We start from the raw sequence: 72,089 nt of genomic DNA, 5'->3' as shown, positions 1-72,089 counted from the left end.
TAAGTAAACTTTTTAAAAATCTCTTAAGTGTCATTTGTCATTTCTTCTCACCATTCTAGCCTATTGGAAATGCTTGATTCCTGATTTTGCCCTCCTGACATATTAGCTTTTCCTCTCAATTTGGATTTTGTGTGTCAACTATGTCTTCTTCAAAATCATTGCTAAAAAATATGAAACATGCCAGGCATGGTAGCCCACACCTGTAATTTCAGCTATTTGAAAGGCTGAGGCAGGAGGATCACAAGTCGGGGTCAGCCTGGGCAATTTAGCAAGACTCCATCTCAAATTTTAAAAAATGAGAAAGGGCTGGGGATATAGTTCAGTAGTAGAGTGCCCCTATGTTTTATCTCTAGTACAGAACAAATGTACCCCCCACACACAAAAAAAAAAAGCAATGCAACTTAGCAAGACCCTCACTCAAAATTTTAAAAAATTAAAAGGGCTGGGGATGTGGCACAGTGGTTAGCACCCCTGGATTCAATCCTTAAGTATTAAAAAAAAAAAAAAGACTATGTCTATAGAGAGTGGCTTCCAAAATCCTGGTCCTTTTCTTTCTTTTCTTTTTGTACCAGGGATTGAATGCTCTACCACTGAGCCACATCCACAGCCCTTTTTAATTAATTAATTTATTTATTTATTTTATTTTTGAGACAGAGTCTCACTGAATTTAGCCTCACTAAATTGCTAGCCTCAACCTTGCCACTTTCCTGCTTCAGCCTCCCAATCACTGGGATTTACAGGCATGCACCCTCCCCCACTTTCTTTTTTTTTCTTTTGGTACGGGGATTGAACCCCAAGACTACCTGCCACTGAGTTACAACCCTCAGTTGTTTCTATTTTGAGAGAGGGTCTCAGAATTGCCCAGACTGGCCTCATACTTGGTATGCTCTGTGTTTCAGCTTCCCCAGTCGATGGGAATACAGACTCGCACCACTGTTCCCAGCACGTCTACCATTTGTTAAGCTCACTGTGCTAACTACATTATTGACTTTTGCCAGAATCTGTGCAGTAGATATTATCTGTTTTACAGATGAGAATATGGAGGCATGGAGAGATTTAAAGACTCAAGGTTACAAAAACACTCAGATTATAAGTAGTGGAACTGCTAGGCACAAAATCTCAAAGTGGAAAATTTTTGCAAACTCCTTATGCTAGCATTTATTTTAGGATACTCTACTGCCATTAACTGTTCAATTATACCAAATGGTATAGACTAAAAAACAGATTGACTTGAGTATCTTAGGTTACCTCTGCTTACCAGAATATAGCAGTTCCCAAAGTGTTTTCAAAGGAACACTAGTTCCTCCACTAGCCTGGGGACAAAGCAGTTCTACTGTCAAATGTTTGACATACATTACATACTACTGAATTCTCTCGAAGATTCAAAGAGATCTGAGAAGCCCTTTAGGAAAGAAACTTGTTTAACTTTCCTCAGCCACAGAGCTAGTTTCATGAGGGTGTAAAAAGGTGTTTAAGATTTTCTTTTCTTTTTTTTTTTTTTTACTCTTTAGCACTCCGGGATGTTTATCCAAAGATACCAAGAGGTTTAAAAACATACTCTAATTTAAATACACACACCTTATAATTGGATAGTGCTTTAGTATTTACCAAAAAAAAAAAAAAAAAAAAACTTCCTCTTGTCCTCAGGTATCTTTTGGATTCCTATTCACATTCGCAAAGAAAGTCTACAGTTAAGAATTTTCTCAATGCCTTGCAGCTAGAGAAGAAGGTCAAACTGAAACTCAAATTCAGATTTTCTCAAACCAAAGTCAATTCTTTTTCACTTACCTAATGTCTTTGTTTTTCTGCCTTTGATCATTTTAAAAGCCCGTTGATTTTTTTTTCAGAACAAGCAACTTTGAGAACTGGATGAGAGTATATGAAAAATATAAAATGACCTTTATATTACAATAGTTTGGATCCAAAAAGCCATACTTAGAATTTTTCCCTTTTGAAAGTTGTTCCTTGACATCAGCAGTTTGGGGTTTTCAGTGGGAAACAGGGTACACCCTATAAAGGTTGAGCCCTGTGGGAAACTGATCTGATCCTGCATTTATTTACCCCAGCAAATTACCCCACAGCTATACCTGTTTACACAGTCCGGGAGTGTTTGTACTGTTTGAAGATACTTCAAAAATAACAATTGTAAAAGAGATTACTGCTTTGATCAGAGAATCTGAATCTCCTTTGTTTGACCATGAATAATTGGTCTTTGTAATGTTAATGCTTCTTTTAAGGAATATCAGATCTGTAAAAGCACCTTAATTACAGGCAAGCATTTTTGGAGGGAATTTGTGACAGCATTTTACTGAAGATCTTTTTTAGTTCCCCTTTAAATCTAATTATAGTAGAAAGATTATTTTAGGCCAAGCAGGAAAAAAAAGCTATAATTATTAGTGTTTTTCAATAGTGTTCACATAAGGTCAAAAAAGTTATCTTATTGAAAAATAGGATTTAAAACTTTAAAAATGGATTATTATTTTTCCCATCAGGCACAGAACCAAAGGTAAAGTCTTAACTGAGATGTACTTACTAACCTGTTAACTAGAACTATGCTAGCAGCTCAGAAAATCTGTTTGCAGAAGTCTGGGGCTTCACAAATGGAACCCACTATTTAAACAGCCATCCACTCCCAAATCTTCCCCTTTTTTTGGCCAGGGTGCGGCTCTGGGGGTGGAACTCATAGTCAAACACATGTTAGGCACACACTGTGCCACTGATCTCTATGGCCAGCCCCTGATTCCCAAATCTTGTTTTTAAATTTGAAATCCCCTAAATCATCCAATCAGAGTATATGGTAACAGTAAGGACCTCCTATTGTAATTTTATGGTATTAGCCTGTTTTGGAGTTGTTGTTGTTGTTGTTGCTGTAGGAAGATATATGTTAGCAGAGAATGTTAGATGTTGCTGAAGATGTGAGGAAATGAGATTGCTAAACAGCAGCTAGGGTGATTTAGTTAGATATGAGGAAGAATTTCTCAACAGGAGAGTGAAATCTCCTCTGTGGGGGTGCTTTGAAAGTTGCATGTTTTTTGAAATGGTGTGTGGCAAAGCCTGGGTGCAGAGCCAGGTCTCTTTATTGTTGTTGTTTTGTTTATTTGTACCAGGGATTCAATCCAAAGGTGCTTTACCACTGAGCTCCATCCCTAGCTATTTTATTTTATTTTTTAATTTAGAGACATGGTCTCACTAAATTGCTGAGGCTGCACTAGAACTTGTGATCCTCCTGTCTCGGCCTGTCCTGTTGCTGCTAGATGTCAGGATTCCAGCAAGCTCTGTAGCCAGGCCCCTTCTGGGAGAGGATAGTTGCAAATGATTGCATTAGTTACTGTACATGATCTATGAATGGGATCTTCTCCTTACCTAATCCAATGACTACCATTCAGCACTTAGACCTGGTACTACCTGCTACCTTCCATACCTGAGAAGATTCTTTTCAAGATTGCATTAACATTTAAACTCATGGTTCAAAACCTATGAATAGAGCCAATCAGCTGGCATATGAGGGGAAATCATATCTCTGAGGTTTAAGCCATCTGATTTGCACATTGCAAAAGTCACTTTGTGTTGTTTTTTTTTTTTTTTTGATTCCTAATTATGACAGCAATTAGCTCTGCAGCAATGCATTCATTCCAAACAGCAGGCATGGAGAACAATAATCTTATTTACCCTAAACTGGAGAGAGTGTACCTAGCTTTGTCCCCTCCACAGCTTAATCTAAATACTCTGCTAGGTGTCATCCCACACAATAGAGTGTGACTGAACCTCTCCCAAAGGCTCTCCCTCACCTAGTTAATCCAGTTGTCATCAAAAACCTCTTCAAGGTCAAGGAAAGACAGGTAATAGGCCTTTTCAAACTTAATAAGGTGGCACATTTTACTTACATTCATTTAAAAGAGAGAACACTTGAATATGTGAATACTTTGTAAAGAGAAGTTAGTTTAATCTGTTAAAATGATCACAGGGAAAATAATAAAACTCCTTTGGACGGGTCTCAACAATTAATGGAATAGAAAGGTACTGTTGTAAATAGCTCTTTCACAGTAATGGGGAAAAAGCAAATTATCAAATGGACAAGTTATTTACGTTTGAAATAAACTGCATCTCACACTGGGAAATTGGGTTACAGGCAATTTTGCATTACAACATGAACATGTCATTAGTTTTAATTTTCCACAACAAAGATTTTAGGGTAATTTGCTTTCATTAGAATAGTTTCTCTTCTACAACATTATCATTCAACACCTCTCTCATTACCATTAGTTACTTTTTTTCCTTCTTTTTTCTTAATTTGTAAGAATAACCTCGGTATTTTTTTTTTTAAGGACATAAACATTATGGTGAAGTTTTTATTGCAGACAGCAAGAACCAAGACAGTGGGTGAGCACTGCAAACCTAGCATAACTGTTGAACAGCACCAAACATTTCAATACCGTGAAGGCATCCTACCCTCACTGGATGTGCCTTAGTGTTTTAGGGTGCTAAGTATACACAGTATACTTCTCCACTGTAAAAATGTAGGTTACTATAGAGGAAGAACAATAATCAGTTATACATTAACCCTAAAAGGTCATTTCTTGTAGCAAATGCAAGGTCTATTGATCAAGTAACATTTGTCAGTAGAAATGAGTCTCTTGTTACTGAGTGAAGCTTGGGAAGGGGACCATTGCCCAGCAGGGCATCAAGAAATGTGCCAATCATCCATGTGTTTAGGATGATTTCAATATTGTCCATCTTCATTCTTTATGTAATGTACTGACTTTTCAGTTAATCAAACCCTGAAGCTACATTCCTTTGTTAACTTACTATGCTGCACATCTGAACAATGATTAATCAATCACCTAACTTTAACTACAAGATAAGAAAAATATTAAAAGAAAATGAATGACGTATTCACTTGTATTACAAAATTGTCTGTAAACTAGTTTCCCAGCATGAGCTGTGGGTTTATTTTCAAACTTAAATAAGTTTCCTATGTTAACCTTATCTTCCGGGTACTTCCTGCAAACTTCATATATTATGCAATCAAGTCCATAAATATAGGTAGAAGTTAACTTGAATGGCTGAAACGGAGTTAACTACACACATGTAGTTAAACCTTTATCACCATTTCTGTCATAAACCTCTCCCTTTTCTTTAGGAGATTGACCAAGCCATCATAAAAATGTATTATTGCCTGTATCTTTGCAAAACACAAGTTCCTAAGAAGTGACTTGCCTTCTTAAACATACTGGATTTGAGCTTAGAGTCCCTGAACAGGACAACATGGATGCTGCTAGATGTCAGAATGGTCAGTGTGTTTGTATACTGAGTGTCACAGGGTTGAGGTGGCACTAGTACTAGTGACTCCCTCCTTATTTTTCAAAATTCAGTAACATTAACACAGTATGACTCCCAACAATGACATATCCCTGGAGGCATACACTTCAACACAGTTAGCTACATTACCAAATAAATAAGGAAAAGTGTAGACAGTGCTGTCTGAGGGGAAATGATTATTGTTAGTCAAATATTTGTAATAGGAGAGAGAGAGAGATTTTCTATAGATATAATCAGCCAAATATAATTGAATAGGAAAATTAAAAGGATCAGATCCCCTAACTTGACCTTTTAAAAATTTCTACTGCAGGCATCACACTGACAATTCTGTTGACTTATGTTTAGAAGCTACTGGTAGCAGCATTCCATCTTGTGGAATGTTCGCAGTGTATTAAGAAACTAAGCCAGGTATCATGGCTCATGCCTGTAATCCCAGAGACTCAGGAGGCTGAGGCAGGGGAATCTCAAGTTTGAGGCCAGTTTCAGCAATTTAGCGAGACAATTCAGTGAGACCTTATTCCAAAATTTTAAAAAAGACCAGGAGGCTGGGGTCGTGGCTCAGTGGTAGAGCACTTGCCTAGCATGTGTGAGGCACTGGGTTCGATCCTCAGCACCAAATATAAATAAATAAATAAAGGTATTTTTAAAAAATGACTAGGGATGTAGCTCAATAGTAAAGCAACCCTGGGTTCAACCCCCAGTGTAAAAAAAAGAAAAGAAACTTACTTAATGTAAGTTTCTAACATTTTTTCAATGAGTAGACCAAGGCCCGTCTGTCATTGACTGAACTCCCTCTAGAAATATGATTTTTTTTTTTTTTTGCAGTATTAGGGATTGAACCACGGAACTACACCCCCAGTCTTTTACTTATTTTATTTTATTTAGAGACAGGTTCTTGCTAAATTGCCCAGGGTGGCCTTGAATTTGTGATCTCTCTGCCTCAGTTTCCCCAGTCACTGAGATTATGGGCATTCCCCACCACTTCTAGCTGAGATTATCTTTGATTACCTCTTACTTTCTATGATCCTATTCTAGAAGCCTGAGGGTTGTGCTATTGAACAAACAAACAAAAACAAAAACAAAAATAAAAACATGATGCTAATTCTCTGGGGCCGTTCTTAGAGATTTCTTCCATCATGAAGTCTTCCTGGACTACCATGCCTAGATAATGCTCTGCCTTCCGGGTTTCCTAGTATCTTATATCTAAACTTTTAACAATTTGGTCCCCTTTGAATCCACAGTACTCTTTAATATAGTTTAGATCGATTAGTAGGTGCTCTAAAAATGTTTATTGAGTAGTGGGTTTCTTTTACTTCTAAAATCAAATGGGGTTCTGTCAAAATTGATGAATCTTTTGGTTGTTTCAGACAAATTCCATGAATCCCAGTTTATCTCCTTAGTACAGGTAGCAAGAAACTTGTGAAGCTAGGCTAATTTGGGCATGAAATTGCCAATGGGTGATACCACCATTTATATCTTAGCTGGGGGCTTAGCTCAGTAGAGTGCCACTTAGAATATGCAAGGCCCTAAATTTGAACCCTACCCCCCACCTTCCCCCCCACCCAAACCCCCCAAAAAAGAGGAGGAGAAAAATAATATCTTAGTTATTCTCTTGGGACACAGGTAGCAACCCCTTTCCCTATCTGCTATTTATGTCACTCCAACCTCTGTACCCTCTCCAGAGGTGAAGTGCTAATGACTGTGTGTTTGCCATTCTAGACCAGATATCTCACCTACAAAATTTATATAAATGGCCTCATGAAATGTGCATTACTCAGCAATTTTTTTTTAACTTATTGGGCATTTAGAGATCTTCGCATATCAATAAAAGATATTTCTACTTTATTTTGTTAAAGTTGCTGGTGAGTATTCCATGATGCGGATACACTAAAGTTACTGCTACAGATTTTTCATTATTATAAATAATGCACCGTTTTGAACAACCAACAATAAAAAAATTAAAAAAAAAATAAAATAAAAATAAATAAATAATGCACCCAGTGGCTTGGGAGGCTGAGGCAGGAGGATGGCAACTCAGCAAGACCCTGCTTCTAAATAAAATATAAAAAGGGCTGGGGATGTAGCTCAGTGGTTATGTGGCCCTGGGTTCAATTCCTGGTACCAACAAATAAATAAACACACACAAACCAAACTACAATAAACCTCCTGGTAAATATCTTTGTGTACGTTTAAGGAATTCTAAGGAATTATTTCCTAAAAGTAGAATTTCAAAGTGTGTGAAGATTTTACACATTGATAGATTCTTTAGATTGCCCTCTGTACAGATATATATTTTATTTTTTATTTTTATTTTTAAAAATATTTATTTATTTATTTTTAGTACTCGGCAGACACAACATCTTTGTTGGTATGTGGTGCTGAGGATCGAACCCGGGCCGCACGCGTGCCAGGCGAGTGCGCTACCGCTTGAGCCACATCCCCAGCCCTATTTTATTTTATTTTTTTTGAGAGAGAGAATTTTAATATTTATTTTTTAGTTATAGGCGGGCACAACATCTTTGTATGTGGTGCTGAGGATCGAACCTGGGCCGCACGCATGCCAGGCGAGCGCGCTACCACTTGAGCCACATCCCCAGCCCCCAGATATATATTTTATAAAGTCCACACAAGGTTTTATTTTTACTAACATGAGACCTCCAGTTTCCCCAATCTCACATTTTTGCATATCAGTTAAAGTGAAAGCTATTATTTCATTGCATTTAAATTTGAATTTCCTTGATTCTAGGGAGGTTAGGAATGTTTTCATATGTTTATTGGCTACTTGTTTTTCTTCTTTTGTAAATTACTTCTTTACCACCATTGTCTGATTTTTTTAAATTGTGTTCTCTGTCTCTTTTGAGATGGAGATTTTTATTATTATTTTAATTGTCACATAACAATTGTCTATATTAACTGGGATATTCTCTCTTTCTCACTGGGAATTAAACCCAGGAGCATTTTACCAATGAGCTACATCCCCAGTCCTTTTTTTTTTTTTATTTTGAGACAGGGTCTCACTAAGTTATTGATCATCTCACTAAGCTGCTGAGGCTGGCCTTGAACTTGAGGTCCTTTCTGCCTCAACTTTTTGAGTTGCTGGATTGCAGGTTGCACTGGCACAATGTTTGATGTTGGGATGTTACCCAGGGACACAGCAGTTTTTTGGCTTGTTTTTTTGAAATGAAAAAGCAAAACCTAATTAAGGCTATATTAAGGTAAAATTGAAATTTCAGTGGTCCATTTCTTATTACTACACCTATCTCTACCATATTTGCCTTTTTAAAAAAGTGCATTTTACAAATACCCAAAACTGAACCCTCGGATACTGATCACCCAGCTTCAGCCACTATTAATCCTTGGCCCGTCTTCTTTTATTCATATCTTCATTCCATGCTCACGTCTCTGGGTTATTTTGAAGCAAATCTCAAATGTCACACTAGTTTTTACTTAAATATTTCCTAATGCTTTCAAGAGACGTGATTGCAATAATGTCCTTGCTGATGTTTTAGTTTAAAGCTCAGGGAACTGTGTGTGTGCACATAGATCCAGACCTGAATTCTACTCATTTACCATGCTTCCTGGAGGAGTCTGAGCTGGAGAAGCAAAGATGAAAGCTACATGGAAGTGTAACAAAAAATCAAGGTGCTGAGAGTGGTGACAATGGTGATTTCATCCAAACCATCAGAGTACAGGACAGAGAAACAGTGGGCCCAGAAAGTAGAGGAAAGGGATGTGTTTTAACTGAGATGCGATTGCTTTTGTGGGTTGGCAATGGGTTCTCTTTGGCTGACCTCCACAGTCTTCTACAAATACAAATCTGTGAAGAGGAGTCCTACACAGCAGGACACAGTAGGTGGGTAGGCAGAGCATGGAGACAAGAAACTAGAGAGATTCGGGGAACTGACTCAGTTTTTTTAAAAAACACCAATTCTTTTGGAAAATAACTAGGGTTCCTAGATAATCGCATTAATCCATTAATCCCTTCTTGGTGTGGTACCCCCAATGACCTCATTTTCTGAAGTAAATGAAACAGTTCCCCAACTTTTATTCTTTTTCTTATTTCTTTTTTCCCTTCCTCCTTTGTTTGTTTGTTTATAGTACAAGGGATGGAACCCAGTGGTGCTTTACCACTGAGCCACGTTGCTGACCCTCTTCCTTTTTTTATTAAAATTTTTATTCTGAAACAAAGTCTTGCTAAATTGCTTAGGTCTCTGCCAAATTGCTGAGTCTGGCCTCAAACTTGTAATCCTCCTGTCTCAGCCCCTCAAATTGCTGGGATTACAAGTGTGTGCCACCGCACTGACACTAAAATCCTTTATAAAGAAAAAGTTCCAAAGCAATTTTTTGTCATTTATGAATTTACATATTAAAAAACTGCAGGCCAGTTTTTTTTGTTTTTTTTTTTTAATAGAATGTTCATCCATTTGGGTTTGTCTAATCTTTTCTCATGATTAGATTCAGGTTATGCATTTTTGGAACAAACACAGTACAAATGAAGTTATGCCCTTCTCTATTCATATCAGGAAACATATCATGTCCATTCTTGTTAATGGTGATGTTGATTTTCATCATTTAAGTAAGGGAGTTTCTGTCAGGCTGTCCTATTGATAAGTTACTGCTTTCCCATTATAATAAATACCTCATTTGTAGGGAAAGACACTGAGTCTGTGTAAATAGCCTTTTCCTATTCAGAATATCACTCAGTTGTTTCTATTGATTTACTGAATCCATAAACACTATGACAGTTGCTAAGTGGTGATTTTTTCCAACCCTAGTATTTCTTTCACATTTTAAAAGATGTATTAGTTCATTTTCTGCTGGTGTAACACAATACCTAAGATGGGTACTTTTTTTTTTAAGAAAAAAAGGGATTCTGGGCATAGCTCCATGGTGTGTCCCATGCATTCGTAAGGTCCTGTGTCCAGTCTCCATCATCAGAACAAGGAATAAAAAGAAAAGAGGTTTATTTAGCCCACAGCTCTAGAGGTCTAAGAATATGGCACCAGTGTCTGCTTGGCTCTGGTGAGGACCTGTTGGCTATATCACAACATGGCTGATGGCATCATGGCAGGAGCATGTGAGAGAAAGAAAAAAAAGGAAGGTGGGTGGGCAGAGCATGGAGACAAGAAACTAGAGATTCAGGGGATTGACTCAGTTTTTTAAAAACAGCCAACTCTTTTGGAAATTAACTAGGGTTCCTAGGTAATTACGTTAATCCCTTCTTGGGGTGGTACCCCCAAAGACCTAACTGCTTTTCACTAGGCTCCACCTCTTAAAGGTTCCACCACCTTCTACCATCACTGCACTGAGGATCAAGCTACCAGCACATGAGCCCTTGAGGTACACAGTGAAACTATAACTAAGCTATAGCAGCTGGGATTCTATTGTGTGTATGGTGTGTGTGTGTGTGTGTGTGTGTGTGTGTGTGTGATGCTGAGAAGTGAACCTTTGCCCTTGTGCATGCTAAGTAAGTGCTCTACCACTAAGCTATGCCCCCAGCCCAAACTTTTATTTTTAATTTTACCATTTATATCAATTTTTAATAAAATTGAGTTCATAGAACACTGATTGCCTATTTTGTGTAGAAGAGTGTTCTAGGAAGCATCATGAGGGACACAAAGACCATTTGTTTCCTACAAAGGCATGATTTGTTGCGGGAGATGACATAAGGCACACTGTAGGAAGTGCTTTATTGGGGTTAAAAAGCTAATGCAAAGGAAAACAAGGTCATTCTCACAAGCAAATATATAGTGACCCTGGGAGAAAGGTGGGATTTTTAGCTTGTCTTTGTGTATTGTTGAGTAATGCCCCCCTCATCTGTGGGGGATACATTCCAAGACTCCCAGTGGCTGCCTGAAATTACAGATAATACTTCATATTAGATATGCTATGTTTTCCCCTATACACACATACCTCTGATATAGTTTCATTTATAACTTAGGCACACAAAGATTAATAATAATAATTTGCACTAAAATAGATCAATTATAACAACATACTGTAATAAAAATTATGAGAATATGGTCTGTCTTGAACTATTTTATTGTACTTTTCCCTTTTCACTTAGTGGAAATGCTTGAGAAGGCTTTTCTTTGTCATATCCAAATTGCCCGCATCACTCCTCTTGCACTTTGGGACTGTTATTAAGTAAAATAAAGGTTACCTGAACACCAGCAATGTAATACCAAGACAGTAGATATGATAACCAAGACAGCTACTTAGTGACTAATGGGAGGGTACTGTATCCAGCACACATACCATGGAAGAAGGAATGATTCGTATCCCAGGAAGAACTGGGCTGGATTGTGCAGGATTTCATCATGCTACTGAGGATAGAGCAGAGTTTAAAATTTGAGTTCTTTATTTTTGGAATTTTCCATTTAATATCTTTGGGTCACAATTAACCATAGGTAACTGAAACTGCAGAGAAGCGAAGAAGGGGCACTAATGTATAAGTGGTCAATGAAAGGTATTATATTGGAAAAAACAGCAAGGGCTTCTGGGAAAATTCCAACAATCTCTATGGATAGAACCTGAAGTTCACGGGGAAAGAGAAAGAGAGGGATAATGAGATGCAACTTGGAAAAGTCAGCACAAGGTCCTAAACTGAGGAGTTTGGCCTTAATTCCACTCACGGAGAGAAGTAAAGAAACATATTTGATAAAGGGTGTTCCACTTCTCCGATGATGCTGAGGGTAGGGCTGTATCTTATTTGTCTTTGTATTTTCTTTCTTTATTTCATTTTACTTTCTGGTACCAGGGATTGAACCCAGGGGTGCTTAACTACTGAGTGACATCCCCAGCACTTTTTATATTTTATTTAGAGACAGGGTCTCACTAAGTTGCTTAGAGCCTTGCTAAGTTATTCAGGCTGGCCTTGAACTCATGATCCTCCTGCCTCAGCCTCCAGAGCTGCTGGGATTACAGATGTGCATCACAGCACCTGGCTCATCTTTGTCTTTTCAAGACCTGTGCCATATTTTAAATTAAAAAAAAAAAAAAGTTTAGTTGTAGATGGACACAATACCTTATTTTATTTGTTTATTTTTACGCGGTATTGAGAATCAAAGCCAGTACCTCACACATGCTAGGCAAGCACTCTACCACTGTGCTACAACCACAGCCCCTATAGTTTGAATCTTGAATGTTTCTCAAAATCCCATGTCCTCAATCTGTGGCACAATTAGGAGGTGGTGGAACCTCCAGGAGGTGGAGCTTTGTGGAGGGAAATTAGGTTTTGGGTGATGCCATTGAAGGATATACTGGAACCCCAGCTCCTCCTCTTCCTCTCTTAGCTTCCCAGCCCCCATGGAGTAAGCAGTCCTGCTCTACCCCATGCTACTGCCACAGTGTACTGTGCCATTACAGGCCCAAAGCAACAGGGTCAAGTGACCAGGGACTGAAATCTCTGAAACCATGAGCCAAAATTAATAAACAAACCTTTTCTCATTTTCAATTTATTTTTCATTTTCATTTTTTTTCAGTACTGGGGAAACCAACCCAGAGATGCCCTACCTCTAAGCTGTAAGATCTCACTAATTTGTTCAGAGTGGCCTCAATCTTTCAATTCTCCTGCCTCAGCCTCCTGAGTATCTGGATTATAGATGAGCACTACCATGCCAGGCCTTTTCCTCTTTTTAAGTAGATTGTCTCAGGTATTTTGTTATAGTAAAGGAAAGCTGGCCGACACAACTTACAACAGCACTTAGCACATAGAGGGTATTCAGTAAATGTTTGTAGACACCAATGTGCCAGATGATTTAGAATAAAGACTGGAAAATCGGTGTTTTGAATTGAGGTCAGGATGGTGGGAGTGGAAGGTGTGTCCTCGAAAACTAGTTCTCTATTGCATTTTTTACAGAAAATGTATTAAATATCAAGATCTCAGACTACTACCACCACCACCATCACCCCCATTTAAATTTTTAAATTCTTAGTAACAAAATATAGGAATTATCTGTGAACAAGTTTTGATGGCTGGGAAGGAGAACAAGGCTCTTAGAAGATTATATGGGCATTCCATTAGAAACTATTTCATACCATCTCTTTTTTGTGAATATTTTAGAGTTTAATTTAGGCAGCTCTTTAAAGATGCATACAGACTTTAGCTTTAAAGTCAATTCATTTTATGAAAACACTGTATTTAACATGAGAAACAAAGCAATATGATAAAATGAGATGCCCAAAATAACTCAGTAAAAAAATCATTAGAGGAAGTCTTGTTGAACACTGAGGAAATGAATGAAAGCAAATTTATATGTATATTTTGAATATTTTGAATATTCCCTAGGCTATCTTCAAACACTCCTTTGTAATATCTCTTCAGCTTCTATATTCTGCAGTGACTCCTGGAAATCTAGCAGCTTTGTTATAAAGTTTACATATTTTCCCAGTATTGGATGCTGGGAAATTGTGACTCTCCTTGCTGGTTCCAAATAGAAAATCATTTGATCATCACTGACAATTCTAATGGACTCTTAACTGTAAAAAAGGTAATATTCATGTTTTTATTAAAAATATTTATTCTGATTTTAAACACAACAACTAGCAATGTTAAAAAAAAAACAAAAAACAAAAAAACTTAGCAAACACTAAAAAGTACAAAGGAAGGAACAACTACCCATAATTTGACATTCCAATGATAGCTACCAAAATACATTCTTGTTTTCTATTTTCTTCATCTTTGTGGGTGCATGTTTATAAAACTTCTGTCTTTCACTTCATATATCATATATATTCTTCCCATGTCATTAAGTATTTCTTAATAATGCAATTTTTGGCAGCAGAACAGTAGCCATAGTATGTATTATTTAACTACTCCCCTATTGTTGGATACCTAGATTATTTCCAATTTCATATATAAACATATATTTATATATTTCCTAGAAAGAGAATTATCTATCATTTTCAAGATTATTTATATCTTTTTTTTCATACTTATTGTCCAGTTGTCCTCCACAAAAACTGTACAAACGGACACAACCAATAATAATGTATAGAATTAAAAGCATGAAGAATTGACATTGGAGCTAGCACTATTTTCACACATTTCATGTATAAATCAATGCCTGAAAGGATATTTCCTTGTGACCCAGGCACAGTTCCTTGGGGTATTCACTGCCTGTACCCCACAGCCTACTGCCATTACTGTTTGTCATAACAGGAATAGCAATTGGCTCAAAACACTGATCATTATGATGCTGATGATGTGGCCTCCCTAAGGTTCTAAATGATTGTTTGGTATAACTGCTCAGTACAGGATTTTTCTTTTAACATTTCCTATCATGTTGAGAGTCAGAATTCAAATTCTGTACAGTTTAAGCTTCATTATGCCTGGCCTATAACTTGGCTCAAGGTATCTGAATTTATGTCAGTTTTATCTGCTTATTATACTAACGAGGTGGAGAAAGCAATCCCAGTGCCCCCAAAAGGTAAAACTCTACTGGTTTTGTATATTACTAGAGTTTTAAAATTAGGTTAGATCAATTATGGTACATTTAGGAATAAGTGTACAGTGGGAGCTTTATGAAATATTTCATGAATAACAAATTGGAATACAAAGTTAAGTATAAAATTTACTTAAGAACTAAGGGTCAGGTTGGGGATATAGCTCATCTGGTAGAGTGCTTGCCTTGCATGCACAAGGCCCTGGGTTTGATCCCCCAGCACCACAAAAAAAAAAAAAAAAAAAAAAAGGAATTAAGGATAGCAGACAATACAAAAATAGAATATTAAGTTATTTTCTAATTTAGGCCTCATTTTAGTTTATTAAAAAATGAAGTATAGGGGCTGGGGATGTGGCTCAAGCTAGCGCGCTCGCCTGGCATGCGTGCGGCCCGAGTTCGATCCTCAGCACCACATACAGACAAAGATGTTGTGTCCGCCAAATACTAAAAAATAAAAAAATAAAGTATATTAAATAAAGTATATTAAATATATAAAAATGAAGCATATTAAATTAAGTATTTAAAATTACATGTTACATTTTGATCACAAAGGAAATGAAAAGAGCAGCTTTTCTCCTATCTTCATCTTCTGAATCAAAATGGTTGAATTCTGACTAATCTCAATAGCAGGTTCTATTTATTGTGTTATTTTCTCAATGACTTTTGTTTCATGTGTGGTTTCCAGTGGCTATATTATTATTTTGGTTGTTGTCTTTTTTTGGTACCTGGGATTGAAGCCAGGGGCACTTAACCACTGAGCCACTTTTCTAGTTCTTTTTATTTTTTATTTTTTTAATTGAGACTGAGTTTCACTAAATTACTTCAGGTCTTGCTAATTTGCTGAGGCTGGCTTTGAACTTGTGATCTTCCTGCCACGGCCTCCCAAGTTTCTGGGATCATGGGGATGTAATACCACGGCCAGCTTTGAGTGTTTGTTATTAATGAAAAAAAATAAAAAGATTAAAGATGTAAAATGTTTTAGAGGACAGTAATTATCTACTACATTTCCTCTGATTCAGATTCTTACAGGGGATGACAGTCAAGGCATGTAAAATTCACTTTTAGTTCCAGAGAAGAGTCTACTTCCTTATCAAAAATTGCTTTTGTTTTTTCGGTGGCTCAGTATCACTGTGTAATTTGATTCTATGTACAGAAATGGAATTTTCTGTGCATATTCTCTCCAAGTGAATGAAATTTAGTAGGCTGTGATATTCCAGATCTCTTAACTTCAAGCTCTCCCTGATGTTTATCAAACATCAGGGAGACTATTGAAAATTCTTTTACGGTGTCTTGGTGTGAACATTGTCCTGGTGCTAGTTTCAAGCTTGCCTCATCTCATCATTCAGAAGCTACTTATCTATTTTTTTCCACTGCCTCCTTCAAGTCCACCCCCCCCATCCCGCCCCCATGGCTGGATGCCTGTCCAGCCCCCACACATTCAGGCACATTTATTCCCGTAAAGATAGTGACACTTATGGTTTATTCTAAGACTAAATCTGTGTTGCCCAGCGAGTGACTAAGGACTTAAGCATGCACACTGCTTCTTCGCTTACCCTCCCACCTAACTTGACTACTCAACGTTTTTATTTCTTTCCCTCAGAATCCCCTCTTTTGGTACAATTCAGTTAACACACTACTGCCAGGCCACTAATTGATTTCTGAAACCTGACATTTGTTTTTTGTTTTCTCCCATCTTCCCTAATGGTACAGCACTACTAAGTAGGAAGGAATGCAAAGAACTAGAAAGTTCAAAGTAATTGAGGATCTGTCCATTCACACTGTCTGGCTTTGTGCCAATGGAGAACCTGGAACATTTGAAAAATATTTATCAAGTTTTAACCCTTTTTTGCTAAGTTGGTGAAACAGGTTTGCAGCTGTAGCATTTCTGTTAAGAGCAATAGCAAGGAAGCTTGGTTGAACATGTTCTTTATATGTCCAGAACCGCATGGCAAATGTCTCAGAAAAGGATTACTTTCCAATTTCCGTACTATTGTACAGGGCTAAGCTAGTTATTTTCTGTGAGATTGCAGAGCCTGGGTATTTCAGAGAAACCATTACTTAAAAGTGGCAACCCTATTTTATGAATCTTTATGCCAGAAATGAAATTAAATGAATGTTACTATATTTGAGCAAAAAAAAGAATACATTTCAATTTTTAATACATGTAAATGCATTAGCTATGCAAACCTAACCACAGCCAGGTTCATATCTATTCATTAAGAAAAGTGGAAATGTAAAAAAAAATTAACAAGATTATAAAATATGGTTATTAAAAGCTTATCAAATAATCAAGTGGGGTTTTTCTGTTTTGTTTTGTTTTGGAATTGAAAACTTTTGTGAATGAAAGCATGCAAAAAAATGGCGTGATATTTAGAAATATTTCCAGTAAAATAGTGGATCTTATTGTAGTCAAAACTTGGGGGAAAATAACAGGCCACTGAAGCGCTGGTGAAAAGACTCTTAAGGGGAAAAGTCTAGGTAGATTTAAAAGCAAATTAAAATACAGATAGATATACAGTTGAAGTAACTGTGTTAGATTCAGCTTCAAGTTAAAAGAGCACCAAATTCTTTTAAGAATCGTCTGTCACATGATCAGATTTGATCATACTATCATCTTAACTGATCATACTATCAGCATTAAGTAAAATTTTTCAAAGATCAATTTTAAAACTGTATTAAATCCCATATCACTTCTATCACCTGTTTTTAAACCATTTAATTACATGATTGGGTTTAACATAAGAGGAAAATAGGACAGCTTTTTAAAGATGAAGGTAGACAGCATAAAATTACTTAGAAAAAATTTTTGCAAAAACACTTACCAAATAATACTTTGGTAGCATGAAAGTAGTCATGAGCCATTCTCTTAAAGCAGCGATCACTGCTATAAAGATGAATCATGTGCTAACAGGAAGGGGGGAAGGAAAAGAGAAAAAAAAAATTAGTTTACAGTGTAATTTTATCTTTTCCAAAATAAATACCTAATATTTATATACATATTAATTTATCTGCATATTTTAAATGGATCCCTGCTTTTGATAGAGACACTCTTTGAAGTGAACTTTTTTCTAAGAACTTTTGAAAAAGCTGTTTAACTGTGAAGTGGTGAGTAGGCTGTTGTATTTGTACAATTCTCTAATGGTATAGTGTGCTGTCAACATATGTACATATGTAGTAATATTACAGGCATTTTTATTGCAGTTTATTGTTCCGGCTTCCCAATAAGCCAGATAAAATCATGTACAAGAACATTAAGGATTAAGGGAAGTGGTTTCCTTTGGTGATTGCTGGCAAAAATTCACCCTCCCATTATAACAATGTAGTAAATGGACGGTAATATATTTGGCTATTACTTTCCTAAAAAATTTGGATTCCCAGTTTTCAGAGCTGCTTCGTGCCTAACGTTTGAGGCTTCTTTGGTTGTCCTTTCGTAGGAAAAGGTGCCACGGTATTAGGTAAATTTGCTGTTTCTGTTCTGTAAATATTAAACTGCCCCCCCCCCCCAGACATACAGTGCTAGCAAAAATAAGTCAAAGATGTAATGTCTATTTAAACACACATTTGAGCTAGTTGTTAGCGCTTAAATTAGAGTCCAGGCTTTGGCTAGAATCAACATAGTTTAAATATTAAAAACCTCAAAATTCATATGGCCCACCCCCCCGCCTGCTCTCTACACAGGAATAAGAGGTAGAAATGTGTGTGAAAACTACTTCCAGCTATTTAAATACTGAAGTGGCAGCGGGGGTTGGGGGTAGGCTTGTATGCAAGGACTTTAAAAAATGCTTGTCACTACACCTTTTACTCGGGACATACCGAATTTGCTTTGCGAAATAGATATCCTTACGGATAAAGAGACAAGAGCGGTTTCAAAAATTTATCATACCGCCCCTAGTTTTTTGTTAAAGAAAAGTACATTTTTGTATATTTAAAAATACATACTCATTAAACAAGTCGCTGAAAACCTGAGCGCCCCCACCTAGCTGCTTTCTGGATTTCAGTTTTTTGAGTTTCAGGTCCTTGCACAACACCTAAGACGTGCAATACTCTTTTTCTGCCTAATCCTGGCAGAGAACAGTCCGTAGAGATCTCCCTCCGCGTCTCCACCCTAATTCCCCCTCTTCCTAGATTCCACCCGCTCCTCTCCTTTCCTCCGCCCCCGGCTCCGCCAGCTCAATCTGTCAGAGAAGTTGTGTACAAACTGCGCGGCCGCCCTGCGCGCGAAGCTCGTGGCCCAAGGGGTGCGGTCGGCCCGGTGGAGGCGGGGCCCTGGGTGAATTTCTCTCTTTTCATAGGCTGGCCGATCCGGCCCGGTCGGCAACGGAGTCTTAGGATTCGCGGCAGCGCTGTCAGTCAGACTTGCAGAACCCGCCTACCCGGAGTTGGGTGAAATAGAGGCGGGCGTCAAGTGTCAGTAGTCGCGGGGCAGGTACGCGCGCTCGCAGCTCGCTCTTGGAGATCGGCGGTGGCGGGAGCGGGCTCCAGCGAGTGAGAGAGCGCGGTGGGGCGGGGCGGGAGAAAGTGGCTGCCTGGAGGACATTGGCGTTTACGCGTGGCAGAGCGGAAGAGTTTTGCTTCTCGTGTGCGCCTTCGAAAACTGTGCCTGCTGTTGACCGAGGGGTCTGTCCGGAGCCTCCCCTCCTCCGCCCGCGGCCCCGCGCCGAGCTCGCCGGCCCGAGCCAACGTGGGCCAGGTGGGAAACGCGCCTGACCCACGTACCGCAGCCGGAGCCGCTCCCCGAGTGCCCATGGCTACGCGGGTGCTGACCATGAGCGCCCGCCTGGGACCTGTGCCCCAGCCGCCGGCCCCGCAGGACGAGCCCGTGTTCGCGCAGCTCAAGCCGGTGCTGGGCGCCGCGAACCCAGCCCGCGATGCGGCGCTCTTCCCGGGCGAGGAGCTGAAGCACCCTCACCACCACCCACAGGCGCAGCCAGCGCCCCCGCAGCCCCCGCAGCCGGCGCCGCCTCCCGCCGTCGGCCCGCGGCTGCCTCCAGAGGAGCTGGTCCAGGTAGGAAGAGCCGCTCCCCTCCCTCCGCCTCCTTTCCGGGGTTCGGGCGTGTCCCGCTGCTGCGACGCGCAGGCGACAGGGGCCGCTCCAGGCTGGGGCGTGCGTCGGGGCGCACCAGGAGTTGGTGGTGGGGTGGGCATCCCCTTTCTGCCCCTGTAGCTTGGGCACAGCATTACGTAGGGAGTAAATGGGGGACCTGGGAGAGGGGAGTCCGAGATGAATCTCCCCTGGCCCTGGCGGGTCAGCCGGGAAGAGGTTAAAGAGGGAATTGGGTGCTCTCGCGCACCTTGTTTTTCTTACGTGTGGTGGATGAAACCTTGTACCTCACGCTCCACTTTACTTAAATTACTCCTTCACCTTTACCCCTCCCACCCGATGCCTTGGAGGTCCACCTCTCCTCGTCTGGGGTTAAGTAGGAACGCAGTTTGGGGTAAAGGTTCCTCGGGGTTTCAAACCTTGGGGCTCTCTCTTCTTGCTTTAGAAGCGATTGTGGGTGGCCGAGTTTGGAAAACAAGAGGATAACTAAGGTTGTATTGGAGCGCGTATTTTTCCCGAAAAAGAAAGAAAAAAAGCCGGGGGTGTTGTTTTCTACTTGTGCGCGTAAATTTCCTCCCGGAGCAGCGTTGAAAGCTGGCAGTTGGCTTTTACACTTGCCCAGCAGCCGAATTAGAGCAACCGCCTGTTTCTTTCGCCCACGCAGGGAGTCATATAGCCCAGAAAAAACTTCACGGGACTTTTAGCTTGTCCCAAGGAAAAAAAAAATTGGAAACATACCCACATGCAAACAGCTGGAAGAGCTAAAATCAGAAACCACTAACCGCCACCGGAGCGCAGTGCACGAAAGGGTTTATTTCAAGACGCTTCGTTTAATAACCCCTTGGTAGAGTGTGTATTTGCTATCCAGCGCCTTGCCTACTCTAGTGGTGGTGGTGGGGGTCAGTGTCGCGGTGATTTGAGAGGACAGTGGCATTTGTCAAAGATGTGATTCACATGACTACAGCGTTAATTTTTATTTTTAAATCGGGTCTATCCGGGGAATCCCGTTCTCATCCACACCGTATGATCCGAAAGATTTGGCGGTCCAAAATGAAATGCTTTTGAAATTTACTAGCAAAATATGACTGAGTTATTCACCCATTATGGTGCCGTGGTTAATAGTTATATGAACCATTCCACCTAACTGGGTTTTGTTTTTGTTTTTAAATTTCCTTTTCAATGTTAAAAATTAAAAGAGAATTTAAGCTTATGTTCTGCTAGGAGAGAAGATAGCTGTAAAAAGATTGAGGCGATTTGTCCTTGGGGGAAAAAAATCACCGATTGAGAACTATTTGGTTATTGGTTATTTCAATTTGGCTTTTTTACTTTTTTATTTTTATTTTTATTTTACTTAGGAGACACCGAGAGGATAAGGGATGACGGAGCTTTTTTTTACAGAGTAGGGGGGAATGTAGCATTGACCCACTGAGAAGGACATGATAAATGTTTTGCTGATGACTGTGCTTCAACACAGCAGCCTCTCCCCACCCACAGGCTTCTTAGCACCAGTCTACCAAGGGAGTGATTTTCCCTTAGGTAATTAAAGATCTGTTTTAGATAGGGATATGAATAGGAACATTTCATTATCATATTAACCAATTACCGAATCTGCTGATTAAAATCAACATTTAGATCAAATGTTGAAGGTGAAATCTGTGACAGTGGATACTATGTTTTTCTTAAAACATTGTATTTTAAGTTTCCATTGAACAATAAATTAAAAAGCCACTGAAATAGCCAACGAATGTTTTATATTAGATATATTGGAAATGTCTAGTCAAGCAAAAAAGTTTTTTTTTTTTTTTTTTTTTTTTTGCAGAGTTGATTTAAGGGTTTGCATAGTTTTTTGTTGTTTAAATAAAAGATGTAAAATATAACTATGTAGCATGGACAGAATTGAGGTAGCTAGGCAGTACTTTGATATAGTACTTTAATTGTAAACTGTAATGGTCAGGGAATCGGGTGATATTATTATTGCATCAGAAAGGAATATATTTCTGTTTCCTTTTTTTCTTGATTTGCCTCTTTCACTTTTTTTTTGAGCGATTTTACTAAAGACATTACAAAAACTTGTAAGCTTTAGTGTAAACCAGTAATTATACAATTGGCAAAACAAACCTGGTATGTTTATAAGCAATACTTATACTAGTATACTAGTAATAGAAGTTTGCCCTAGTATTTTACAGAGGGATCTTTGGTGTGTGTGTGGGGGGGAGGTGAGGGGGATAGTAGTAAGCACCATTTTGGTCCTTCCTGAGATGAATCAGGTGGATTATGCATGTATGTTTCTTTTCTTTTTTAGACAAGATGTGAAATGGAGAAGTATCTGACACCTCAGCTTCCTCCAGTTCCAATTATTCCAGAGCATAAAAAGTATAGACGAGACAGTGCCTCAGTCGTAGACCAGTTCTTCACTGACAGTGAAGGGTTACCTTACAGCATCAACATGAACGTCTTCCTCCCTGACATCACTCACCTGAGAACTGGCCTCTACAAATCCCAGAGACCGTGCGTAACATACATCAAGACAGAACCTGTTACCATTTTCAGCCACCAAAGTGAAACGACTGCCCCTCCTCCTCCTCCGGCCCCAACCCAGGCCCTCCCTGAGTTCACCAGTATATTCAGCTCCCACCAGACCTCAGCTCCAGAGGTGAACAATATTTTCATCAAACAAGAACTTACTACACCAGATCTTCATCTTTCTGTCCCTCCCCAGCAGGGCCACCTGTACCAGCTACTGAATACACCGGATCTAGACATGCCCAGTTCTACAAACCAGACAGCAGTAATGGACACCCTTAATGTTTCTATGTCAGCCGCCATGGCAGGCCTTGACACACACACCTCTGCTGTTCCGCAGACTTCAATGAAACAATTCCAGGGCATGCCCCCTTGCACATACACTATGCCAAGTCAGTTTCTTCCACAGCAGGCCACTTACTTTCCCCCATCACCACCAAGCTCAGAGCCTGGAAGTCCCGATAGACAAGCAGAGATGCTCCAGAATTTAACCCCACCTCCATCCTATGCTGCTACAATCGCTTCCAAACTGGCAATTCACAATCCAAATTTACCTGCCACTCTGCCAGTTAATACGCAAAATATCCAACCTGTCAGATACAACAGAAGGAGTAACCCCGATTTGGAGAAACGCCGCATCCACTACTGCGATTATCCTGGTATGTGATCTTACTTGGTTGAAGCATTGAGAGAAAAAGAGAGAAAGAGTGTGTGTGTGTGTGTGTGTGTGTGTACACATATCCTTTTCATCCTTGGGCTTTAAATTTACATAGAAAAGTTCTACTTGACAGTTAATTTTTTGTTATCTTCATATTCTATTTCTGTGCTTTACCTTGGTGTGTAACCAAGTAGTTTTCTATGGTGTATTTTATTTTATTATTTATTTATTCACTTAGTTTTGCAGTACTTGGGATTGAACTCTGGGGTGCTCTACCACTAAGTCACATCCCCAAGGCCCCTCTCTCCTTTTTCTAAAATTTTATTTTGCGATAGGGTTTTGCTTGAATTTCCCAGGCTGACCTCAAACTTGGGATCCTCCTGCCTCAGCCTCCCAAATTGCTGGGATTATAGGCATGTTTCATTGTGCCCAGCTTTATTTTCTGTATTTAAAAAAAAAATTGACTATACAACATTCTGGGAAAAAATTACCGTATGTATTTTTTTCTATTAATTTTTTAAAAATTTCATTTAGGGTTATAGTATTAAAATCTAAATTAACTGCCCTGGAAAGAGTAGGGTAGGAGAAAATAAAATATGTTGGCTCAAAGGTACCTAACTTACTGCTGGTACAAGACTATATATGGGATACATTTAAGGATGGTTCTGATGGGCCATGCATCTCATTCAAGAATAAGCACATGCTAAAGTATAAATTCATGACAGTAATGAATGTATCTCCCAAGTTGCTGGTGTAAGCTAGTTTATGATTAATATGGGGCATAATTTATTGACTGTGGTGCATGATATGCCATGACATGCTAAATGAAAAAAAAACAAGAAATGTTAGGAGTACAGAAAATTATAGTCATCTTGGATAATGGTTTAGCAATGTCAGCTATACAACCATTAAATTTTTTTTTAAAAAACATACTATAGTAGCTATTAAATCACTAAAATGTGTATTGCTAGTAAAAATTACCTACTGGAATATAAACACAAGTTTTCCATTTGTCATTTACCTGTGTTCTTTCCTACTAAAGTGATACCAAAAAAAATTACTTTATTTCTTTAATGAGGTAGTGGGGGAGGGCTCCTTGAGGTTTAAAACTGAAGCTTCAAATATTTTATCTAGCATGAGAGAGTTCTTCTTTCAAGGCAGATTTTAAATACTGAATCATCAAATGTAAGGATTTCAAAAGGTCTCCAGAATGACAAGCTATTCTTCCTCTGCTCCTTTATTTTAGGTTGCACAAAAGTTTATACGAAGTCTTCTCATTTAAAAGCTCACCTGAGGACTCATACTGGTATGTAATTTTCTTGTTAATTCTTTAAGTTGTGTAAATAGTGTAAGTGGTATTCATCCTTTTAAAAGCCAACATGTGTTTGATCTCTTCTTTCTTCTGTCAACTTTTATTTTTTAATGGCCTACCTTTTCAGCACTAGCTTGGCTCAAAATTCAGTTCCATGAGGATGTCTGGTTCCAGGAAAGCTGATGCTCACTCACAAAGGCCTTGCCCTGTCACTTCCATAGAATTAATTACCCAAAAACATAAACAACAATGTTTACTAATGGGTTTTAAAACGTTTAATGGCAGCGCTGTTCATGTCTTGAAGGAAAGAAATTTCTCTCTCCGTGGCAAATCAGTTTGCTTTAAATAAAGCCCTTTTAAACAATCAAAACTTTGCCATTTAGCATGTACAGCATTGCAGCTTAATACAAGGTCCTTGTTAGCTTAAAATATTTGTGTTGAGTGTGTTTGCTGTGTTTGATGAAAGATAGGCCTGAAGTTGCAGAGTTTTCAGACTGGTCAAAAATAGAGTTATGGTTTAAAGTTATTCTACACCTTACACACCACCCCGACATTTGATATGTTTGAGACATCATCTTTATTCTAGCTTATATTTCATCCTCATTTAAAACATGCTTTTAAGTTAGCCCCTTTAATTCTGTAAGTTTTTGTTTTATTAAATCTATAGCAATAACTTTTAGGAGGTTTTTAATTTAAAAATTTTATATCAGAACCCAGTTTTAAGATGAAACTAGGTGGCATACTTTATTAAAGGGCTCCGTGTACCCATAATATTTTCAAATATATGGATGGTTACTATTTGTAATTTTCTTTAAGAATAGCCCTAAAGGAAAGAACTCTTAAAGTGATTATACTTTTTTTTTTCCTCAATAAATACAGCCTTACCTAAAGTTCAAAGAATAAGTTTGCTAATAAAAGCAGTGACCTAGCAAAATGTATTATTCCATCATTGCTATGGAAACCAAAGTATTCAACAGTTCCTTTGAATGGGTCGTTGGATTAGTGTGAGGACTTGAATCTCCCCAGGCTAGATGTTACTATGGAAATTGAGTTTTGATAAATGAAGTAGTTATCTCTAACTGCTGCATTAAAAAGTAAAAGCCTTTGAACAAAGGTCAGTGCTGAGATATAGCCATGAGAGGAATATGGTTGCAAACAGTTTGTGTGCATGTTAGAGAAGTACTGCTTGATATCTCAATGATAAAAATCTAGTTATTAAAATCCAAATAGTATTGATGACAATGTGGTAGGCTTTCTGAGAAACTGCTTTAAAAAAAAAAAAGACACTTGAACTTATCTATGAAATAAATGAGTTGTTTTGGCCCGAGGTTTTTAAAGGCAGACAAATTGATTATATAAAAGGAAAGAACCTTCATAAACAACCTAAGGTGAAAATCATGTTTACAGTTAAGCGTCCACAAAAGAATTAAGCATATAAAAAAGATGTCAACCTAAACTCTTCAAAATACAGATGACAAGTGCCAGGAAAATATTCACTATAAAATATCCTTTTACAGACTATATGCTCTGTTAAGGAAATGTTTAACACAGGGTTTTACCTGACGTTTTGATTAAGAGGTGGGAATAACTTAGAAACATTTGAACTGTTGCTTTTTTTCTCTTGGAAGTCCTTGAAACTGGAGATAGGAAGGAGGGAATACATTTTCATGGGGTTAAAGTCCCCTAATAAAAGAAGAATATAATCACATATAACGATGTAATCAACTGCTTATTGCAGGGATGTAGTCAGGCCATATCTAAATAGCCTTTCAACCCCTGTCAGGGTTTAGTGCTCTGAATGCTTGTACCTAGGATTCTGGAACTTGACCTGCTGGCAAAGAAATTTAATAGTGAGTTGTCTTAACAATGCTTGCCCTAATAAAAACAAACTAAAAAGAGGACCTAGTCCTAGTTTGGGTCCCATGCATCAACTTTTTTCACCTGATCATAAACATTGTGGCCTTCAACATCTAATGAGTAAGACCCTGTAATCCAGTTTAATAAAGTTTTGTTTGATAGTCTTTCAAATGCCTGGGGGAGGGTTTTACCAGACTAGTTCATCTGGCTAAACCCGTTCTTGGGTAATCATAGAGCATTGAGGTTGTTTTCTCCTCATTTATCGTTTCTAGACAATGCCTTTTAAAATGACCTGTGCGCTCTCATTGCATCCCCCCACCCAACCAGTTGTTTTTCAATGAATGTATCTGGACCCAGCAGAGGCTTGTGTTTTTGCCTCCTCCCCCCCTTTTCCCTTTTAAGGCCCTGGTAGATGAAATAGGTTTTGTTTATTTTTCCCCTCTAAATAACTTCCCTCATTTAATAGCTTGTTAGGTTTTCTTTCTGTGTCCCTTGCTTCCACATAGGCAATTTATTAGGGAACTTTAAAACCTATAGGATAATGTCGGTCTGTTTGATGACATAATAGAAATTATTGTTTAAATGGTTGCTGTTTTGCAGACAGAATGCAAAGTACCCTAGCATTTCTTTGGAGAAATAATTGTAGTTGCTTTAAAATGTCAAGTTACTGTATGTTTTTAAAATGATTTAAGCAATTAAAGCAATCTGCATCTGAGTTCTGTTTAGTTACTTATTTTGGACTTTTAGATTATAAATGATTTTTTAACTTGGGTTGCAAATTGAACTTGAGCAAAGAGTGTTTCCAAAACAGATTTTTCCCCCCATAATTTGGGATGAAAGAGTAAAAGATAAACCTGCTTCTTGAATCACAAATACCACAACATTCAAGCGTTCTAAGTTCAAGTTCATGCGCTTTGATTTCTTTATTAGGAAACCATACTTAAATAGTACAAAGTTCCATCTTGTTTGTGTGGTCAAGCAAAATACCTGAAATAGAAGTTGCCTTTATTCTAGGGAACCATTATATTTCATTGATATCCATATAAACATAAGACAGCATAATAACAGGCCTATAGAGGCATTCTTTGTGTGAGTAAGTAGTGTTTGTGTATGTATACGTGGTTATCATGCTTCTGGTTAGAAATAGTTATGACTGCTTCTAGGCAACAGTGTCAATAAGTAGTGTGTTTCCCAATCTAAATATTTGTACTTTTAACAGTAAAGTGAACATTGTGCACAAATTTGTATGCCTTGTGATATATACAAGGGGCTATTCCTATTGCTATCATTCTAAATTTGCTCCCAAGCACCTTTAAAAAAAAAAAAAAAAAGATTCACATATCCATCAGCCCTTCTAAGTCACTGTGACTGAAAAAGTACCTTATTCAAAGAGCTTGTAGTTTGGGGTTTTTTGTTTTGTTTTGGCGCTAGAGATCAAACTGAGGGACCTCATGCATGCTGGGGAAGCATGCTAACCACTGAGCTGCCTCAGCCCCTTTTGCTTAATTTCATAATGGAACTTAAGATTACTTTTCAGCCTCACCCCCTCTGGGACAGGGCAGAAGATTAGCAGTTGTACAGAGAAAACTCTTTGAGGAACACACACCCTTAGTGCAAGCATCACTCAGACCAGGACTGGTTCCACAGACTGACAGAGGAAAGGACAATTTGACACACTCGTACAAGAGAAAATGGAAATGTATAAATAGCATAGGAACACAAAAAACGGACTCTTCAGTGCTTGTTCAAGATTCTTTGTTAAGAAAGAATTCTACATTAGGTCTTGGAAGCCCTAACCTCCTTGTAAAGGGAGTCAGTTCCTATGTTCTTTCTTGCTTTACTTTTCTTTCTTCCTTCCTTTCTCCTTCTCTTTCTTTTTATGCTGGGGATTGAACTCAGGGGGTACTTTATCACTGAGCCACATCCCTACCCCTTTTTGTTTTTTCTTCTGAGACAGAGTCTTACTAAGTTGCTTAGGGCTGGGTTGATTCTCCTGCCTCAGCCTCCTGGGTCACTGGGATTTCAGGTGTTGCCACTGTGCCCAGCTAGTTCTTAATGATATTGATAAGTATATGTATATGTTTTAAAAAACATAATGTATTATGTTATTGAAAATATAATTTTTTGGTAGTGGGAATTAAACCCAGGGACACTTGAGAACTGAGCAACATCCCCAGCCCTTTTTATCTTTTATTTTGAGCCAGGGTCTTTATAAATTGCTGAAAGTCTCACTCAATTGCTGAGGCTGGCTTTGAATTTGTGATCCTCCTGCCTCAGCCTCCAGAGTCTCTGGGATTAGAGGTCTGTACCACCATTCCCGGCTCTACTTGAAATTTGCATTTTAGCTTCTGGTAAAGTAGTAAAAGTCTTTAGATATAAATATCTGGTCTAGCACATGGCGCCAAAGTCATTATCCTATGACTATATTGGGTATACATTTGATTTTTTTAAAGTATTGGTAATGTTGACAACAAAGATGTTTTCGGTATAGGAACTACTCCATTGAAAGGAACATTATAAGCTCATAACCCACTTGAATCAAATTGTGAAATATGATATATCAAGAACTATGTAATGTTTTGAACAGCCAACAATAAAAAATTAAAAAAAAAAAAAAAAAGAAAGGAACATTATATTGTGAACATAAATTACTCTCTTTTTGGTAGAAAAGGAGTGAAAAGCTTTAAGAAAAAAAAAACTGTAGCGAGGACTTCATTTCAGGCCTTAATGAATGGAGAACATACAATTTGGATCCAGAATAGATAGTATTAGTTAAATGTTTGATCTATTTCACTGGGAGAATTAGCATAGGGAAAATATTTCACATGATGAGATTTAGTGGTCAGTGATTTTTATTTTAAATTATTTTTATAATTTTATTTTCACTTGCAGCTTTGAAATTTATTTTCTATATTGACAATTTCTGGCTTATTTAAAAAAAAAAAGTTTGAGCCTTAAGAGACTTGCTGGTTCAGACCCTGAAGAGGTATTTATGAGAAAGCTTAGAAACAATTTCTTTTCAGTGACTCACTGGGAAGATTAAACTTTGCTTCTAGGACTTGTTCTTTCATCTGAAAAACATTTACATAGGAAGTTGATTAAACATTGTTTCAAGATGATAAAGCTTATCAAAGGTTAAGAAGAATAATTTGATTCAGCAAACATTTGACCGATTTTTGTGGAGAATCCAGAATAATCTCTTCTTACCCTTTTTGTTTTTAAAGGAGTGAGAGAAGATAGTTCATAAGTAGATTAAATAGAGTTGCTGAAATTGAGATAGAAACAGCCAGCTGTGCCGGTGAAAGAATGTAGAGCTGTTTTTTGTTGTTGTTGTTGATATAGTTAGTGGCAGGATTTTTGTTTTTTAGTAATAATTTGATCACTCAAGCATTTTGCTTTGGCTGATATTTTTAGTTCTATAGAATGTAGTAGCTGTTTACTTGATGACCTACATCTTTTCTGGTGAAGAAACAAAGTAATGTCCTATTTGAGTCGAAGTATCTCTGGCAGCATTCCTGTTCTGGCAGCCTGTATTATTTACTTTAAAGGATCTCTAACAACTCCAATTAGTTACTGTTTTAGAAGTGCACAGTAGGTAACTTTTCTGAAAAAATCTATGCAGAAGAACACATTAACTTGGCTACTTTATAAAAAGGCGCAGACCTTTAAGAGCAGGGAGGAATCCACTGGTCTGGGATAATTGTGTCAACTGCAAATAAAGGAAAAGATATCTGTTACTCATTCTGTGCTAGGGAAAATGAAAATACACATTTATTTTCTATTCAGGTTTAAAAAAGAAAGAAAGAAAAGGTAAAAATATTTCATAGACTCCTCACTTTTTGAAGTTACTTTGGGATCTTATTACAAAGATTGTTTTATGAGTGTTATTGTTTTTGAGAAAAAGGAAAAAAAGTTTCATTGCTTTGCTAGCAAAGGAGAAACACAGGGTACTTCTGTCCCAAAGGCTGTGATTCTGCCCAACAGCAGGAATAGGGGGCTTTTAAAGTGGTGATTCAAAGGCTGCAATTCTCAGATCTCTGTTAGAGTTATAATTCACTTGTTAATTTGGAAGACAGTCATTTCTGAGATCTTCTGGTACCATCCCCAGAGTCTGGATTAATTCATTTCTCTGGTGGGTGTATACTCAAGGACAGGTAAATCTGCCTGAAATGGGGAAGAAAGGTAATCCTGTTTGTTTCCCTGAGATTAGCGTTTGTGAGTTGTCTTTTTGTCAGGAGGCTCAAGAATTGTTATTTCAGTAACCCTAAAAATGACAGAGATGTTCTTCCTGGGATTTGAGAACCCTGAGAAGTAGTAGTAGTTTAGGAGCCAGGAGACTGATCCTGCTTGATAGGGACTGTGGATAACAAGAGTGAGTGTTCCCTTCCAGTCCCTTCTTTTTTGCTGTGCTGCCCAGGCTGGCCTCAAAATCAGCTTTCTTCCAGCCTCAACCTCTTGAGTAGCTAGGGTTCCATGTGTGTATCATCTCATCCACTGCCTGGCCATATCCATTCTTCCTGCCCCTCTAAAAGAGGAGACCCCTTGCCACCCTTGACCAGCACTAGGAGCCTCTGAACTTCTTGATTTTTCTCAGGTCTAGTCCAATTCTGTAAAAGAAAGTTTTATGTAGACTTTATCCCTGTACAGCTTCAGAGTGGATAAATGTTTTCTCCCGAAGAGACTCAAGCACGATTCTCACCTAAATATACATTTAGTCAGATTACCCTTGGTCACAGGCCAGGGTAAAGCCCAGCTTTTCTCTAATTTTGTAAAAAAGGAGAGAAAAACTGACAGCCTCACTCTATCCTCCTTTATTTTCCCTCTTTTCATTATGAAAATAACTGCTAGTCAGAGTTTGGCCGAATGCATGATTGTTTCAGAGAGGCATTGGGAAAACTGTGGCATCACAGCAGAAGTAGAAGAGGTCTCTGCCTCTGCAGAGCTTAAAAAGCTGTTGAAGGCAGAACACAGATATTTGAAGCCTTCATAAAACAATGTATGAGCAAGTGCAAATCAGTGATTCAAAAAAGAAAACAAATTATTTTGATCCAGGGCCCTGTGCATGCTAAGCGCACACTACCATTGAGCTACATTCATAGCCCAGTTCAAAATCAATTTAATTGACTAAGATACATAGAAGTGGAATGATCTCTCATGAGTTGTCCGATGTTTTCTAGAAGGGGAAGGGGTAAGATGAATGGATTTTAAAGTGATAAACTCTTATTAAAAAAATTTTTTTTTGATACATCCTTTTTTGTTTCCTAAAAGTGGGCCCATTGCTAATAGGGCACTACATCTATTAGATGCATTTAAAATGAATCTTTCAGTGTTCCAAGTGTAGGAGATCTGCAGTGAGCTCTAATAAGGAAAATTACTGACATAGGTACATAAAAATATGAGTTAGTGGGAAAAATAATTTTATCTTAATCAGTTTTCTCAGCTATCAAATATATTTTCCCATGATTTTTTTCAATGTTTTCTGTTATTTTCCTTTTTATTATTAAAAGCAAATCTAATAATTGAGGCTGTTTCAGAGTCTCAATTCCTAAGTCTGTGATGATGGGGAAAAAAATCTATTGAGATTTTTTAGGCCAGGGACCATATCTTATTTGTGTTTTGCAAGGCATTTAGTATAGGCCATACTTTAATACATACTGTCTAATTCTGATGGTGTTTGCTTTTATCTTTTTATAAACTACCATTGATTAGATTTTTAAATCATCAGGAAGGTAACAGATGTTCAAATTTGCTGTAATAGACTTTTTTAAAAGTTACCTAACGTACCTTTTCTAAGAAATATTTCCTTCTGTGATTTTTTTTTCTTTTGTTAAAAGAATCTATGTAGAACATTCTAGAGAAAGGCCTTAGTATGGGTCTATTGAATATGTTCAGCAGAGCAGAGAAACCTCCCATTCCATTGTGGTAGGTTCAAAAGTCATTTTTTTTTTAATCTGTTCATCAGAGAGAAAAATAGATACTGTTTTAGTTTCTTGCTAGAGATTTTTTGAATACTTCACAAACATTCTGCTAAACCACTGAAATTCACCTAGTCTGGGAGAGAGGAATACTCATTAGTAATGTTTGGGGACTGCCGATACCATGCTGTAACCCATTTTTAGGACGCAAAAGGCCCAGAAAGGTGGGTCTTCACGGAGGGCTGGCCTTGTTAGGATGTGCCGAGGCTTCAGACCATTTGAGTTTAAGGGCTGGTGGAAGTCCATTAAGCTATTCCTTACCCTTCATGAGTGGTTTCAGAATCTAAATAAATTTGAACAATATGTATATATATTTCTTGCATCATTCAAAGAGAGTGTATTAGTGTTTGCTAATGGAAGATTTAAGTGGGACATTAAGGAAGAGTGGCAGGCCAGGATTCTTAATGTTTCTAACTCCTGGGGTTATTGCAAGGATTAAGGAAGGTAGTGAGAACCTAGCTCTGGAGGAGGTGCCAGTGGAGGTTGGTATCTGCTCCCTCTTCCCTTTTGTTGGTAACGTTTCTACTTAACATTTTAATAAAATATCTTCATGACTTTATCAATATGGATTGTATGCATGTTTCGGATTTTTTTTTCAAAGATTAGTGATTCTTAGCAAATTGTTCCTATCATAAGAAAATGCATACTTTATTTGAGATAAAATCGAAGATTATTGTCCATGTTGTACAAATTTGTCACTTTTTTTTTTGCCTTTGGAAAGTTTCACATTAACAGCAGGAGAACTTAAAAATACAGTTGATGTTGAAAGAGCTTAACTAAATATTTGAAATTGGTGGTATTGGAAAGAGATTCTGTAAAAATCCAATTAAACTTTTGAAAGCTCTATCCTGTTGAAATATAACTTGAAGGAAGTCAGTTTGGTTTCCCAGAAGTACTGTGCATAGTGTTTCTGGCTGAGGAAGAAAGGTTCAAGTCTGCTGTTTGGCGAGAAATTGGGTACCAGCTTCCTCTACGATGTTTTGCTTGAACAGTGTTGACACTTGAACAAATCCCATAGAAACTGCCCCAAGTGGGGAATAGTTATCCTTGCTTTTATAGTAAGACTTGGCCCCAGTAACTACTGTTCCAGACACTGGTAGTATTCTTGGCTGGGTAATCTATAGATGTGTATAAATTGAAAGCAAAGCCCCAAATGTTTTAGGAACTTGAATGGCTACTGTATTTTGACCAATCAGTAAAGTAAGTTTTAAAAAATATTGGTGCCGTTTATTGCTTTGTAGCCAATAAAAACAGTGAACAAAAAGAGTCTAGTGTCCCTTGCTTCTTAAATAAACTGAATTCACTTCTACTGCTATTTAGTTATTAAATTCAAAAGACTAGAATGATTTCTTTTAAAATTAGGACTCTGTAAGAAGTTGTTGCCTTGCCTTAGACATCAGAAATGTTTTTGTTTAACCCAGTATGTTTGTTTCTGTGACTTGTTTTCATGAGGAACAAAACCAAACACTTCAGTGCAAAGTTATTTCTTCTGTTTGATTTAAATCCACAAACAAGATAGTTGCACTTACCACTGGTACTAAAATGTTTCTGCATATCAAACAGTTATATGTGAATATCAGCGAAAGAGGAGTGAATATGTTGCTGAAAAGTTTTGAGTGTATTTGCTTAAATTTCTAGTTGAAATTTACTGTGAGGCACTGGGGAATGAGAGTATAATACACCAATTTTAAAAGATGGAGGAAAAAGAATTTACTATGAGAAACAGCATCCCAAATTGAGATGTATATTTTTTAAATGGGATGATAGGACCTGAGAAGGAAATTAAGTAAATAAGTGTGCATTAGGTCAGAACCAGAAGAGGGGGGGAAAGGTGACTATGAATGCTTACTGTAGGAAGCCAAGGTGAGATCTCATAAGAGTCAGTGGTTATTAGAACAGTTGAAATACATTAACCTCACAAGCTGTAGAAACCTCATCATATGTGGATAATTTTTTTTTTTGTACTAGGAATTGAATCCGGAGATTTTTTTTATTTCTGAGCAACATTCTCAGTCCTTTTAAATGTTTTTTTCTTAATTTTTTAAGATAGGGGCTCCCTAAGTTGCTGAAGCTGGCCTTCAACTTTTGATCCTTCCACCTCAGCCTCTAGTTGCTGGGATTATAGGCATTGGCTGGACAATGTCTTAAAATTTAGATTAAGATTAAAATTCAGATTCAGTTGGATAATCCTACAACTCTCCTGAATATGATACTGCTAAATTAGGCAGGAAGGTTGCTGAGTGTTCAAAGCAACTTTGAGGTTGTTTTTTTTTTTTTTTTCCTTTTTAGAAGAAAACATTTTAAAGCAAAAAGGTGCCCAACTAAAGTATTCCAACAGTACTTTAATATGCAAATTTGTCTCGTTCTTATCTAAACTCATTAATACTCAGAAAATTTTAACAAAGCAGAAATTAGGAATCTAGTCAGTGAAAGACAGACTAAGCTTTGAGATTTATATGTATACATGAACTTAAATAAGATTGATTCTAAAACAGTGAATTAAAATTGCATTATAAAGCTGGGGTGTGATGGAGCACCTCTATAATCCTAATAATTTAGGAGGCTGAAGCAAGAGGATCCCAAGTTTGAGGTCAGCCTCAGCAATTTAAGGAGATACTGTTTCAAAAATAAAACTGACTGGCGATTATAACTCAGTGGTAAAGCACTCCTGGGTTCAATCCCCGGTATCAAAAACAAACAAAATAACTGCATTACACGTAGTTGTTGAAAGTTTGCAGCTAGCAAACTTAAGAGAACATTAAGAATACAAGTTGCAGGTGGGCAGAGCTCAGTCATCAATTCAGTATTCAAGTGGAGAGCTGTGAAAACAGGAAGGTTGATCAGGGATTTGTCATGAATTGCTCCTGTAGGGTCCCGGAGGCCATGCATTTTGGTTTTGTTCGCTGTATCTCAAGCATCAGGACAGTGACTGGAGTATAAGACATTTGTCAAATTGCTTGTAGTAATTTTTTTTTTTGTTCTGAGGGACTGAACTCAGGGGTACTTGACCACTGAGCCACATCCCCAGTCCTATTTAGAGACAGGGTCTCACTGAGTTGTGTAGCACCTCCCTTTTTGCTGAGGCTGGCTTAGAACTCACCATCCTCCGGTTTCAGCCTCCCCAGCCACTGGGATTACAGGCATGCTCCACCCTGCCCAGCATAGTAACTTTTTTGGTGCAAAGAAATGTTTCTTAAATTTACATGCACACCAGCAAATGTTAGGATTTAGTTATGGTTCTTTCATGACCTGAACCTGTACCAGTGAGAACTAATCAGTACCTGACTTGGGTCTGGCTAAGACATTTATTAAATATCAGATGCATTAAGCCTTTAGACTTTAAGCCATTCAACTTTAAAAATGTTTCAACTTTGTTTCCCTTCAGTCTCAAAAGAGGGATGTGAATGTGTGTGCTAGTGTGAAACTAAGGAGATTTTCCTTAGAATGCCTGAATAGTCCATTATAGGAGGTCATGGGTTATGTGCTGAAAGCTTCAGTCAGCCCAATTTAGACATTAAAGACCAATTTCAAGCAAAGCAATTGTGGTACAAGAAATTAATCTTGAAGGTGATTTGACCAGCTCCCTCTTGAGTAGCTCTAAAATTTTCGTGCTCCCTCACCCACCATGTAGCCACTAGCCCTACAGTAATTTAATTTGGGTTAGTTTGCGAAGAAAGCGTGTTTGCACAGTGATAAGGCCATTCAGGCCCAATCTAATCACTTCACGGATTGATGTGTGTAGGAGTACATAGAAAATGAGGGGGCACTGATGCATTTTGCATGTGGCTAAATTTGGCCTTCAGTTTTTCAAGAGTAAGCAAGATACTTCTTTCTGTATATAATTACAGGTTAAATCCCATTCTGTGAAATGAGTTTGCTGGATTGCTTTGAGGGACTGTAATATTTATTTAGTTCATAATGGAATGCATGATCCTTTCTTCCTGTGCTTGGCCCCTGGTTTAAAAAAAAAAAAAAAAATCCTCAGGTGTTATCTACAGTTGTCCTCTGAGCAGGCCACCTCACCCTGTTTGTTGGTTGTCACAGGTGAAAAGCCCTACAAGTGCACCTGGGAGGGCTGCGACTGGAGGTTCGCGCGATCAGATGAGCTGACCCGCCACTACCGGAAGCACACAGGCGCCAAGCCGTTCCAGTGCGGGGTGTGCAACCGCAGCTTCTCACGCTCGGACCACCTGGCCTTGCACATGAAGAGGCACCAGAACTGAGCCGCCGGCGCCACGCTCTCCGCCGCGCGAGCCGCAGTCTGTTCGGCAACCTTTAAACTACAAACTTTATTATTCATATATATATATATATATAAAAAGAGAAAGAAAGAAAAGAAAAAAGAAAGAAAGAAAAGAAAACAAAAAAACTGGAAATGTATATTTTGTATATTTGAGAAAACAGGGAATACATTGTATTAATACCAAAGTGTTTGGTCATTTTAAGAATCTGGAATGCTTGCTGTAATGTACAATGCTTTACTCAAGCAGATTTCATCTCATGACAGGCAGCCACATCTGGCCTGGGTGGGGGTGGAGGGGGGGTGCGTGGTGTTTTTACCTCGGCACCATGGTTTAACGTGTGACAGTGGTCAGTGAACAAATCACTTGGCAGGTACTGGGAAGAAGGATGGCTTGTATGTCAAGATTTTACTTGACGGACATCGTTTTTGTCATTATTAGGTGATCCCTTAGAGGTACGCACTGTACCTGGCAATTCACAAATAGCCATTGAACAAATGTGTTGTTTTTTTTTTTTTTTAAATGAGTTGCCTATATTTGCTATTCAAAATTTTGTAAATATGCAAATCAGCTTTATAGGTTTATTACAAGTTTTTTAGGATTCTTTTGGGAAAAATCAAACTTCTTTTGAAAATAACCGTAAATACATTTACAGTTAGAATTTGTGATAAGATACCTCTCAAAAATGTTACCAAATTCATTTCTTAGGGGGGAAGGAATAATCATTCAAATGAACTTTTAGGAAAAGCAAATTTCATGCACTGATTAAAATAGGATTGTTTATTTTAAATACAAAAGATGTTTTTTATGAATTATAAACTGAAGAGCTTAAAGATAGTTACAAATATACGAAAGTTGAACCTCTTAAAATAAGCTAAACAGTATCATTTTTTTAAAGGAAGGACTTAATGTAGTTTTCACATGGCAATGTTGAATTTATGATGCAGTTTTCATATACCAAGGTGTTTGCTCGTGCAGTACTGTTGGTTAAATGACAATTTATGTGGATTTTGCATGTAATATACAGTGAGACACAGTAATTTTATCTAAATTACAGTGCAGTTTAGTTAATCAGTTGTTAATACTGACTCAGTGTCTGCCTTTAAATATCAATGATGTGTTGAAAACTTAAGGAAGCAAGTGCTACATATATGCAATATAAAATAGTAATGTGATGCTGATGCTGTTAACCAAAGGGCAGAATAATAAGCAAAATGCCAAAAGGGGTCTTAATTGAAATGAAATTTTAATTTTGTTTTTAAAATATTGTTTATCTTTATTTATTTTGTGGTAATATAGTAAGTTTTTTTTTAGAAGACAATTTTCATAACTTGATAAGTTATAGTTTTGTTTGTTAGAAAAGTTGCTCTTAACATGTAAATAGGTGACAAACGGTGTAAATAATTTTGTAAGAGGCTTCAAAATGTTTATACGTGGAGACATACCTACATGAAAAGCATAAATCAGTTGCTGTTTTGCTTCTTTTTCCCTCTTATTTTTGTATTGTGGTAATTTCCTATGCAAATAATGGAGCAAACAGCTGTATAGTTGTAGAATTTTTTGAGAGAATGAAATGTTTATATATTAACGACAATTTTTTTTGGAAAATAAAAAGTGCCTAAAATATTCGTTTCGTGCTTTTCTTCTTATAATTAGCAAATTCCATTCCTAAAACTCATTATTTGAAAGGGTCTGATCAGGGCAGTTAATGAAATACCAATTCTCAGGCATTTAAAAAAAATATATGTTGGGGCCTAGCATAGTAATACACACCTGTTATCCTAGCAGCTTAGGGTGTGGCAGTAGGATCTCAAGTTCAAGGCCAGCCTGAGCAACTTGTCAATGGAGCTCATTGGTAAAGTACCCCTGGGTATAATCTCCCATACCAAAAAAAAAAAAAAAAAAAAAAGGAACTAGCTGGGGATATAGCTTAGTTGGTAGAGTGCTTATCCCACACATAAGGTCCAGGATTCAATCCCCAGCACCACCCCCCCAAAAAAAACCTGAAAATGAAAAACTAAATTGAAACCAATATCTACCTTAAAGATGTAGATAGGGATTTATTTGTTTTTTAGGTGGGGGGTACCAAGGATTCAACTCAGGGGCACTCACCACTGAGCCACATCCCTAGCCCTATTTTGTATTAGAGACAAGGTCTCTGAGTTGCTTAGCAACTCGCTAAACTGCTCAGGCTGACTTTGAACTCTATTCTCCTGCCTCACTTCCCTAGATCTACCACCGTGCTGGCCTGGAGAGAGATTTACTTTTAAAAATAGAAATACAAAGGGAGTCAGTTTTCATTTATACTACCTGACCACCTCACATAATGTACGAACCCTTTCAACAGTAGTGTAAGCTTGCATGTGCTAGTTTGACTATTTTATGCTCAGGGGCAAACGAGTTGTGTTTTAACTTTTTCCTCTTTAAAAGAGATTGTTAAAAATGTGTCCCCACACCTCTTTTCCCTTCTCTTTTTCTTTGGTGCTGGAGATCAAACCGGAGTCCTTGTGCATGCTAAGCAGGCACTCTACCTTTGAGCTACACCCCAATTCAGTAGCAAGGAGAAGAACTGGGATGCCTTAGAGAAGTGGCTGATTGTAGGTGTGAGGTGGGAAATAGACAAGACATCCTAGAATATCTTACAACGTCAGAAAGTAAGGAATTGATTAAAATAACCTAAAATGCTAGGACTGTGTCAAAGCAACAAAACAAAGACTGGATTATAAAATATCCCTGTGCCTATACTGATACACAAGTGATTGAACAGGAGTCAAATCTGCAGAATAATTCCAAATCATTTTTGCACCATCCTCCAAGAGTGGAGCCCAGCTCCTTACTCTGTAAGGGTAATTTGCATATAGTGATTTCTTTTCAGAGAGTGCTATATGGAAAGGTGGGAAGGAGGAATAACTTTTTACAGTGGAGAAATCTGTCAACACTGCCTCAGTCAGGTGATCAAGGTCCACATCGACACTGATAAGTCACACTGATAATATGTACTCTTGATATGATGTGGTGAAAATGGAACTTGGCCTCTGTGGTCTTTCTCCTCAGAACACATAAGCTCAGTGTAATCATGAGAGGCATTCTACAAAATGCCTGAATGGTACTCAAAACTGTCAAGGTCATGAAAGATAAAAATCTGAAGCTATTTCTGTCAAGGGAAGCTTAAGGAGACAGGATGACTAAATGTAATATAGCAGTAAAGGAAAACTGAATACAGTATGGGATTTAGTTATGTATCAATACTGATTCAATCATTGTGACAAATATATGACACTAATGTACACTGTTAATGGGGAAGCTGTGGGTGGAGTTAGAAGAATTTTATTATCCTTGCAATAATTCTATAAATATATATATGTATGTATTTGAAACCAAGGGTGCTTTACCATTGAGCTACAACCCCCGATTTTTTTTTTTTTTAAACAGTCTAAGTTGGTGAGGCTTGCTTCAAACTTGAGATCCTCTTGCTTCAGCCTCCTGAGTTCCTGAGTTGCTGGGATTACAGGTGTTCATCACCACATCTGGTATAATTCTGTAAATCTAAAAAGTCTGCAATAAACATCTTTTGGGAGGGGCAGGTAATGGGGATTGAACCCCCCAGGGTCATTCAGCCACTGAGTCACATTCCCAGCCCTTTTTTTGTATTTTAGAGACAGGGTCTCACTGAATTGCTTCACACCATGCTTTTACTGAGGCTAGCTGAACTTTTGCCTCAGCCTCCCCAGCCCCTGGGATTCCAGGCATTCGCCACTGCAGCTGGCTTACCTTATTATTATTTTTTTTTAAGTGAAGAAAATCACTATCACAATTTAGCAGTCTCACAATAAATGGCAAGGGGAGGGATCCCCGATTTCAGCAAAAATTAAAATTTCAGTTATGTAGCTTTATTGACTCCCTTTTCATGCAATATCTAACTGAAAACTAATGCCATTTGTTCCCTATGAATTTGTCATTTTTTCATGGGAGAAAAAGAATTTATTTGGCTTAAATTTACTTTTAGAAACTGAAAAGGTGAGGCTCAGGCCTCTTTTGGGGGGATATTGGGGACTGAACCCAGGATCTTGCACATTATACACCACTCTACCCCTGAGCTATGTATACATCCCCAGCCCTTTTTCTTTTATTGTGAGATGAGGTCTTGCTAAATTGCCCATGCTGGCCTTGAACTTGTGATCCTCCTGCCTCAGACTCCTGAGTAGCTGGGATTACAGGTATGCACCATTGCACCTAAAACTTCAAGTTTCTTTTTCTTTTCTTTTTTTTTTTTTTTTTTTTGGTACTGGGTATTGGACCCAAGGGCACTTAATCACTGAGCACATCCCCAGCCCTTTTTATTTTTTATTTAGATACAGGGTCTCCCTGAGTTGCTTAGACCTTCGATAAATAGCTGAGGCTGGCTTTAAACTTGAGATCATCCTGCCTCAGCCTCCTGAGCTGCTGGGATTACAGGTGGGTGCCACCATGCCCAGCCTCAAATTTCTTTTTTTTTTTTTTTAATATTTATTTTTTAGGTGTAGATGGACACAACACAATGCTTATACGTGGTGCTGAGGATCGAACCCGGGTCCCGCCCGTGCGAGGCCAGAGCTCCACCACTGAGCCACAATCCCAGCCCCTCAAATTTCTTGAAGTAAAGACAACTTTGTATGTCCAGAAAGATGAATCAGGGATATATCAGTATCAACTGACAACTGTATCCATCAAAATTTCTTCTTGAGTACAAACCTTCCATCTCTTTGGTTCCCAGCATTTTATTGTATTCGGTTTCCTTACACTTCTGTACCACTTGACCCCAGATTACAAAGCACAGCTGTTTTCAGGTATCTTTTCTGAACTATTCTCCCCCCACACCCAACCTCCCCTGTAGGCTACCCTTTCTTCTCTCTTGCCAGCTACCTATTTGAATCCTTGTCTGCTAAAAGCTCAGTTCAGACAGACCTTCGGTCTTTATTGGCCACGCTCATTGGAACATTTTTGCTTTTGGAGATATATGACACTTTAGCATTTAAATTATTTTTCCAATTTTTGTTGGAAATCCTATGTTTTTCTTCCTCAGATTGTCAATGACTTGGAAGGAGCAATAACTGTTTCCTTGGAAGACTGTCCACCTACTTGTCTTGTGTTTGTATTGTTGCTCTTATTGGTTAATAAAAAACATGTCAATTACATTCTGCTGCTGGGTGAATTGGCTTAAGTAAGGCACTGCATCAATTGAAGAAATCTAATGTTTGCTAAATTTCCTCTTTGCCTTCCACTGCTGATATAGCCTTGGTGTTGGAGTTTTGATAAGGTGTGTGAATGTGAAACTGGAATTATAAGGCAAGCAAACATGTCATGAATGCCCTGTGTATTTTTAAAGGTTGTTAGTTTTCAAGGGAAAACACTTTGTGAAAGACAACTGTGCTTGACAGACTTTTCCAAGCTGCAAGTAATTTAATTGTTGATTATTGTTATGTCCACTAAATGATTATCTGGGTTCAAACATATTCTGTTTCCTTGTAAACAAGCCACAGCAATTAAACAAAACTTGAGCAATACACCAGGTTCCAATTGGCCAGAATGCAATTATGTGACTTGACTTCAAACAAGTAATGCTTTGAGTATTTCTTCAGTTAGTTTTTAGTCCTCCCACTGGCTGGTTGTCTTGTTTTGCTTCATGTTGTCATTTCATTCTACACCACAGCTTACGTTAGGTGCATTGGTTCATGATATCCAATTAGAGAATTCTTAGAGAAGCATGAATTGACCTGCCTATGTAAATATGTTCTTCAAAATCTAGCTAGATTTCTCTTCCTATCTACTACAAAGCCCACCCGACCTTTTTGGACTAACTCATGGGCTGCAACATAACAAAGAAGGGCTTTCTTCTCCATTACTAAATCTAGTTTCTACTTTGAAGGTAAACAGGATCCATTTTTGTTAGATTCTTTGCTGCAGTATGAAACTCATCTGTAGGACACTTATTTTTAAATTACTTATACCAGAGTTATAGGTGACAAAACCTATTAATTCAATAAGTGTTTTAACAGTAACTTAAAAAAAAAGTAAGGGCATATAAATAATTACATGACAGCTAAGTATTATTGAAAGAGTTTATTACATGAAAACTCAAGAGTTTTCATTTTTCTTTGTAAACCAGCAGTCTTTATTTTACTATCCCTCTCAATATATGTCTCACTCCATGAAAATATTTGGGTTGCAGAAATGGTAATTTTTCCCCCCTTATACTGGGAATTGAACCCAGGGGTGCTTTACCACTAAGCTACATCCCCACCCGTTTTATTTTTTATTTTGAGACAGGGTCTTGCTAGGTGGTTTAGGCCTTGCAAATTTGCCGAGGTTGTCCTCAAACTTGTGATCCTCCTGCTTCAGCCTCCCAAATTGCTAGGATTATAGGAGTGTGCTACTACCCTAGGTGAAGTGGTAATGCTCTTGAATACGAAGGTAAAAACTTAATGCTATTTGGCAGCTAATGACATTTGAATGCTCTCTCTGTATCTGTATATGTATACGTATATGATATGTATATTTTTTATATGGTCACATAATTGCATTCTGCCTATTGGAACCTGGTGGATAGCTCAATTTTTGTCTAATGGTTTGTAAAGAAACAACATATACGTATGATATATAAATGTAGATAGATACTATACATGTATGTTGAAGAATAAATCAAGACTCTTTTACATAAGTAAAAATGGTAGATTATACATATGTAATTTTGTAACTTCCTAAAATCCTACTGAAATGGAGGGCTCCTATGTGAGACAATGCAACAAAGCACAGATGTGAAGTGATTGGGATGTGAGAGTCTTAGCCTAATCATTGATCTCCTGATAGGGATTAACTGGGTGGTAACTATAGGCAGGTAGAGTGTGGCTGGAGGAGGTGGGTTCTGGGGGGGGTGCCTTTTGGGTATATATTTTGTCCTTGTTGAGCAGAGCTTCCTTTCTGTTTCCTGATGCCAAGTTCCCAGATGCTTTCCTCCTGCACACCCTTCTGCCATGATGTTCTGCCTCTTCTGGAGCCCTGAGGAATGCAGCTGGCCTTGTATGGACTGAGACCTCTTTAACTGTGAGCCCCCAAATAATCTTTCCCTCTTCTAATTATTCTCATTAGGTCTTTCGATTACTCAGTGAAAAAGCTGACTTTAGACAGCTTCTTTATCCAAGGCATGGACCTCTAAGGAGAAATACCAAGGAACTTATGGAAGCCGGAAACAAATAGTTTTAAGCGGAAACAAGTTGAGCAGAACTGAAACTAAACTTTCTCTACTAGTAGAGAAAGCCAAGAATTAAAATAATTCTAAATAATCTTCAGATCCTGCAAGATCTCAGGAAGTTTCAATTCACACATTTGAATAATAAATTAGCTTATTATTATTATTATCTTGCAGAAATGAAAGGTGAAGGGACTCTTTAGGATAATGGGGAGAGGAAGCCAAAGGTGACAGCTACACACTAGGCACCTTTGGCTTCTGGAATTGGAACTAAATTGAGATTGTTCCCTCTTCCATCAGGTGAGGACACAGTGAGAAGTTAGCATTTTATGAATTGGGGAGATTCCCTAACCAGATACCAAATATGCCAGAGACTTGATCTTAGATTTCCACTCTCCTGTACTGTGAAAAATGAATTTCTGTTGTTAAAAAGCCACCCGGTCTACTGAGCAGTATTTTGTTAGGTGGCCCAAATTGAGTAAGACAAACATTGAACCTCCCCACCCCTCCATTAGAGCAAAATTGTTTCTTAGTTCTCCCTCGACACATTGCTGATATCTCTACCATCTCTACCAATTAATTAACTCAACCTAGTAATTAGTGATTTACATGACTTAACAGCTTCTTTAAATGAAAGTTCAATCATCTATTAAAAATTGTAGCCAGGCACAGTGGCACATACCTCAGTGACTTGGGAGGCCGAGGCAGGAGGATCACAAGTTTGAGGACAGCCTCAGCAACTTAGTAAGGCCCTAAGCAACTTAGTGAGACCCTTTCTCAAAATAAAAAAATAAAAAGAACAGTGACGTAGTTCAGTGGCAAGGCATCCCTGGGTTCAATCCCCAGTTACCCCTCCCGGCCAATTGAATTCCTTCATAGCATAATGACTCATAGGGTACAATTAAAGAAAAAAAAAAAAAAGATTGTATTCTCCACCATGTAAGGACACAGCCAGCAGGCATCATCACTGAACCAGCATGTGAGCCCTTAGATGTCAGATCTGCCAGTGCCTTGATCTCAAAGTTTCCAGTCTCCAGAACTATTCAACAGCTGCTTTGATGAAACAACAAATTCCCAAGTCAATCTGTGCCCACTGGCAAGGATAGAATTGGACTCCCTTTTGACAGATGGTGACAATGGCAGTGTCCAGCTCCTCACCATTGTCTCAGAAACCTCCAAAGATGTGCCGAAGAGCCAAGTGATGACGACTCTTCCTGTGTGAAGTTCTAGAAGACCTTCAGCATTTTCATTTCTTTTCTTTTAATTTTTTCATACTGGGGATTAATTCATTTCCTCCAAATGAATTCCTTAAATGTTTTTCCCATGAGACACCTGCAGAAAAAGGGCCCGTGGCTGAATAATTGGCCTGCCAAATTAGCAGAAGTAAAAGAACCAAAAATAATTTAAGAAAATTCTCTAAAACAAGGTCATGGATTTCAAGATTGAAAGGCTTTCTGAATGCTCTGCACACCAGAGTAAAATAGATCCATATCAGCAGGAAGTTTCATATCCTGGGATCAAGAAAAATTTCCTCTACTTAACAGAAAGAAAAGCAGTCACACATAAAAGGAGATGAATTGTTTCAGACTTTTCATCAGTGACATTGGAATATAAAAGACAGTGGAGAAATGCCTTTAGTATTCTGAATAAAAATGATTTTTAATCTAGAATTTTATACCCAACCACACTGTCAATTGAGTGTGAAAAAAAATACGATTTTTTTTTTTTTTTTTTGGACGTGCAAGATCTCAAAAATTTTACCTTTTTAGAAGGTGGATGTGCCTGTAATCCCAGTAGCTCTGGAGGTTGAGGCAGGAGGATTGCAAGTTCAAAGCCAGCCTCAGTAATTTAAGCCCTAAGCAATTCAGTGAGACCCTGTCTCTAAATAAAATATTTTTTAAAAATATTTTTTAGTTGTAAATGGACACAATACTTTTATTTATTTATCTTTATGTGGTGCTGAGGATCGAACCCAGTGCCTCACACATGCTAGGTGAGCGCTCTACCACTGACCACAACCCTACCCCCTCTAAATAAAATATTTAAAAGGGCTGGGGATGTGGCTCAGTGGTTAAGTGCCCCCGGGTTCAATCCCCTGTACAAACAAAATTACCTTTTTACTTCTCAGAAAGCTATTGATGTTACTAGAAATATGGTCTTGCAGAAATGAAAGGTGAAGGGACTGTTTCGGATAATGGGGAGAGGAGGCCAAAGGTGACAGCTACACACTAGGCATATAGGGCAACCAGTCCACATTGATCAAGTTGTAAGTCTCTGGGAAAATCTTCCCTAAGACTATTAAAGGGAACGGGATATTGGATGTATCTGAACATTTTTTGAGAAGATTTAAACCAGAGTTTGGTAAAATGCAGGTTGAAGTTCAAATGCAACCCAAGACTTGACTTTGCCCTGCCTTTGAGCTACCAATAGTTTTCACACATTTGAAGGGTTAGAGAAAACAAATAACCATAACGATATACAACAGAAACTATGTGGAGCACAAAGAACAACATGTTTATAATCTGTCTCTTTTACAGAAAATTTTTGCTGACATCTGATTTAGACAACTAGTGGAGATTTGTGGGTTGAATTAGAGATCTGCTTATAGAAAATGAAACAACAGAAATAAAAACCCCTCATTCACAGTAATTCCAGGTTAAATAAAAAGTTGGACATAAGAAATGTAAATGTAAATTAGTTTGTTAACACGGCTCAGCTCCAAACAGAGTGTACATGATCATAACAATGTAATTCCTATCCCTGATGACTATATATTTCTAATAGGGAAGTAAGAATGACACATGCTAGTATGGGAAGGGAGGGGAGGAGGAAAGGGAATTAAACCTTTACACTCCATAGTGGGCCTACAATAGGTAATTCACAAACAGGAAAACTGTCAAGACAGCAATGTAAGCATGTTGTAGAGAAATGTGGAGGTAAATGCCAAAGATCAGATAAAATGGTGGCTGTGGGTGTATCTAGGGATGGCGCCATGGCAGAAAGAAGGCAAATAGGATTATTGATCTTTTTTTTTACATTTTTTTATTGATTTTATTTTTAAAAAACATGACAGCAGAATGCATTACAATTCTTATTACACATATAGAGCACAATCTTTCATCTTTGTATATAAAGTATGTTCAGCAATTCATGTCTTCATACATATGCTTTGTTTTTTTTGCATTACAATTCTTATTACACATATATACCACAATTTTTCATATCTCTGTATATAATGTATGTTGACACCCAAATTTTGTCTTCATACATGTACTTTGGATAATGATGTCCATCACATTCCATCATCCTTGCTTATCCCCTGCCCCCTCCCTTTCCCTCCCACCCTCTTTTTTTTTTTTTTTACAGTTTTGAAGATTTATTTTTTCTATTTTTTCCTAATTAGTTATACATGACAGTAGAAATCATTTAAATTATCTATTTTCATATGAAGTTTTATAGTTTCTAAAACAATATGCATTAATAATTTTGATAAGAAATAATAAAGCTGAAATAGAAATAAGGAGGAAAAGGAAAGAAAGGAGGGAAATAAGCTCATGTGAATGAGTGAGCTGGTGCTGGGGCGTACACCTGTAACCCAGAGACTTGGGCAGCTGAGGCAGGAGGGTCTCTCAAGTGCTAGTCCCTAAGCAATTTAGCAAGACCTTGTCTCAAAATGAAAACTGAAAAGGACTAGGGATATAGTTCAGTAGTAAAGCATCCCGGGTTTCAATCCTCAGTGCCAAAAAAAAAAAAAAAAAAAAAAAAAAATCATGAAAGCTATCAAAAAGCTGTAGTTCTATGTTAAAATAAAAACCGCCTTTAAATTGATATAAGAACATTTAAAAATTCGAATATATAAACTGCAAAATATTTTTGATAATACAACTCTGTTGAATAGTGGAGGTACCAGGATCAATCTACAAAATAGCATCAAAGGCCACATAAGAAATATTGTTTTTCCCCCACTGATAACTGAGGATTCAACCGAGGGCCCAATGCTTGCTAGGAAGGGTTTCACCATAGACCTACAACCCCAGCCCTTTATTTTTTATTTTTATTTTTTGAGACAGAGTTTCACTAAGTTGCCCAGGCTACCCTCACATTGTCATCCTCCTGAGAAGCTGGGATTACAGGCCTGTACCGCCAGATCCTCACAACTTTGAAATCTTTTGGAGTTAAATTGATATAGCTTTCTAAGTATATTAATTTAGGGTGTGAAGTAGCACACCATGTCGACCATCTTGTCCCAATCTTAGATACTTTTAGAGTTTGAAAGGAACAAGATTTTTTTAAAAAAAAATAATGAAGGTGATGTTTTTTGTTCTTCAATCTTAATATGAGCAAAGACAATAATATATTTTGTGGTCATATAGGAAATTTTATCTACAAAATCACAATTCTTTAAAAATATTATATGGAGGGGCTGGGACTGTAGCTCAGTGGTAAAGTGCTTGCCTCGAATGTGTGAGGCACTGGGTTCGATCCTCAGCACCACATAAAAATAAATAAAGATACGGTATGTTTATCTACAACTAAATAAATATTTTTTAAAAATGTTGTATGGTAAATAGCACTACATGGTGAATTAGATTTACATCTTGTCCCCACAGCCACCTGGGGAAGTATCTGCATGAAGACACTAAACCCAGAAAGATAGAAATTACTACTGCTTTTCTGAAGGAATATGGAAATTTTCTTTTCTTTTAATTTTTTCATACTGGGGATTAAATCCAGGGGAACTTTACCACTGAGCTATATCTTTAGCCCTTTTTATTTTTTATTTTGAGACAGAATCCCCCTCAGTTGCCCAAGCTGGCCTTGAATTTGCCATCTTACTGACTTCGGAGCCAGAATCATTGGAATTAGATATTGAGAGCCATGGCCCAGTCAGAATGATGAAGCCTGGCATTTGCCAGAGGGAATGGTTGAAAGGTGACACCAGCGAACCATTGAGATGATGATTTGAGTTAAGCTATATATAACTGCTGTGATGCTGGATTGATTGTATTGTATATTTGACCTTTACTGATGGCAATGGGGCAGCTCTTGCTGCCTCGGGTGCCCGCTGCTTTGGAGTTCTCGCGGGGATTCCTGGAGGGTTTGCGTTGGTTGGGGAAGTTCAGGAGGAGGGATTTCCGGTTGGTGTGTGGTGTGTCCCGGGAGATGGCCACGTGCGTGGGGTTCGCGGGAGTTCGGAAATAAAGTTTGTTCCTGCTTGAGTGGCTCGTGATTTGTGCCCAGCCAGACTGCGGCAATTATTGTCATGGGCCACCAGGATCCTTCTGGGACTTTGCTTTTAAACAAAAGCATGCTCCATTATATTGGGGGCGGGGGGGGGGGGGAGTCCTTTCTATTAAAAAGCACTATTTGAATATTAAGGTTTAAAATAAAGACTATGGTTTTCACAAAAATGAAACTATTGTCTGGGGATAGAGCTCCCTGTTAGAAAGTTTGTCTACCCAGCACCACAAAACAAAACAAACTTATGGTACTTAATATTTCATATTCTTGGGGAAATATGTTCTATTTGTCTTTTTTTTTTTTTGTAGGGCTTTAGAGTGTGAAGTAGCATAACATGCTGACCATCTTATCCCAATTTTAGATACTTGTTTAAAGATGGCAAAGCCCTGGCATACACCTATAACCCCAGCAACTGAGGAGTCTGAGATAGGAGGATTGCTAGTCTGAGGCCAGCCTCAGTAATTTAGGAGCCCCTGGGCAACTTAGTGAGACCATCTCAAAATAAAATAAATAAATAAGGAAGGAAAGAAAGAAAGAAAGACCTGTGATGTAGCTCAATGGTAAAGTGACCCTGGGTTTAATCCCTATCACCAAAAATAAAAATATACAGATTCCAACGGTGCAGATCCACATACAGGCCGTACAGAAGATTAGAAGTTCTTCTTTTCTCCAGCAAAGGCTTTTCTTCCCTCCCCTCTCTCAAAAAATAATGCAAAAGCAAAACAAAACAAGAAGCAAAAACCCCAAACTACCTCAAATAACTTTCTCTCAAACATAGAAGGTTTTATAAATGTAAGTTTACTGAAAATATTACTGATTTGTGTTTGAATTTCAGTTGCTCCTGGGTTCTAGATTCACTTGCACTTACACTTCTTCTGGCAAATTATTGAGGTATAAAAACTTAGGCAATTTAGCTAGAATAAGTGATGAAAATCCTTTTTCTTTTTCACCTCCCACAGGGCTTGTAAGAGGTGCTGGAAAACAAAGATGTGATAGGATTGCAGTACCAAATTACACTTGTTATTATTATCATAGGAGCTGGAAGATAGTTTTCCAATTTCATAAATTTTTCACAAAGATGGAAATTTAGAATTGGTATAATCCCAGCAATTCAGGAATATGAGGAAGGAGAATTGCAAGTTCAAAGACAGCCTCAACAACTTATTGAGGCCCTGTTTCAAAATAAAAAAATAAATGGGCTGGGGAAGTGGTGCAGTGGTCAAGCACTCCCGAGTTCAAACCATGGTACCAATAAAACAAGAAGAATAAGGAGCAGAAGTAAGGGGAGGGAGAGAGAAAGAGGGGGGGAAGGGGAGAGAAAGAGGGAGGGAGGGGGAGAGGGAAGGGGGAGAGAAAGAGGGAGGGAGGGGGAGGGGAAAAAGGAAGAAGAAGTTGTGTTTTTTTTCTTTTTTTTATTTCTTACATACATGACAATAGTGGAATGCATTACAATCATAATTATCCATTCACAGCACAATTTTTTCTAACTCTGTATATAAAGTATGTTCACACCAAATTATGCCATTATTCGTGAGCTCTCATTATTATTATTATTATTATTTTTGCATTACAAGAGGGAAGGAGAGGGGGGGAAGGGGAAGGGGAAGGGGAAGAAGAAGTTGTTTTCTAATTGTACCATTCTTGGAGATACACTCAGGATTAGGATGTCTTGGATACTCTCTTGGTTATTGTAAAAACATCCACCAAGTGAGCTTAGAATTATAAAATTGAAAGGGCCAATGGAACTTCACAGATGATTCTTCTTAAGGTTTACTTATCAGAACATAAGATATTTCTTTGTTGAAGATGTGTTAAGTTTCCTGCTTTGACAATGTGATTGCTATGAATTTACTGGCAGCGCTAATGTTTTGACCAAATGTGAAACAAATGGAGTTTGTTTTATGTTTTGTTTTGTGCTTCTTTTTAAAAACTGCTTATAATCCTGGAATGGCATCAAATAAACCAGTTCTAAAAGACTAAAAATTAAAGATAATAAAAAGTTAAGCCAGTTACTTGGGGGTAATAAGAAAGAACTGAATCTTGTCATTTGTTAAATACAAAGTGCTCAGATCTTCTAGGCATTTTACTAAGAATATTTTCCTTTAAGAAAATTAGATCTATTTCACCAATGTTATTTTTCTTGCTAATTTCTTTAAATTTCTGAGTGTGTAAAGCAATGATGATAACATCTTGTGGGGTTTCGAACATAAGTGTAATACTTTTTTTTTTTTTTTTAAGAGAGAGAGAGAATTTTAACATTTGTTTTTTAGTTTTTGGCGGACACAACCCGGGCCGCACGCATGCCAGGCGAGTGTGCTACCTACCGCTTGAGCCATATCCCCAGCCCAAGTGTAATACTTTTGACAACCATAACCAAAAGCAGGGAGAGGGTGGAAAGACTTGTATGGTCACAAGGTTTACACATTTGGACTGGGGCTGTGGCTCAGGGGTAGCGCACTTGCCTAGCATGTGTGAGGCACTGGGTTCAAGTCTCAACACCACATATAAATAAATAAAATAAAGGTTTATCAGCAACTAAAAAAATATTTTTAAAAAAAGTTTACACATTTTATATGAAGGAGTACAGTACTAACTTTAGACTAAAAAGTTAAAGATATAGTTTGTTAATTTATTTATTTAGAACTGGGGATTGAACCCAGGGGCACTCTACCACTGAGCCACATCTCTGAACCCAGGGGCACTCTACCACTGAGCTACATTTCTAACCTTCTTAATTTTTTATTTTGAGATAGAATCCTGCTAAGTCTCAGAGGCTGGCCTTGAACGTACAATTCTCTTGCCTCAGCCTCCTGAATAGGTGGAATTACAGACATACACCAACTTGGAGGTAAAGTTTGGATGTAGCTGTTATTAATAATCTGACCTTGACTCAGTGAAGAACTGGACCTTAGCAAGGGTCATATTCCCTGATCCATGTGGGACAGAGAATAGGAAGAACTGAGCCACAAGAGCAGAACACTTGAGAAGCTAGCATTTTTGAGAAGCTGTCAGATCTTTCTGGACAAGAGGTTAATAAAGTGCCCGGGGCTTATGTCTTTTTGAAAAAAATCCATAGTTTGTTTTCCATAATTACATCTCTGTAAGTACTTTATGAGGACAGTCAACATACCATGACTATCTATGTGTGATCAAAGATAACAGAATGCCAGATCTGTAATCCCAGCTACTTGGGATGTTGAGGCAGGAGGGTTGTTAAGTTCAAAGGCAGCCCCAGCAATTTTAGGGAGACCACAGTTTCAAGGGTAGCCTCAGCAATTTTAGGGAGACACTGTCTCAAAACTTAAAAAATGCAAAGGGCTAGGATGTGTGAGGTGCTGGGTTTGATCCTCAGCACTGCATATAAACAAATAAATGAATAAAGATCCATTAACAACAAGGAAGGAAGGAAGGAAGGAAGGAAGGAAGGAAGGAAGGAAGGAAGGAAGGAGGGAAGGAGGGAAGGAAGGAAGGAAGGAAGGAAGGAAGGAAGGAAGGAAGGAAGGAAGGCTCCATGTAAACCAAAAAGGAACAGAATGACAAAGACATTCCTGATGTTTCAATCTAGAGAAAAGTGAGAATAAAGAGAAAGCAGGTAATAGTGCCTAGCCTTTGATCTTCTATACCTGCGGCAGGCCTCTCCTCCAGGAGGCTTCCTGGGGCAGGAAATGGTGACATCACCCTGTGTTTGTCTGCATGCCCCTGTTCTGAGTCATCAGGATTGCTGGCATATTTTTATCCCAAGATTTCCAAGTAGACGATTTACTCCCCTTTTTGGGGCTTGGTATTGTGCTGAATAACTCACGCTCAAGAACTAACTGCCAGACTTCCATTCGGTTTGAAACTTCCTGTTGGAATGTCACTCAGGGTCCCTGTAGGTAGTATCTTCTAATTTTTGTTAACATCCTCCTATGTTAACTAATTCTGTGTTGGGGTGGGGAGGTTATAAGAATAGTGGAATGAATTACAGTTAATTGTAACCATTTCTTCATTGTTGGACGTGAATACCAATCTCCAATTACTTGCTATTACAGTGTCATAGGAAATGTCTTTATTTGTAAATGCATAAGCATGGGTTTGAGTATTTCTGTATGATAGATCACCAGATGTGGATCTGAGGGGTCGTTTTTGGGGATCTTTCTATTTTCTTTCTTTTTTTTTGGTTTGGTGCATCCCTCTCATGAGAAATGCTGGTTTCCTCTTGGGTTTTATTTTTAATTGTGAGTGTGTGTGTTTTATTATATAAATATTTTTTTGAGCTGGGGATTGAATTGAGGGGGTGTGCCTAATCAGTGAATCACATTCCCAACCCTTTTTATTTTTTATTTTGAGACAGGGTCTCTCTAAATTGCTGAGACTAACCTTGAAATTGTGGTCTCCTTGCCTCAGACTCCTGAATTGCTGGGATTTTAGGCACATGCCACTGTCTCTGGTGTGAGTTTTAGTGGATTTGTTTGAAACTGTTTAGGGGAAATTCTCCAATAAATATAAAAGTAGAACACTATCATGAACACTAACCTACTCTCTTTATCTAGTTGTAACAATGATCCACTCACCTTCAGCTTTACTCGCTCCTGGCTTTTACTTCTACCTGCTCCCTCTCTTCTTGCCCCTTGATTATTTGAAAGCAAATCTCAGGCATCATATTCTTTCATTTGTACATATTTCAGTGGGTGTCACTTAAAGAATTATTAAGACATATAATCACAACACAACATCATTTTTGTGCCTTAAAATGACGAACTTAATCTCATTCAGATATATCGTTTTAAATTTGGGTAGGTTCTCAAAAATTGTTCTTAAGCCAGGCGTGGTGGTGAATTCTTATAATCCCAGTGGCTTAGGAGGCTGAGGCAGGAGGATCATGAGTTCAAAGCCAGCCTCAGCAACTTAGTGAGGCCCTAAGTAACTCAGTGAGACCCTGTCTCTAAATAAAATGCAAAAAAGGGCTGGGGTTGTGGCTCAGTGGTTAAATGCTCCTGAGTTCAACCCCCAGTACCAAGAAGATAAAAAAAATTGTTCATATATATATATATATATATATATATGAACTATATATATATATATATATATATATATATATGCACTAATTTAAACTTCTACCAATAGTGCTGCCCTTTGGAGCAGAATTCTGGAGAGAAAGGCAAAGTAGAGGGAAGGAACCTGTACAGCCAATGTTGGAATGTAAAGAAGACCAAGAAAAGGCACTGAGGCAAGAGAGAACACTGACCCCACCAGCCGGCTATGAGCACTCCTACGTTTAAATCCCCAAGTACAGTCTTGAATAACAGACAACATCAAAAGGCAGCTGTGCTTTTCTCAGAATAAAACAGCTGAGCTAAACAACCAAAACCAAACAGCCGTACTGCCTTTGGACTTAGTGTCACATTAAAATTAGATGTTTTTTCTTTGCCCAGACTATTTTTTTTTTTTTTGGCAGAAAAAGAATTGAAAAGTTTCATTTCATCTATAAATATTATGTTCAAATCATATTTGCACATAGCTCAAAGTAAAATGTTAGTTATTATGGAAATCTCATGGAAAGCATTTTCACTGATCAGCAGAGACCCTCTATTGTTTACATTACTCAATACTGCTTAATTATTTAGAATTTGCCTATGTGCAGTGAACGAACATGCTTATGATCCAGAAGTACAAGTTTAGTTACAAATTTTCAGGTATTTGTAAAATGATGTGAAAACTCTTCATTGAATTATAACGACTTACTTTTTTTTTTTTGGTACTGGGGATTGAGCCCAGGGGTGCTCTGCCATTGAGCTACATTCCCAGTTTTTAAAATTTTATTCTAACAGAATCTCACTAAATTGCCAAGGATGGCCTCAGTACTTGAGATCTTTACTTGAGACCTTTCTGCCTCCTGATTACAGGTGTATACCATAGCTCCCAGTTTAAAATTGGTGTATTTATTTATTTTTGGTACCAGGGATTGAACCCAGGGGTGCTTAATCACTAAGCCACATCATCAGTTTATTTTGAGACAGGGTCTCACTAAATTGTTTAGGGCTTCAATTGCTGAGGCTGGCTGTGAACTTGTGATTCTTTTATCTCAGCTGCTGGGATTATAGGCATGGACCACCATGCACAGTTTAAAATAGATTTTGGGTTTCTTTTTTGGCACCAGGGATTGAATCCAGGGACGCTTAACCACCGAGCCACATCCCCAACCCTTTTTCTATTTTATTTAGAGACAGGGTCTCACTGACTTGCTTAGGGCCTACCTAAATTGCTGAGCCTGGCTTTGAAGTCAAGATCCTCCTGCCTCAGCCTCCTGAGCTGCTGGGATTACAGGCATGCGCCACCATGCCCAGCCATTAAAATAGATTTTTAAACAGATATTATTGCTTTTTTTAAAAAAATAGAAAAATAATAATAACTTTTTGGGAGAGGGCCATAGGGGATTGAACCCAGGGGTAGTTTATCACTAAGCCACATCCCCAGTCCTTTTATTCTTTATTTTTGAGACAGGGTCTCATTAAATTGCTGAGGCTGGCCTCCAATTTGAGATCCTTTTGCCTCAGCCTTATGAGTTGCTGGGATTACAGGAATACACCTGATTAGAAAAGTTACTAAGTATTTTATGATCTAAACCAAATGAAACAATATAGACAAAGAACAAAACAATATATAGTCTTAATTCTTCCTTACAATAAACCTACAACTTTTTATTAAAAGGTTATATTATTGGTTAAATTTTTAATGTTGTAAATATGTAGAAAATATAGTCAGGTTGAGTGAAGAAAAGGAAAATTCATATGATTCCACTATTTATTTTTCAGATATTAACCCGGTACTCTGTGCTAGGTGCCACTCAGAGAAAACCCCCATTCTTGTTCTGTCGCACATGAATCCATTGTGCAAATTCAGGATTACTCTGTAATCTGCTTTGCTTCCTACAATGTCATGATAATTTCTCTGGGTCATTAAATATCTTTAATAATATAATTAACATACTTTCATAAAAGGGTTTTAACCTTTTTCTCCACTCTACATGGGTACGTTTGGGCTTGTGAGAGCAGATAAGAGAACAATTTGAAACCAAAGCTTCAGCTTCTCACATTATCTGGGATGAAGGCCCATTCTTAAGATTTCCATCCTATTATGAACTAACATTTTTGAAAAAATATAAAATAAGAAAAATGGCATAATTGAAACATTTTAAATAAAATATTAAATATTTCAAAGAAAAAATTCAATAAAAAATACAAAATACCAACCCAACCTTTTTTATTTTTATAAAAAGGAGGAATGGATTTAAAACCATCCTGTGAAATTCTGTATAAATTTCTGAGTGCTTATTATTTTATTCTATTATTGTTGTTGTTGTTGTGGTACTGGGGATTGGACCTAGGAACACTTAACCAGTGAGCCACATCCTCAGCCCTTTTTTACATTTTATTTAGAGATAGGGTCTTGCTAAGTTGCTTAGGGCCTCACTAAGTTGCTGAGGCTGGCTTTGAACTTGCAATCCTCCTGCCTCAGCCTCTGGAGCACCTGGGATTATAGGCATGAGCCACCAAGCCTGGCAATTATTAAGATTTTTATTGGTATTATTCCAAGCCAGTGACAGTTACATGGACCACGCTTGATCATATCACTTCAGACTTAACTGAGATATTAGATACCTCTTTTTTCTTTATAGACAGTCAATAGTGGAAAGGTTATAAAATTAGCTTAATTTGCTATTTTGAGATTGAAGCCAAGAACCTTCAACTCTCATCTTTCTTATACAAGAAGGCCCAGAAGAGCTTCTGGAATGAGTCTCAGGGATGGTCATGGATGTGTCATTCATGAGGTCACCTCATCAATGGTTTTGGTTGCATATTCACAAAACAGTGTGTACAGGAAAACTTTCTTTCCACCTCTCCTCCACCACAGGCTCCTCCTGTCTCAGCCTTCTGAGTTCCTGCGGTTATAGGCGTGTGTCACCATGCAAGACTGATGATTGGATTTTAAAAGTTGTAACAGATCTCAAGTGGCTTAACCAGTTGTAGTGAGAAGCCCAGTTCCAGAAAGAAAAAAAAAATTAAACATTCAGGAGATAGTTAATGGAGTAAAGTAGTGACGTCTTCCCTCATTAATCAAAGATCAAATGGCAGTTTTTTGTTGTTTTTTTTTTAAACTGAAGAGGGACATATCTAATTGGCTTCAAGGACAGGGATTACAACCTCAACTCTTATCAGCTATCTTGTACGATTGGTTTAACCTTGGGAGCTAAGAGAACTTAGAAAATTTACCTGCTTAAAGCAGCAGTTTAGAATTCAGAGCTCCTGTAAATACTGTGTGCATTTGGTTTGTACGATGGAGAATGATTGTAAAATGAACCACTGTATTTGTCTGCTTGGGTTCCTTAGCAAAGTCCCACTGCTGGCTCAAACAAAAGAAATTTCTTGCCTCACGGTTCTAGAGGCTAAAGACATTGGCAGAGTTGGTTTCGTCTAAGGCCTCTCTCCTTGGCTTGTAGAGAGCCATCTTCACATTCACATTAGTCTTCCCTAGGTCAGTCTGGTACCAAAAAGGGTGGTGGGGGGGATAGTTCTTTGGTAACTCATTGAAAGAAACAGGGCCTCGCTAAATTGCTGAGGATGGCTTTGAATTTGTGATCTTGTTGCCTCAGCCTCCTGAGCCACTGGGATTATAGGGAGTGTCACTGTGTCTGGTCACTTAAGGTTTCTTTAAGAGAATTTCAAGTAAAGATGAGATGTTAAATACTTGTAGCATGTGGGTTCTTCTCTCTAGTGGTTCAGATTCCATGACGTTGGCCATAGTCTACTTCACCAATGGGTAAACTGGCCTAGAAAGAACCTGTTTGTGAATTATCAGCCCTTCCCTCCTTTTGTTAGTGATGAGCATTGAAGAAGATAAGCAGCACATTGCCCTGTGCAGAATGGAGATGATAACAGAACCTGCCTTCTGGGATTATTGTGAGGATTCAGCAATGACCCACAGAATGCCCTTAGAATAGCTCTTAGCACTGAGTAAAGGCTCAATAACGTTAGCTGTCACTATTTTTTCAGCAAATATGTGCTGAATTCTAGCTTTGAACAAGCACCATGTGAAGTGATGTGGCACAGTCAAAGGTAGATCAGTTATGGATACCATATCAGAGAAGCAACATAGTAGTAGCATTAATAGCTACCATTTACGGAGCACTTCCTGTGTGTGCTTCTGGGCTCTTCTTGTCAGCTTCCATGCTATGTGACTTATATTTATTCATTTAACTCTCCCTCAAAAACACCTTGCAGCAGGGTGTGGTGGGACACACCTGTAATTCCAGCTGCTCGTGAGGCTGAGGCAGGAGGATCATGAGTTCAAAGCCAGCCTCAGCAATTTAGCAAGGCACTTAACAACTCGGTGAGACCCTGTCTTTAAATAAAATATTTTTAAAAAGGGCTGGGGATGTGGCTCAGTGGTTAAGCACCCCTGGATTCAATCTCTGGTACAAAAATAAAATAAAAATAAAAACATAAAAATTAAAAAAAATAAAAATAGGGGCTGGGGATGTGGCTCAAGCGGTAGCGCGCTCGTCTGGCATGAGTGCGGCCCGGGTTCAATCCTCAGCACCACATACCAACAAAGATGTTGTGTCCACCGAAAACTAAAAAATAAATATTAAAAAATTAAAATAAAAATAAAAACATAAAAATTAAAAACAAATAAAAATAAATCAAAAAAAGAACAAAAACCCCACCTTGCAAATATGTCTTACTCATTCCATTTTATAGATGAGGAAATTGACACTCACTGGGGTAACTAGAAAAAATCTTCTCAGGTGTGAGATTGACCCCAGACTTGCTCCCTTCTCTGTGACTGTTCTAGAACAGAGCAGGTGCAAGCAGCAAGAAGTGTGCTGTCCACACCTCACCAAGAAAAAAGGAAATAGAACAAAATATATATACTGCCGTGGAGAAAATGCCTTGTGCCTTAGGAGAGAGACTGATATAATGTAACAGGGATTAGAGTAGGAAGAGATTTTTCCCTTTGGGGTTTTAGGGAAAACCCATAGGATAGGTTTCATTTGGGCTGAATTTGCATGTGTGGAACTGGTGGGGGTTGGGGTGGGTGGGAACATTCCTGGATATAAGAATATGAGCAAAACCACGCAACAGGAAATTGTGGCTTTTAAATGAGGAACAAGAGGGAGTTTAATGTAAGTAGAATTATGAGGGAAACCCTCATTAGGTCTCGCTTGAATGACTGCCCCTTGTTCTCCCTCTAATTTGCCTTCTGTCTCATCCTCCTACGGACCTGGTCCCCAGTACACTGTCTACATTGCGGCAGGAAATCTTTCTAAATCTATTTTCACAAGATTCTTCCGTGTCTCCTAATTACCAACACAGGTTGAGCATCCCTAATTTGAAAATTCAAACTCTGAAACTTTTTGAACACTGACATAAAGCAGCCATTGGAAAATTCCACAGCTTGAAACTGTTTCCAGTCTCATCCCTTTGTATTTTCCTTTTTTTTTTTTTTGGTACTAGAGATTGAACCCAGGGGCACTCAACCACTGAGCTACATCCCCAGCCCTTTTTTATATTTTATTTAGAGACAGGGTCTCATTTAGTTGCTTAGGGCCTTGCTAAATTGCTGAGGCTGGCCTTGAACTTGTGATCCTTCTGCCCCAGCCTCCCCAGCCATTGGGATTACAGGTGTGCTGCCACTGTACCTGGCTCCTTCTTCTGTCTTATGTGCTACAATACTGAACTCCCAGGCTACGGTCGGCAGGACCCTTAGTGTTCCCTCCCATGGCCCTGGTCTTCATACATGATATTTTTTACTTCTCTTTTCTCATCCACCTGGAAAATTCCACCTCATTCTTTAGTTTCAGCTCTAAAATTGATTTCCTTGAAGATGCCTCAGATACCCTGAGTCCCTGCCCCCTGGAACATTTGACTCTTTCATGGAATATATGATCATTAAGTGATTTTTTTCATTATTATGATTATTTATTACATGTTTTCCCATTTTTTGCCATCTTAAGGGCAAAACTGTGCTTTATTTTCTCTTCTGTGTTCTTAAGGTTTAATATGTTGCAAGGGTCCAATAAATCCTTGTTGTCTGTGTCCCCATTACTACGGTTTGGACCTAGTAATGGGATTTAACCACTGAGCCACATCCTCAGCCCTATTTATTTATTTACTTATTTATTTTGGTCCTGGGGATTGAACACAGGGGCACTTGACCACTGAGCCACACCCCCAACCCTATTTTGTATGTTATTTAGAGACAGGGTCTCACTGAGTTACTTAGGGACTTGCTTTTGCTGAGGCTGGCTTTGAACGCCTGCCTCAGCCTCCCAAGCCACTGGGCTTACAAGCATGGGCCACCGTGCCCAACTTAGTTTTTAATTTTGAGAAAGGGTTTCACAAAGTTGCTTAGAGATGCGCTGAATTGTGGATCCTTAAACTTGTGATCCTTCTGCTTTAGCCTCCAGACTCTCTGGGATTACTGGAATGGACCACCATACCCGGTTTGAATATCTGTCAAGGAACTGAATGAATGAATGAATGAATGAATGAATGAATATGATCTTTGGGGATCTAGATGGCAAAGATAAGTCATTTGATTCTTTTTATTTCTTAATTTTTAATTTTTGTGGTACTTGAGATAGAACTTATGGGTGCTTTACCACTGAAGTAAATCCCTAGCATTTTTTGATTTTGAGACAGGGTCTCACTAAACCCAGGCTGGCCTCAAACATGCTATTTTCCTGCCTCCTGCCTCAGCTCTCAAATTGCTGAGATTATAGCTGTAGCTCTTTTTATTGCGTTGTTTTGTACTAAGGAATCAGAGGACATTTTTTAACAAGGCGGGTTAATCTTGGATCAGTATGTAAAACTTGTAGCAAGGGTCAGAGTCAGGGAGACTAGGAGGCTAAAGTGAAAACCTGGGGGAAAGTGGGGAAGACCTGAATTGGGATAGTGCCACTTTACTCCTTTAACCAACAGAAATGTTATTGTAAAACTAAACTTTTCATTTATCAAAGTGCTTTTTTCAGAATCCTGGAGCTTAAATAGAGAATTCCTAAGTGCGTCATTTGTCCTGTTCTTCTGTGAAATGAAGTTGGTCGTTGACCTTGACAAGTTTTAATTGCTTATGGGCTGATATCAGGGTTTTTCACTGAGATGTGTACCTTTAGGGCAGGGACCGCGATGGGGAGACTTGAACCCTCGGCACCTTGAACAGAACTTGGCAGAGTGGGTGCTCATCAAAAGTGTTTTGAATTTTGTCAGGTTTGATTTAATGGTTGTGCTGTGTTTCTGTGTTCTTGTCTTGCTATCCTCTCCACTTGGACAGATTAAACCTTCTGGTGCTTATATTATGATGGTGCTATTTCTCCAGGCTGCATAGGCCTCTTTGTCTCACCAAAGCATATATATATATTTTTTCTTTTAATATTTATTTTTTAGTTTTAGGTGGACACAATATCTTTATCTTATTTTTATGTGGTGCCGAGAATCGAACCCAGTGCCTCATGCATGCTAGGCGAGTGCACTACCACTGGAGCCACATCCCCAGCCCTCACCAAAGCATATTACATATACTTTTTTTTTCTTGTTTCTTCTTTATCTCCTTCTGATCATCCTCCTCCTCCTCCTCCTCCTCCTCCTTTTCTTTCTTCTGCAAAGAGGAAATTTATGTTGGGTTCCTGGTTGTAGAGGTTCAGTCATGGTCAGCTAACTCCATTGCCCTGGCCTGAGGTGAGGCAGAGCATCATGGCAGAAGGGGAGGAAAGCTGCCTATCGCATGGCAGGCAGGAAGCAGGGAGTTGGGGAGAGAACCTTATATTTATACTTTAAAATTTAGATTTTCCCAGCTGAGTTCAACTCTCAATCTTCTCATATTTGCTTCTGACCATCCTACCAACAAGCCACTTTAATTCAGTAGCCAAGAATTAAAGCTATATAGGTGGGTGCAGTGGCACATGCCTGTAATCCCAGCAGCTTGGGAGGCTGAGGCAAGAGAATTCCAAATTCGAGGCCAGCCTCAGCGATTTAGTCACACTCTCAGCAACTTAGTGAAACCCTGTCTTGGAATAAAAAATCAAAAGGTCTGCAGATATAGCTCAGTGGAAGAGTGCTCCTGGGTTCAATCCCCTGTACCCAAACAAACAAACAAACAAACAAAAAACCATAAATCGAACAGTTTAAAGCTACTAAGTTACCAAAAACCTGCTTACTGGCAGGTTGTAAGATCTTCAGAGGAGGAAAAATCTTGGCTTCTTAAATGAACCTTGCCCTAGGTTGCTGGTTCTGAGACCTGGCCTGGCGTCATTAGCAGGGCAATTAGGTAAACATCTATATTTCTGGCAGTAATCCATCCTCCCTGGTTCGAGTTTGGGGTGTGTGGGGGATAAGAGGAAGGTTAGGAATTTGAATTTGAACAAGTATTCTTGGTGATTCTGAAACCCAGACAGGTAGTCAAAACTCATGGTATCAGTCCTTCAGAGAGTAAGCGAAGGGGCTGAGGGGATCTGTCAGGCTGTGGTGGAGATTGAGAGGTGCCGGGAAGTGCTGGAGGCTCAGTGTGACTCTGCCCTCCGGTGTTATCCATGCAATTTTAGTCTTCTATCTAGAGCCCACCTTTGTCTTAATGCCTTTCATGATTAACTCACAGCCCCGCTCTAGAGGTTGAGGATTTGTTATTTTGTTTGCATTAAATGCAGGAATTTCGGGCTGGGAATGTGGCTCAAGCGGTAGGGCGCTCGCCTGGCATGCGTGCGGCCCAGGTTCGATCCTCAGCAGCACATACAAACAAAGATGTTGTGTCCGCCGAAAACTAAAAAAAAAAAATATTAAAATTCTCTCTCTCTCTTTTAAAAAAAAATAAATGCAGGAATTTCCATGAACATAAACAAAGCTGAATTATCTTGCAATCCTGGAATTGTTAGGAGTCTTAGTGGTCACTTAGTGGGATGTACAAAATTTTAAGACTACCTTAGATAACCAAAGGACAAGCAATGCCATCAAGATAAGCAAGGCCATCAAGATTAGCAATGCTCAGAATTGTGAGCAACCAGGTCAGCTTTTCCTGCAGGCTTTCTGCCCCTAATCTTGCATGGCAGAGAGATCACAAAGTCAGGAGAGAAGACTGAAGGAGGAGAGGTCTGGGGGTCTACCTAAAGGAAATTGAAAGGAGATCACAGAGAACATGGAGAGCACAGGGAGAGAAGAAGGAATGTGGGGAGGAACACAGAGGCTCCTGGACATTTGCAAATTATCTACTTGGAGGTTGATCTGATGCTAACCTCAGTCCTGCCCTCAAAGGGCTCTCAATCTAGGGATAAACAGATATGCCTTACAATGGAGAACGATAATATTAACAATAGAGGCCGACTCCAGGAGGAATGTAGGAAGATAGCCATCTCCAATGGTCCATTTTATTTTTAAATAGTTCAGGATATAACAGCAAATTAAATAAGCTAATCAAAACATTCCTATCCAGTTATATTTAGAAGTTTTAAGCTTGAGTGTTAATTAGAACACTGCTAGTAAAACAAACAGTTATCAATTTCTGGAAATTGATATTTGGATCAGAACCAGATGTTACCAAGAAGTGGCTGTCAAGAATATAATAAAGAAAAAGAGCTGGGCACGGTGGCAGCACATACCTGTAATCCCAGCTAGTTAGGAGTCTGAGAGAAGAGGATGGAAAGTTTGAGGCCAATCTGGGTAACTCAGTGAGAATCTGTCTCAAAAAAAAAAAAAAAAAGCTGGGGATGTGGATGTAGCTCAGCACAGAGTGCTTGCCTAGCATACATGAGGCTCTGGATTCAATCCCCAATACCGAAAAAGAAAAGAGAAGGGGCTGGGATGTGGCTCAAGCGGTAGCGCACTCGCCTGGCATGCGTGAGGCCCGGGTTCGATCCTCAGCACCACATACAAACAAAGATGTTGTGTCTGCCAAATACTAAAAAATAAATATTAAAAAATTCTCTCTCTCTCTACCTCTATCTCTCTCACTCTCTCTTTAAAAAAAAAAGAAAGAAAGAAAGAGACATTTTATAATGTTTCAGGCAAAGAAATCTCATGTAAGCTGATTTGATCAGTACCTATTGTATACAGGCAGTGAAATGTCACATTGCCTTGAATACATTTTGTTCAATTACTACATGTTAATAAAGATTTTAAAATAGGAGAGAGAAAAATATTATTCACCTTGATTTGATAATTATGTAGTGCATACATGCATCGAGTTATGGAGCTGTGCCCCCCAAATTCGTACCACTAAAATAAAAAATAAGTTAAAATAGAATTGGTTACATGAGACACAGAAGAGGGATAAGTGTCTCCTTGTTAAAAAAAAAAAAATCACCCAGAGCTAAAATGAAAAATCAGATTTCTATTTGTTATTCTCCTTTTTTAAATCACTGATCACTGTCTTTAAATTTTTTTTTTGAGGGGGGTACTGCAGATTTAACTCAGGGGTGCTTTATTACTGAGCAATAACCCCAGTTTTAAAAATTTTTTAAAAATTTATTTTGAGATAGGGTCTCACTACATTGTTTAGGATCTCACTAAGTTGCTGAGACTGGCCTTGAACTTTCCTCCTGCCTCAGCCTCCCAAATTGCTGGGATTACAAGGGTTCACTACCATGCCTGACATAAACTGTCTTTTGTGTTTCTTTAAAGATTGAAGTATTTCTCTTTGGGATGATGTGACAAATTTGACACTGCCTTCATCTTCCTCCCCTAGTTTCACCTATAATCTCAAAGCTGTTGTTGGGTACTGGGGATCAAAGATGTCTTATTGCTATGGTATAAAATTGCAACTATGTGGTTGTAAATTTTAAGATATCTCATGGATGGACTGGGGAGAAGTAAAAAATTAACAAACAGATTGAAGGTCCCCCAGTTTGGCATCAGGATAGGAAACGTGTGGAGAAAGGAAGAAGGAATTAATTAGTGTATGAGGAAAGAAAAAAATTATTCTAAACACAGAAATAGTGCAATTAAAATGTACCAGGCAGTATGGTTTGGACCTACACAGAAGAAAATAAGCAGGGTGTTATTTTACCAATTAGCAAGGGGACAAAACATATTTTTACCTTTTAATAAAGAACCCCTGAATCAAGAATGATGTAGGAAATTTCAAGGATACAGAGATTATACTTTTATAATCCACTCATAGATTATCTTGTAATGATCATTAGATTGAGAATAAGTCAATTTTGCATACCTAATGACAAATTTTATCATGATGATATCTACTCCTTAACATTATTATATTTCAGTTAAATGAAATACCAACTAAAACGGTCCTTTTTTTCCTCCTCTTAGATTATATAAGGTTCTTATTGCAATGGGATCCTAAGTGGTTTTACATAGCTTTTCATCTCTAGCAACTAGGTTGAATCTGTGGTACACAGATTTAGTTATTAATAGATATTTTATAATTCAACTTTCTTACTGAAATCAGTGCTTCCTTTTAATTGCTTTCTGCTCCTGATGCAAGCAAGACACATATTAGGCATTCAAAAAGAATGTTGGCTGAAGAAATACTGTGTCTGGATAGGTATGATCAGAGTTTATAATTTTGATGTGTTACAGAAAAGAACTCAAAAAAATTAAAAAAAATCCATAGTCATTACTAACTATAATTTTTTTTCCCTAAGGAACAGGAAAATATTTTCTGGACAGATTTTTCTCCAATAAAATCAAGATCTAAATTCACTCTACTTATTGAGAGTACAGGCCCAACACTTAAATTATAGGAGCTATGTTTGTAATTCAGAATTCTCTCCAAGTGGACTTTCAGCCCTGGAAGTCGAATAATGGCCTCGATTCTTCCACTCCTTTCCCTGATGCCAGGATGAGTCACCTGGACTCCACAGTGTGGCTGGGTTGCCATGGGCAAACTTGTGAGCTTGGACTCTTTTGCATGCAAAAGATAGTACCCGTGACTGTACATACTGAAAATTCAATTGCAGGTGTATTTGCAAATTGGATTTTGAGGGGGAAGTTTAAGCAAATCCTTTTGAAAGTGAATCCCTCCAAGGAGTGAGTAATAAAGAAACAAGAAGAAAGGTGACAATCAAAAACCTATTAAAATCTAGTTTCCAGAGAAGATCCTGACTGTCTAATGACATTTATGCTTTCATAGCTAGGCATTTAACAGTCTTTTTGTGTCAGTTGCTTCCTTTATAAATGCCACGTGGCAAATTGTTCAGTTCCTTGTATTTTTGAGACCTTAATCCTGAACACTCTTAAATGCTTGAAATCAGCTGGTGATGTAGGAAAAAAGAAAAAGTCAGTATTCTCTGTCCCTCTGAATTTCTCTGTAAGAGAAATGCACCAAGGCCTTAAGCACCAATACATGAAGTCCATCAGTGTCATTTATCTGATTTATTCATGACTTTTCCTTTTTGTTTTTGTACTGGAGTGTACTCTACTGCTGAGCTACAACCCCACCTTTTTATTTTGACACAGGGTATCAATAAGTTTCTTAGGGCCTTCCTAAATTGCTGAGGCTGGCTTTGAACTCGTGATCCTCCTGTCTCAGCCTCCTGAGGTTCTGGGATTACAGTTGTGTGCCACTGTGCCCGTCTCTTTATGCCATTCATTCTTTTATTAAGTCCTCAAAATGGTGGCTAAGAAAAGGCCAAATCAACCACCTATTTAAAAACCTTAGGATTCGGAACAACAATGGAGTTGAATCTAAAGAAAGAAATAATTCTCATTTGCTTTCTCATGGATACTTTTAGTTCACGTGGCCATTAGCCTATTTTTTTTTTTTTTTTTTTTGCTTTTGTTAAGTAAAAAAGTGGTTATTACCTGCCGCCCCCCTCTCAATTTTTATCTTAACTTCTCAATTTTGTCCTGGGCTGCATTTACAATTGCTGCTATCCTCTGGGATAAGCAAGATAAGGCAGGAGTGGAGATGAGGTATTAGGAACAGTAGAAACCTACATCTCACGATTTTGTCAGATTGTAAATGTTTTGTGTTAAGAGGGATGTATGATTAGGTTTCTGCTGTTACCTGTCAGCTCTCCAGTTGACTGGTTATTCGGGAACCTAAATGAATGCTGGCTCAGGATCTAGTATCTTTCTTTCCCTTCATGGTATATAATGTAATCCTAATTGGGAAAACATGAAATTGTCAAGTTTTAACATACCAGCCAATTTATCAAATAATTTTGGAGTGGTCTAGTATGAATACATTTAAAAAGTAGAGTAGGGATTGTGTTTGGTCTCTATTGGCTTCTAGGAATGTATTACCTAAGCCTGTTAAAAATAAATGATATATAGAGAAAGCTTTTCTGAAAGCAAAATTTGATGTTTGCCAAACTTATGGGCTCATGGGTTTCTGATTGGGAGTGTACACACAGACCCTTCCTATGTAAATACATGCATTCTAAATTTACCTGAGCGCTTTAAGCAGCTCTTAACATCATATGACAAGGAGAACATTTGCTAATCAGAAAAATTACAACCTATTCATACTTATTGTTTGATTATTTCTTTGCTGACCTCCGAGGTCCCATTGTTGATTGAATTAGTTATAGTAACTTGTATTTATTTTAGCAACTAGCTATTATGAATGCAAACTCTTCTTATCAGCAGATGATTGATAGGCACATTAACAAGTTGTTGAACTGGTTGCTTGGTTTGAAGAAATGCTTAAATTCTGATGTTACTTTTATTTTTTTTCCTTTTTCTTTTTTAGTCAGCTAAGAGTAGCAATTAGCCCAGATAAGCCCAGAGTAACAAAAATTTAATTTTCAAAGTAGAATGTATTTTTGTTTTTTTGCACTGGAAATTGAAAGGAGGGTCACTTTACCGGTCTGTTTTAGTTTTATTTTGAGACAGGGTATTTATTGCTAAGTTGCTGAGGGGGCTCCCTAAATGATGGAGGCTGGCCTTGAATTTAAGATCCGCCTGCCTCAACCTTCTGAGTTGCTGGGATAATAGGTGTGTTCCATCATACCTGCCTATGATGTCATTTCTTTAAATCTGATTCTGCTTAAAGCAGTAGATTCTATCACTATTCCTTTATAAATGTATTTTAGTACACTGAAGAGTTTCCTGAAATAATTGGCTTTCTCAGTGTGGACTGGAGAAGGTAGGCTATCAGGACTATTGTCAGGCATCTGAAAGAGAAGTCCTTTGGTACTAATCACAGGGACTTTCTGCCCTTATTTCTGTTCTGTTTTGTTGCTGTATAGGGCCTCCATTTTGTAAAGACTCTCAGGCACTTAACATAAGTGAGGCCCACAAATGTCTCATATTTTTTTCCGATGGTATAAATATTGGTTTGATTCTTTTTTAAAAAATGGAAACATGAGCACAATAGAGTAAAGTAAATTGCCCAGGCTCTCTGATGGGTGAGTGAAAGGGTTAAACACGTCTTTAATCTAGTTTTCCAGATAGAGGCTTAGCAGAGTTTCTCAATCAGATAGACCATCGTTGTGTTTCATTAGAACATTTCTTCCTGAGTACACAGGCATTGTGACAGGCACAGAGAAAGGTCTAAATATGGACAATGAGTAAGTCAGAGACCAAATGACTGAAAATTTCTTCTTGAAGCTGAATAATGTTGCGAGAAAATTCTCTTGCATGATGTCTCAACTTCAAAAGGTGTCTAATGGTGTATCAGAGCATTTCTGGGGACCTCAATTTCTGATGGTAACTTTTTATTTAGAATTTTAACCAATTTATACAAATTTTCTGAAGGCAAATACCAAGAAATACAATTAAATGTAGGACAGTTTTGAAAAAAAAAAATTACCAAAGGAGTATGGGAATGGATGAGATCAAGTTTCTGAAATTGAAATCTGCCTAAAGTCACCTGGGCCCTGCTGTGGACCCTAATGGGACCTTAATCTGTTGGCATATTCACAGATGATGTGGACAGTGACAAAATGGCAGAATGTCTAATTATTAATCAAGTCACAGGCCCATATCTCTCCCCCCCTCCTCCACCTGTTTCCTTGGAGACACAGTTCCTTGTCAATTTTTTGAATTACATTAATATTAAACTGCGACTTTGAATCAGGAAGAACGCAAAGTATCTGAAGAGTAATATTTATATCTTCCAGGTGACATTTGCATCACATGGATAAACGTTTAAAATGTTCTTGAGATCACGGAAAAATAAGGAAACAGAGTTCAAAAATAAAGTATAGAACTTGTTAGACTAGTTTCTGTTTAAAACTTGGTGGATTACACTTCTTTGTTTTAAACCATTAGAACAGCAATGATTCAATATCAAATTCCTTAAAGAGTCCCTAGTTCCTGCTGGAAAGTTTTGATGAAAGCTTTGTATTTATTGAACTGTTCTACCCACACATCTTTTCTTTAAGATGTTGATTTTCCCATGTCTGCTGTTTTATTATATGACGGTTATTGAAAGGTTAGATGTCACTGACTTTCCGAAGGTATATTTTTATATTATCATAAATGAACTTAAAAAAAAAAAAAAACACATCACAAAGAGTGTGGTCTGTTCAAAGTGAGTGTCAGGAGACCTGAGTTCTATTTCTGACCCTGACATGTGACTTTGGGTAAGTCAATGAACTCATGTGGGTCTCAGTCTAACTAGCTGCGTAATGGGGGTAATAATATCTCTCTAATACCTACTTCACAGGGTGTTTTTCTTAAAGGATTAATTAGTTAATGTTTGCAAACCACTCTGAGCTCCTTTGATAAAATACAAAGAACCATTATTTATGACAATAATAATACTGTTTTGAACCTGTAGGTTTCCTTTCATCCAAAGATCCTAAAGTACTTTACCACTGGGATTGTAACTTTATAGAGGATTATTGTGTAGTGGTTGGTTCCCCTTGAAGAAACAGATGGTAACAAGCAGTCTGGGTTTTCACTAGAGAGTAATTAAGTCTCCTACCAACTTTTTGCCTCATTTGCATAAGTTTCCCAAGACAGATGAACAGTTCCCAAAGAGAACTGGGAGGAGCTGAATTGGGCTTCTTCTTTAACCCTCACTATTATGGATTTTGGAATATCAGTGTTTCGACTCCCAAATCTATTTCTTGAGAATTGGTTGAAGTTTGGGAGTAAGCTGAGCACAGCGGTATACACCTATAATCTCAGCGGTTCCAGAGGCCAAGGGAGCAGGATTGCAATTCAAAGCTAGTCTCTGCTATTTAGTGAGACACTAAGCAACTTAATGAGATCCTGTCTCAAAATAAAAATCAGTAAGACTGGGGATGTGACTCAGTGGGTAAGTGCCCCTGCATTCCATCCCTGGAACCAAAAAGAAAAGAAAAAAGAAAGAAGACTTGGAAAGAATTAGACAACAGGTAAAATAGGTTCAACTAAAATACACAAGTAACAAAGGCAGATTACCTGCAGATCTTTCAGGTTGTGTAGGTACTGATGATGTACAGGTCCTGTGAGCTCTCCTTGGCAGTCTGGTTAGACTAACTTTCAGTTAAGTGCCTCCCTCATGTGTACATCCATGGTGGTTAGGAAGAAGAGTGTACGATGTGGTCCCTACCCTCAAGTTGTTTACGACTTGTTTGAGAAGATGAAACTTGGATACAGGAAATAATTAGTGAAGTAAGGAAGACAGTGTATCATTAAAGGCTAAACTGTGTGGAACAGACCACAGAACATTGAAATAGGGGAGTGGTCACTATGGAGCAGCATAGTTCAGGAAAGCACCAATGGGGTGAATTTACAGGAGTGTGCTTTCTGCAGGGCTAAGGAGTGCAAGAGGCAGTGTGCTTGTGTTGGGAGACGGGCAGAGAGGGAGGCTCTTCCCAGGTACCTGGGGGTTTGGTGGTCAGACAGGTAGGAGGAAACTGCCATGATATGGAGAACTTTATAAAGTGGCCAGGGAGTTTGGATTTAATTTAATTCACTTTTTTTTTTTAAAGACTTAAGAAACCAGGGACCTGATGAAAGTAGCATTTTTGAATCATTTCTTGGCAATTCATATTCAAGAATCATTGGAGTGGGAAAGAGACCTAAGCCAGGAGGATGGCTGGAATTGGGTACAGTCAGCCAGAGGGGGGTGGAACTCTCTGCAGAACAGTTGTAATGGAAATGGAGACAAATGAGTTAAAATCGAGCTTTTTACTGAGCGTTTGCCACGCAGTGGCAATGCATCTTATTCTCACAGCAACTCAGGGTGATATTAATATTAACTCCTGGGAGCACTGATTGCCTGCTGTGGAATCTGTGGCCAAAGTGGCTGAGTAATGGAACCAAAGTCACAGAGATGGTGCGCGTTAGAACCAAGGTTCAGGCCTGGTATGAATCCTGAACCACTTTTTAGATTTGAGATTAATATGAGAGACGTGGACATTTTGATCAAAGAATAGTCCTCCCATCTACTTAGGGAAATGCTGGGTTCCCCAAAGTTAAAACATGTCATTTCCCCCTTTTATTCCTGCAGGATGTCCCAGTGTCCTTGTCCTGTGACTATTCAAGCTAGGAATGTGCTGGAGAATTTGGTCTGAGGAGCATGTCCCCACATTGGCGCGATACAGAAAACCTATGGAAAATGCTGGCGTGGCATCTTCCTCATGGCCACGGTGAGCTCCAGGATGAGGAATGTTAGGGAGCCATCCAGACTGGGAGTGGGGGTGTTCCATTTGCCACTAGAGACCTGGAAGTTAGGATTAGGGTTAAAGCAAAAGCAGGCCATGAGAAAGGCAGATGGCAAAACTGAATTAGATTTAGGAACTTGGGAATTTAAAACGAGAAGGTTTAGGTGGCTGGCAAATTGGTTACGAAGAGAATCTAGCACTAGGACATCCCGTATCTACTGGACCTGATGCTGGAGACTCCCCCTGACATCTGGTTGGACTCTTGCCAGTTCAGCTGATCTCTACTTCAGTTTCTCAAAGCTCTAAGACTGGGCAGCTGATGGTTTGGATGTGGGGTTTAAGGAGGTAAGTAGTTTTTCCAGGTTGAAAAAGTGTTAACGGCCCAATGCGCATGCCTATAATCCCAGCTACTGGAGTAGGGGTTGTTGGGGGAGGGCATTGAGGTAGGAGGATCCTAAGTTCAAGGCTAACCTGGGCAACTTAGCCAGCCCTCTAAAGAACAGAATAGAAAAGAAAAGAAAACCCACAAAATAGTTGGGGCTGGATGGGGATGTAGCTTTATGGTAGAATACTTACCTAACGTGCACAAAGTCCTGGGTTCAATCCCCAAAAGAACAAAAACAAAAGTAGTTAAAGTTAGGCTATAGGTTAGATTAAATTTGGTTGAGATCCCAGAAGCCCAGGATTGTAAAATTTAATTTTGACTCGAGATGAAATTGG

The 72,089-nt window shown here is 38.4% G+C and overlaps 1 protein-coding gene across 1 annotated transcript; it reads left to right on the top strand.

Annotated features, from left to right (window-relative positions):
* Positions 1-19,228: 19,228 nt before the first annotated feature.
* On the top strand, positions 19,229-37,998 carry Klf5 (KLF transcription factor 5). The gene is made up of 4 exons (XM_027938088.2): positions 19,229-19,770; positions 22,109-22,988; positions 24,234-24,293; positions 36,176-37,998. Exons 1-4 carry the CDS (start codon positions 19,510-19,512, stop codon positions 36,352-36,354), a joined length of 1,380 nt encoding a protein of 459 aa, XP_027793889.1. The 5' UTR covers positions 19,229-19,509; the 3' UTR covers positions 36,355-37,998.
* Positions 37,999-72,089: the final 34,091 nt, after the last annotated feature.

This window comes from Marmota flaviventris, chromosome 4 (assembly GCF_047511675.1).
Source record: "Marmota flaviventris isolate mMarFla1 chromosome 4, mMarFla1.hap1, whole genome shotgun sequence".
Lineage (NCBI taxonomy): Eukaryota > Metazoa > Chordata > Mammalia > Rodentia > Sciuridae > Marmota > Marmota flaviventris.
The sequence above is the reverse complement of the archived record's forward strand: the minus strand, read 5'-3'. Positions and strand labels throughout refer to the sequence as shown.

Coding starts and splice junctions, on each gene's coding strand:
- Klf5 (XM_027938088.2), top strand. CDS start 19,510: ATGGCTACGCGGGTGCTGACCATGAGCGCCCGCCTGGGACCTGTGCCC. Junction 19,771..22,108: donor CTCCAGAGGAGCTGGTCCAG/GTAGGAAGAGCC, acceptor TTTCTTTTTTAG/ACAAGATGTGAAATGGAGAA. Junction 22,989..24,233: donor CCACTACTGCGATTATCCTG/GTATGTGATCTT, acceptor CCTTTATTTTAG/GTTGCACAAAAGTTTATACG.